This window comes from Camellia sinensis, chromosome 5 (genome assembly GCF_055761805.1).
Source record: "Camellia sinensis isolate YWXY chromosome 5, ASM5576180v1, whole genome shotgun sequence".
Lineage (NCBI taxonomy): Eukaryota > Viridiplantae > Streptophyta > Magnoliopsida > Ericales > Theaceae > Camellia > Camellia sinensis.
In genome coordinates, this window is record NC_138965.1 from 48489433 (window position 1) to 48561521 (window position 72089).

Below are 72089 nucleotides of genomic sequence, written 5' to 3' on the forward strand. Positions count from 1 at the left end.
CTTATGGAGGTTCATTGTATTTATTCTAAAGAAAATGCTAAACACCAACCCTTAGGCTGCATTTGGTTGGATGATTTGGTGTGAGAAATGAAAAGAAAAAAAGAAATGTAATCCTATTTTTTATTTGGTTATAACAGAAATTATAAGGGAAAAGAAAGTGAGAGAAAAATACAATGTCACTTTTTGTCTTTTAGGTTTATTTATGCTCATTTTTTTCTTCTCCATTTTCCAATTCAACCAAACATAGTTTGGAACTCGAATCCTATCAATTATTTCTTATTTTGTTTCTATTTACCTTTTCCTCTCTATTTTTTTTCATCAAATTCTGCAACCAAATATAAGCTTAGAATTAAATAATAATAATAACAATAATAATTAGTTTTTTTTTTAACTAATTTAATCAAGTGATATTTACGCACAAGTCCTAATTTATGAACTTATACTCCATTAAATCATAATTAAGATTTTTTGAAATTTCAAGTCCCTTTAATTTTTTAATAGGTGGAATTGTCATTCAAATAATGATTGTTCATCATTTATGACTATCTATAACATTTATTTTGATTTTTAAAATTTTAAAATATCAACTTTCAAATTAAAAAAAACTAAAAAAAAAAAAATTATGTGCAAAAAAAAAAAAAACACTGTATTTCTTTTTAAAAAATTTGAACTATTTTTTTGAGAAAAATTGAAAATTTTGTATTTATAATGGAACATTGACGTGTAAAACTGGAAAAAAATAAAAATAAAAATAAAAATGAAAAAACTTATAATGTTTTCAGTTTTAAAATTAGAAAAAACTGATAATATTATCAATTTTATTAGATAATTGAATCAAACTAATAAGTAGAAGAGCAAAAACGTTTAATCTTATACTTTCTTTTTTTTATCAGTTAATGAAACAATTATCTGGAACATTACTATACAAATTAATAATATTTTAAATTTTAAAAATTAAAAAAAATTATAATATTCTTAATTTTACTAAATAAAATTTATTAATTCAAAATTTTTTAAATAAAATTTAAATTATCTTAATATTTACAAATAAAATTTTTAAGTAATTAAGTTTGGAATCAAACAAAGACTAACAAAACATCTTATTAAAATCTTTTTTTTCCTAGAAAAATGATTTGGACTATCAGGCAAATACAATCAGCTCTGCATTATTACACGTGTCCAAATGTGCGAGCACACAAACAAGAACCTACAGTTTTTCACGGACGAAATTAAAATAACAGTTTGAATAAGAGTTTCAAAAGATGGAAAATAGTTTTCTACTTTCGAATCTGTTGAATACTCTCTTGTGGTCGTGGCCTCGGCGGTGCTACTGGTTCCGGTGCGGCGGCGCTAGTAGCTTCGACGGCGGTTCTCCGGCAGCATTGAAGCTCACCACCACCACCGTTCCGGAATCAAAAAATCAGACAATTTTCTAGTTTTTTCCTTTCTCTCTGATCTAGAAATCCTTTTTGTTTTCTCCGAGGCATTGGAAGTGGTTAAAAAAGATTAAAAATTGTTTGATTTCAATTCGGATTTCAAATTTTTCGGAGTTGTTCTTCGGCTACTCCACCATTCAACAATTGGTGCTTCAATCTTCTCGCGTTTTGATCTGTGATTGCTTTGTTTTGTTCTGTTCTGTTCTTCGGAGACAGTGGAACGCGCGAGGTTTTCGTTTCACTGTCACGCATTGGATCTGAAAATCCTTGAAGATTTCTGGAAAATTTCTTGACATTTTCTTCTGATCTCCGACGAATAGTCTGACCACCGGTATACCAATTTCTCTGTGTTTTTTTTTAGCATTATTCGTGTTTTTATTTTTTTGAGATATACTCGTAAAATATATGAATTTTTGTTTTAGATTCAAAGATTCTCACTAAAATTCAAAATTAATTATGATTCATTTTCTTTTTTTGAATGATGAAATAGACGAAAAGGCAATCATGAATTCTATATGGATGTTGATTGTTATTTAGTTTTATGCATTTTTGTTGCATCCATAATCGATTCAAAGTTAATCTCTATTATAACACCCTTCACAAGATGTTCTTCATAATATATTCCGTAATTGATAGAACTGCTTTAAATTTTCAAAAAGTACAAGCTGCAGATGACCTATGCCTACAAAATTCTATAATCTACACAAAGAAGCCTCTTAACTTGCAGACAAACACAATAGCAGCACAAAAAAGAGAACACCAAAATGAAAAAACTGGTACAATTATCCAAAATTGCACTATAAAAGCTGCAGATGACCTATGCCAACAAAATTTCAAATTTAAAACATTTTTAGGTAGGCCATTGCGGAATTTCTCAAGAACAATCATCATGCAAAGCTAGCTTGATGATATAATTGACCCCAAGGGTTGGCTAAAATGGAATGGTCGTAGTCCAGACAGTTTATTACGTAGAGTACAAGAACAAAGGACCGGAGCCAATACTCGAGGAAGAGTACCATGGTAAAAGGTAATTAATAGCTCCATTGAAGCAACTAATTTTACACTCAGAAATTTCATTGAGGGAGACAAATGGATTCCGGCAACAGGAATACCCATCTTTCTAGATTTACTATAATTTTGTAATGTATAATACCATTCATTGACATAATTTTTTCATTTTTCATTTCTAGGAATTTTGTTAGAAATTGCCAATCATTGGCATTTCTAGCTTTTTACTCAAACTTGTATAACAAATACATTTGTCATCTTCAGTCCAAAACATTCTTCATTGATAAAATCATAAAGATTCTCTCTTTCATCACTTACTGAGGGTTTAAGGCTTTTTCCTTTCATCATGCACAACTTCCTTCAAAGATTGCAATGCAAAGACAATGATGTGGAAGTGTTTCATTCACATTATGGACATTTTACGGTTGGCTAAATATATTTATTTTTGGTGTTTTAGCACATTTGAGTGCTGTTAGAATTCAATTAATGAATTTCATATACCCAAATATTATGTTTTTGGCCTTGCCTAGACCGGTACTGGCCAAATTTACATAACCTTTCATCAACTTCTTCAAAGTTATACCTACAATCCTCTTATTGGAACTTTTGTTAGATACCAAGAAGTTAGCTACAATTGCGCTCTTACAGAACTTAAATCATTTTAAGTCAGCCGTCAAGCTAGAGTTATCATGTACAAATCCATTCTATCATCGCCTATGATGACTTCGACCAAACTCACAGCACAGTTCAAACTGGATTCTCTATAAGTCCAAACAAAACTAATTTAAGATTTAAAGATATCTTTCCAGATCCAAACTAACCAACCAATGAAAATCAAATACCAGTAAATAAAAGAATGACCTGATGTGGACCATACCTTAATCATGCTTTGATTAATTTACACTAATTACAAAACCCCATTGCGAAGGCACCTATTCAAAGATGAGAATTGTGTCAGGACATAATTGATGATCGCCTAAAAATTTTTGCAGCACAAAAGCGTCGATTCTTTTCATAATTAAAAGACAGCTTCATATAACATGAAAACTTTCTCAAGAATGATCATCATGCAAAGCTTCCTTGATGACATGATTGACCCCAAGCGTTGGTTAGAATGAAGTGGCCATAGTCTAGACAAAGTTTACCATGCATCGTATGAGAACAGAAAACCATAGTTAGCACTAAAGGAAGAATACAATTGGCAATGGTAATTAATAGCTCCACAGAGTAGCTAACTTTACACTACAAAATTTTCATTGGAGGGGACTTCTGGATTTCATTGATAGGAATTTCATTTTTTCTCGATTTACTATAAATTTGTAACATACGATATCAACTCCCATCAGTGACTTTTGTTCATAGGCACTTACACATTAGATAAATATGTGTTGCCAAAATGTTGCATGTTTGAGTACATATTCTCTACGTTTTCAATGTACCAGTGTGACTAATTGACCATACAGTCGATGTGATATTGTTGTATTAATCCTAGTCTCATGCTCAAGATTACCCAAACATATTAAAAAGCACATCAATAATCAAGCTCACCCAAACATATTGGAAAGCATATCAGTGATGTATGCACAAGTGCCTTTTAAATGAGAACAACACAATCACTGGATATAGGAAATGTTAGGGAAAGGAGCAAACTTAAATTGATGTGAGCTAATATAGTAAATAGATATATGAATCTTCTTAATTTGACTAACCAAATGACTTTTTGATAAAGTCGAGTGGAGAAGAAGGATTCATATAGCCAACCTCATTTGATGGGACTTATGGTTGTGTTTGGTTGGTTGGTAACACAATCATTGGATACCACTCTCCAACAATTTCATTGTAGACAGTGTATACATGCGTAATTAACATGATTTATACTTGGAAAACTAATCCTGTGGATCAGCTTATCAAATCATTCCTTGTGCATGTCAATATTTATTTTATGCTCAAATTCAAAACCTTTGATAAAATGGCTATTAGCAAGAAAGAAAAAAAAAATTGTATCTAAGTGAACTTGGTGCTAATAAAATTGATCATCCATTAAGTGTAACAAATTTTGTAGTCATTAAGGCCCAGGTACTGTGATATCTCCTTATAAAGCTCTTAATTCAAAAATGACATATTTGGCACACATGTTAGGATGAGAATGTGGGACTCTCAACTTGGCGTAAAGATAGACATATATATATACATATTTTGATTCATGTCACACTACTAACCAACCAACCAAACCAACCCTTAAGTCTCACCAAATGTGGTCAGCTACATGAATTCTTCTTCTCCACGCGGCCCTATCAAAGGCCATTTCGTTAGTTAAATTAAGTAGATCCATATCTCTATTTACAACGCTAACCAATATTAATTTAGGCCAACCCCGTCCCCTAACACTTCCATCTACCGTTACAGCATCACATCTCTTCACTACTGCCTCTATTGGTCTCCGTTAAATATGACCAAACCATCTCAATCAATTCTCTCTCAACTTATCTTCTATCGGTGCTACTCCTACCCATTCTCGAATACACCTATTCCTAATTCATGTCACACTACTTTAAAAAAAAAAAAAAAATTGCAACCGCCATAAGCTAACGCAAATAATAGAAATGTGGTCACAAAAGACCTTTTGCGACCACCATGTGTTGGAAAACAGGGGATGCAAATGTGGGGTGGCAAATACTATTTGCTACAGCAAAGAAACAATCACAAATTATTTGTAACCACCTAACCTACTTATGGCGTTTGTTGTTTTGTGGTCGCAAAACATAAAAAACTTACCAACATTTATGTTACATAGACTTGGGTATGGGTGTCAGGTGCAGGTATGTATGTAGAGGTCGGACTCATCAAACCATAAATTTAAGGGTACGTGGACTCAACAAAAAAATGTCATATTTTTATATTTTTAATCAAATATGTGAGATAAAATTGTCCTACATGTAACTTACAGTGTCAAGAAGACATTTATAGCAATTATACAACAATATGTACATATAATAACAGTGTTATATACAATTATTTAAGAAGTGTCTATTAAAAAGAAGCCGACACATATCCCATACATACCCTTGTCCGAGTGTCGAGTCTTCGACACAAGTATTTGATTTATTTTGAAGAGTCCATATAAGTTGTAACATTAAGGGTCAGACTCATCAAACCATAAATTTAAGGGTACATGGACTCAACAAAAAATGTTATATTTTTATATTTTTAATCAAATATGTGAGATAAAATTGTCCTACATGTAACTTACAGTGTCAAGAAGACATTTATAGCAATTATACAACAATATGTACATATAATAACAGTGTTATATACAATTATATAAGAAATGTCTGTTAAAAAATAGCCGACACATATCCCATACATACCCTTGTCCGAGTGTCGAGTGTTCGACACAAGTATTTAATTTATGTTGAAGAGTCCATTTAAGTTACAACATAGCGTTTTGGTAACCATATTGTTGCCGTTGCAAATAGTCTTCAATGAAATTTCATAAAAATGCTGGAAGAATATCCTTATTATAAAAACAATTATTTGCAAATTATTATTTATTATAAAAATCATATATACATTTGCTACAAAGATATCAATTGCAAGCACCTAATAGTATTTTTTATGAAAAATAATATAAAATTAACAAATTAATTTAAATCTATTGTAGAAATATCAACCTACCTTCACATATATTTATTCAAATATTATATGCGATAATAATAGACAAATAAAGTAATAAATGTAAAGAGTTATATTTGTGAAAGTTCTAACATTCATACATGTATCACATGATATATAATGAAAGCTATGTCTTTCTCTTAGAAGCTCTCAAATGTTGCCATGTGTCCATGTAACAATCTACCATGTGTCCTCTCCAAGTAATGTGTCTTCTATTTTCTCTATTCTATGTCATTTTGTTTTCCCAACAACCTCTCAAGTTTATTTATTCTCTTTCTTTTTGTCTTCTTTTGCAATATTTAATTCTCCATGTGTGATTGTTTTGTGATTTTTCATCTTAACATTAATTAAACTATTGCTTCTCTTCATTTTTACATTAATTATTAAACTGTTACATTTCTATTAACTTTGCATCTATTCATCTTGCTCTAATCAATAGTATGCTCTAATTTGTTTTTGCAGACAATTCTTATATGTAAATTTCTTATTTTCTTATTGGTTTTGTTTTGTTTTGTTTTTTTTTTTATTATTATTATTATTTGTTCCAAGAAACTCCTGCTATTATGATAGCCGAACTTTGCAAAATATCATAAAGTATAACGATTCCAGTTTAAACCTGACTCGTTTATTGTTTTGGATCTGGGATTCCTTGTCTTATTTGGTTGTTCATATCCTTATTCATCTTATTCTTGATTGAGTTTGGTTTTTTGGATGTCTTTGTTGCATTTGGAACAAGTCGGGAGTTTTTTTTTCAATAGAATTGTTGCCCAGATTTTGGTCAGTTCGCTCGAGTAGTCTTATGGTCGCTCGAGTGGTCCTTGATAACTTCTAGTATATTTGCAGGTCTACAAAAATACTGAGAGTGTGTTTTTTTCGCTCGAGCTGTGTTTCTTGTGCTCGAGCGGTCTTTCTTACGCTCAAGTGGTCTCTGCGAACTCTCAGTACTTTTGCAAGCCTGCAAAAGTACTGGGGGTGGTGTTCTTCGCTCGAGCAGTCTCACTTATTGTGTCTGATCGCTTGAGCGGTGTTTTGGTCACTCGAGCAGTCTGCACGTATATCAATTCATAGCAACCACTTTTTGAGTCACTTTTTCATATCTTTCTCTCTCTAAACATTTCAAAAACCCTAAATCTATACATTTTCCCTTTAAAACTCAACCTCAACCACCAAATACTCTCAATCTATTAATCACTACACCCTAGTCCCTTTGATGAAAAGATAGAGCTCACCAAGAGCTTCGTTTTAATCGGAACAAAGTTGATTTTCAACTTCGTCGAGGTTTCTCCACTCTCTCCCTTGTCTCCTAACTTTGAGGTAGGGATTTCTCCACACTTTTGTATGGTTTTTAATTTGGTTATTTGCTTTTCTGAACAATATTGTGTGTGGTGGAGGGGTTTGGAAATACCCTTTAGTCCTAGCAGACTCTCTTAATCCTCAAACTGGTACCTGAAATGAGGGTATGCACTCCAGTCAGAAGTGCCAGATTTAGCTCTCTGACAGATCCATTAATATTCTCTCAGTTTTTTTATTTTTTTATTTTATCACTAGTTATCTCCTTTTTTTCTTACATCCCCCTCCTTTGCCTAATGGTTCTCCTTTTTATATTGCTCTCTAGGGGCCCACTTTCTGTTATGGACATTCTACCCTCACAGCTAGACCTCTAGGCGTTTCCACAAGATTTGTGGCCTATTTAACCCTACGAACAAGTTCTAATCAGCCACGGCCCTGTTCATCACTGTGCATTCGGCGGTCTTGTGGATAAATCCCAATTTGGGCAGATTTAAACTTGGCCCCCATAATTGCCCCCCAAACATCTGAGTAAGTTCGTTCCAGTCGGCATGTTTGGTTAACACATTACTCTTGGATATCATGTCAAAAACCCTCGAAAGTCAAAAATACGGCGGTTACACTCTTTTTGGAAATGACTCGTCAGAACAAGCGCGATGTTTTAATCATTACAGTTTCCTGCCCCTTCGTGTTTGACAATCATTTAATGTTCGATTTGAAAACCATCCCTCCGTATACTCTCGAATCAAAAGGCTCTCAATCTCCTTTGGAATTCTTCACACCAACCTCCTTCAGGACTTCTACAATTCTACTCCCTATTGTTCATCTTCTTCTTTAACCTGTAAGTTCCACTCTCTTTCCAATCCCCTGCGTGTTTTGTTTTTTCTTTTAGTATACATTTTGTTTGTATTCCATTTTAAATGGCGAGGCACTTAAAAGCCCTCCTCTCAGAGAAACGAATCATAGCCTTCCATCGTCATTTTTCCATCCCAGACGACGTCCACCTATCCCTCATTGCAGACAGTGTGGTAGACATGGAGAGGGCCGACACAAACACCATTAACTTCCCTCTTTTGGCAATTGCTGAGGGTGGAGTTCAATTCTCCCTCCATCCCCTTCTTAGGACAGTCTTGTGCTACTGGGGATTAATTCCCTCCCAGCCTAACGTGAACTTCTAGTAGATAATCATGGGTAGAGTAGAATTGAATCGCCAACTAGGTCTTAATCTAAGAATCCCAGCTATTCGGCACTGCTATGTTATGGCGAAATCAACCGATCGGCAGGGCCGTTACTTTCTGAGAGCCAAAGATATTGACCATCACTTGGCGACCATGCTCGCCAGTTCTGGAAAAAGGGTTGACGATGTCATGGTCACCATCCGAGGCAATTAGAAGTTTGAGGAGAGAGAAGATTCCCAAGACCCAGTGCCAAGGCAAAAAGGCGAACCAAGTGGCCAATTAGAATTGTTAGCATGGCTTAAAATGAACAGTTTGTTCGGCTCAAATACTAGGTGTTGATCATTTGTTTGTCTTGTAGGCAACGACTTAAAAAGGGCATTGACATCGGCGTACGAAGTTGTTCTGGAGCAAGTTAAGACGGTCCTTAATTACAAAGGCTATGCAAACTTTCGAGGACAAGGGCGTTGTAACGACCCCAAAATGCGTATCAGAAATTACCTTTATTTAATTATGGGTTAATGTGCTTTAATTTAATGATATCTGTTTGAATTGAAGAATTATCTATCGAGTTACGACTTCGAAATTGAAATTGATGGCCTTTATGGGTTCAAAAATCGAAAATGAGTATATGGATATGCTAATGAGAATTTTTAAAGCTATTTGGGAAAATTAATTGGAAATTTATTTCGTCTGATTCGTTAAGGTGTGTTTGGGTTAACTTTGCACTGTGAATTGAAGGCCTTAGAGGCTTCAGAAAGCAGAACGAAGTACATAATTATGATCAGCGTAATTTTTAGAGTCACTTGGGAAGTTTAATTGAAATTTGATTTCGTACTATTCGTAAGGGTGCGTTTGGCTCTCGCTATTGTGATAAGCTTATGTATGTAATATATATATATATATATGACATGCGTGAACTCATCACTTTGAAGCCAAAATATCTAAGGGAGAGGGAGAGAACCGTGAGAGAGAATGAGAGAGAAAGCTTCTCTAAGAGAGAGAGTTCAACATTCATGGGGGTTTGAAGATAAATTGAAGAGATTGAAGAGAGAGGAAGAAGATCAACCATGGAAGCTTGGGAAATTGAAGAGAGCTAAGAGAAAGGCAAAGATTGAACTAAGGTATGGAAGTTTATCTCGAATCCTTTTGATTAATGCATCAATTTCATGAAATCATAATGATATTGGAAGATTTGAAACCCATTTGGGTTAGGGTTTTATGTATGTATTTAATTAAGCTCAATTTAAGAAATTAAAACTTGGGTCCTATGATTTTGTTTATAATTGGAGCTCAACCTCATGAATACCATATGAAATGAACTCTAGATTGTCCATAGAACAAGATTATGCAAGAATCAAGTGTGTTTGTAGGTTGTATTTTGATAACTTTAAAGATTATGAAAGATGGAACATTGATCTTGAACTTGAGGCAAATATTGATTTGTTTGGAATAAAATTACACTTGAATGATGTTGGTTTATCATGTTGTGGGGTAATTTTAAATGTTTTTGGGTGATTAGAGTTGAAACCAAGCTTAGAAATGGAAAGAACAAGTGTTAAAGCCATCAAACATTTTCCGATAGCAGATTTTGCCCAGAGCCGCACATGCAGCGGGGCTTCCCGCACGTGTGGCAGTCCATTCCATCACCCAAAAATGATTCTGAATTAAAAGCACCTTGTCCTGTATGTGCGGCTCAATTCCCGCACGTACGGCCCTGTTTCCCGCAGGTGCGGGACAGCCCTGTTTCAACCAACTTCAAATAAGCATATCTCTTGCATCCGGGCTCCGTTTTAAGTGATTCTTGAGCCTAAATTCAAGCCCCGGGAGTCTAATTTCCAATGGTGGTGGTCTCACTCACAAATTCTAAGTACACAAATAGATATGCCCAAATTAGTGAAGATTGTTCACTTTCGGTTTACCAGTTTCATGCTAATTCTTCATCTAACTCAGTTTCCTTTCGTTTCCTCCTATTTTTCTAGACACGGATTATGACCTATTGAGGAATAATGAGTTTAGAACCAACATAAATAATTGATTAAAGAGAAAAGAAAGCTATCGGTTATATTCATATGTTGTGTTATGTAATTATGTTTATAGGTCACCTGCAGACAGAGGCCGCTGCTCATCTAAACCACAGTGAGTAATAATATTGTAACAACATGTTCTTTTACATTTACCTTAATATGTAAATGTTGCAATGTTCTGGAATCATGTTTTATGCGAATGAATGAGTTACAAGACCTCTGATATGGAATACATATATGAAATGTGAATAATTATAATATGATACATGATTGGGCCCGAGGCCGTTTTGATATATGATTGGACCCGAGGCCATTTTGATATATGATTGGGCCTAAGGCCGTTTTAATATATGATTAGGCCTGAGGCCGCCGTTTTGATATATGATTGGGCCCGAGGCCGCCGTTTTGATATATGATTTGGCCTAAGGCCGTATTACAAATATGATTATGGTTAATGTTGCAAATGGTGTAAATGTGGAAGAGTATTGTGTTATGCTTCTTTTGAATCTAGATTATTTACTTGATGCACTTCACTTTATTATTACTCATTGAGCTTCGCTCATTCCGTATTTTATCTATATGTAGGTGATCAATCCGGAGACCATCCTTAGGTCAGCCTCAGGAGTTTCTTTTGTGAACCTGTTAAGTTAAGCCATCCGAGATGCGCCTCCGTGTTGAGTCTTTAACCTTGCATTGTTAGAATTTTGTATTTACTTAAGTTTATGTATATGTGTGTGATATATATATATATGTAAATAAGTGTTTTTACATTGTTTTAAATATTCCAGTTATCATGTATGCACAAACTCAATGGACATTTCTATTTGATTTGCTTCTGCTTTAGGCCCCTATGTCATTTAAATATTTTGAAATTTTGTCTTTGAGGCCTATGTACAGGTCGGTCATGGCCTAAACTTTTAGGGGCAGGTTCGGGTCGTGACAGGCGCGTAGCCTACATTTTTCTTAAATACGACCTAACATACTCTACTTTCTCGGCTGCAGATAATATCCATGTGCTGAGACACGAACGGTAGCTTTCCACTTATATTTCCAAGTTACAAGAGTCTAAGGGATATTGGTATCGAGAGTTCCAATGCCAGCAAAGAGATCGGCGAGGACCCACAATCAGAGGGCTGTGCAAAGGATCAGGAACTTAATAGAGAAATTGAATTGGCCTTTGAGCACGTCAGCCCAGACCACTGCACCGATCACCCTTCCACCTCTGGCTGAGTATATCTATCTACTCCAAAAGACGATATCTTTACCAAATTAGAAAATCTTCCTGGGGCGAATCCAAAGCCGAGGAGATGGGTGGAGAATCACTTGCCCAGTTTGCCAGATAATGAAATGCAGAGAAGATAGCAGCCAGGAAGCAAGTCGGCGGGTCTGGGGGAAGTCAAATAACACCAACACGTGAGGTTCGTACAGAAGAAATAGGCCACAAAATGATAGTAGTCGAGCTTGTTGCTGAAGAGAATCAAACAGAAGTCTTGGGAGCCAATCTAACAAGGTAGAAGCGACCTGCCAAGATCGCAACTGAGTTGTTAGAGGCACCGATCGATAAACGGCAAAGATTGGAGATGCCGCCAAACAAAGATGATTTAGGTGAGGCATTCGCCATCCAATCGTGGATGAGGAGTGCGCCGGTACTGACCAGTGGGTCGGCCATCAAAGATCCCGCCGTGGCCCTAAGTGTGGCTTCGGTGCTTTCTTTGCCGGCTGATAGAGCTACTTTCCACTCCGAACCGGATGTTATCTCTATTGCCTTGGTAGCGCAGTCGGCCATATTGGTAAGTTGCAAACACTCAAAATTTCCCAATAGCTAAAATTTTCATTTCTACTAAGACTAACATGTTTTGGCTTTATTTCTTTGCCAAGCAGCGGGAAGGATCGCTGAGATCAACCGTCGTCATTATGATGTCGTAGAGCGATTCAGCATCCTTGAAGGCCAGTTAGAAGAAGAGAAAAGCAAGGCCATTGCTACAATTGCTGATTTCTTTACGACGACAGTGAAGGTGAAGGCCGAAGAAGAGCAAACAAGGGTAGTTGCTGCTCAGGAGAAAGATCAACACGTCGATCTGCTCTTAAAGGCCACCGAAGAGAGAGCAAACTTAATAGACGGCTCTCTAAAATCGGCTCAAGAAGAAATCTCAAAGTTGAAGGCCGATCTGGAAAAGGAGAAAAAGGCGAGCGAGCTCATTGAGACAGACGCGACCAAAGCCTTTGATGCCGGCAAGCTGAAGGCCAAGGAATTGTACTCTGACGAAGCCTTGAAGTTCAAGAATCGAGGTTTCAAGCACGGATGGCTCAAAGCTTTGGCGACCGCCAAGGTGACTCTCGATCAGCCGATTCCCTATGAGCAATTAGAAGTCGATCCGTTGGAATCAGATCCAGAGGATTTTGACATTTGATCGACTGTGTTTTGCAATAGATTTTCTTCTACTTTTTTTATTTTGTTTGCTTTTGTTAGCACTTTATTTTGGACTTTTAGGCCATTTTCATGTATAAAGTGAATGTACTCATGCAGTTTATTAATGAAAATGCCCGTTTTGCTAATGAATGTGAATAATTAAGCATTGAGAAACTGAAACGTACAATATATTAATAAATCTGCCTTTGCCCTAGTTGATCACTGAGCAAAACCGCCGAATACAAGGACGAAGCATGTTCATGGGATCAAGTGGGGCATTGTACTAATCCGGCAAAATGTCTGAAGAGAAGCCGAATAGATTAATAAATCTACCCTTGCCCCAGTTGATCACTGAGCGAAACCGCCGAATACACGGACGAAGCATGTTCTTGGGATCAAGTGGGGCATTGTAATAATTTGGAAAAATGTCTGAAGATATGCCGAATAGATTAATAAATCTGCCCTTGCCCTAGTTGATCACTGAGTGAAACCCCCGAATACACGGACGAAAGATCTTTCTGGAATCAAGTGGGACATTGTAATAATTCGGAAAAATATCTAAAGAGAAGCCGAATAGATTAATAAATCTGCCCTTACCCCAGTTGATCACTGAACGAAACCATCGAATATACGAACGAAGCATGTTCATGGGATCAAGTGGGGCATTGTACTAATTCGGCAAAATGTCTGAAGATAAGCCGAATAGATTAATAAATCTGTCCTTGCCCTAGTTGATTATTGAACATAATCGTCGAATATATGAGAAAACAGCAGCAACCATGGGTGCTTCGTAATTGTTGCAACCGCAATTAATAGGCGGGGTGGCCAAGCGTGTGTGGGGCATGTGGCCTCATTAAATGGAAGCTCTCAGACCTAATTGAATGTAAAAAGGGAAAGAAACACTACATCGATTTGAGTAAAATTCGTATGTCCAGCTGAGTATTCTTCAACAGTAGGGAGGAAGGAAAGACGTTATAGCTGAACTGGACGCAAAAATGAATCGCAAAACCGGTGTTGAATCCTCCCGAACGGGTAAAATGGCGTCGAAGGAGCGAGAGAGGTGTCGATCCCCCCGTAGTCGCAGCAGGTCCCCCAAAGGGGGTGAGGCAGAAAAATCACCTAGGAGGGGGGTACAGCAACGAAGGAACTCAAGAACTTGGAGTGCACCTGCTTCAACGCGGAACGAACAGAGCAAGGCACTACGGCTGTTAAGTTTTTCTATGTTTATTGGCAACAAACCAATGGCCGAAGCAGACTAAATTATTCGTGATCCGAACATGGCAATCAAGTTTACTCGGCAAATGTTTCCACCCGAAGTTCAACAATCAATGGTTGGACGGGTTGACTATGAAATTTTCAGAGAGGGCATTCATGGAGAAATTTGAGGACTCTATAGCTCATATGAGATTGGCATGCACCTTCAAGCCGCAAAAAAGGAAATTGAATAGAAATACGGGCGTATTCGAGACTTAGAGCGCCGCGCGGAAAAGGCTGAGAGTGAACTGAAAAAAGCCAGAGCTGCCAAGACCCAATCTGCAGACACAACGAACCCAGTCGTATTAGACAGAATAAACTAGTGCCTACTTGACCTTGCCATAGCTGATCGGGATACGACAATCATGTTTGCCAAAGAAGCGATAAGAACACATGCGTATGAAGAAGACTTTTTTGATGGTCAAAAAATCGACATTGAGAAGACCAAAGAAAAGTTGGCGGATGACGTTTGGCAATGTGAGAACTGTGCTTTAAGCACGGGTGGACTGAGGTTTTGCGCTCATTGTATCAAAGTTACAAGTTTCCCTTCGAAGCTTATGACAACGAAAAGACTAACGATAAAGAAGAAGGTCTCAGTCCAGAGAAGGCCTAATTAACAAGAACTTGTATTGTACTTTTTTTTAGCAGGATCCATGTATTTGTATTTGTAGCGAGAAACCATGTACTGCTCGACATAAATATAAATTATGTTTGTCTATTTGGTATTGTAATTTGATTGCTAAATTTTGCCAATTTTGGCAATTCTGAATTCTTGGATTTATTCAATCAATCGAGCATTGCATGAAGGGCACTTCGGATTCAGAGTTTTTGTAATGGCCAAATAGGATAAAGCATGAAGGGCGTTCCAAATTCGGAGGCTCATTAGGCCAATCATGCAAAGCACGAAGGGCGCCCCGAATTCGGAGTCTTTGTAATGGCCAAACATGATCAAGCACGAAAGGTGTTCCAAATTCGGAGGCTTGTTCAGCCAATCGTGCAAAGCACGAAGGGCGCTCTGAATTCGGAGTCTTTGTAATGGCCAAACGTGATCAAGCACGAAAGGCGCTCCGAATTCGGAGGCTTATTCGGCCAATCGTGCAAAGCACGAAGGGTGCTCTGAATTTGGAGTCTTTGTAATGGCCAATTGTGATCAAGCACGAAAAGCGCTCCAAATTCGGAGGCTTATTCGGCTAATCTTGCAAAGCACGAAGGGCACTCCAAATTGGGAGTCTTTGTAATGGCCAATCGTGATCAAGCACGAAAGGGGCTCTGAATTTGGAGGCTTATTCGACCAATCGTGCAAAGCACGAAAGGTGCTCCGAGTTCGGAGTCTTTATAATGGCCAAATGTGATCAAGCACGAAAGGCGCTCCGAATTCGGAGTCTTATACCAAATGGCAAATTAAAATGAGAAATCAACGAAAAAGGCACATTGTATTGCCAAGTAACTACATAGATGTTTACATGCTTGGCCAGCAGCAAAAACAAAAGCAGACTAGCATATCGAACAAGTTGGTTTAATGATAAAATTTACACAAGTGGGTCAAATTCCAGGGTCGTGGTAAACGTCTGCCAGTCATGTCAGAAAGGCGATATGCTCCCCGTACCGAAATTGAATCAATCTGATAAGGGCCATCCCAATTGAAACCTAATTTTTCGTCTGCCAGGTTTTTAGTAGCAGGAAGCACTTTCTTGAGTGCCAATTCTCTAGGAGCATATTGGCGCATCTGCACGTGTTGGTTATACGACTTTGCGAGCAGCTGCTAATATCGCGCCATGCGTGCAAGAGCTCAATCTTGGCATTCCTTAATCAAATTCGTATCTAAGGCCAACATCATGTCATTACGCCTTGTGTCAAAAGCCTTTCATTTCAGAGTGGGATGGCCAATTTCAAAAGGGATAATAGCCTCTGTCCCAAAGCACAAGGCAAACGGCGTTTCTCCAGCGGACCGTCTCGGAGTGGTACGGTGAGCCCATAATACACTGGGCTACTCTTCAACCCACTTGCCCTTGGCCTTCTCTAGTCGTTTCTTGATTCAATCCAGGATCACTTTATTAGAGGCCTCAGCCTGATCGTTACTTTGTGGGTAAGCCGATGAGGAAAAATAAGGCCGGATACCATATGTATTACATAACTTCTGATAGACTCCACAATTGAATTGGGTGCCATTGTCGGATACAAGTGCTCTTGGAATGCCGAATCAAGTTATAATATTATTCCACACAAAGCGTTTAACATTGATATCTCGGATATGTGCCAGTGATTCTACTTCGAGCCACTTCGTGAAATAGTCTATTGCAACGATCAAGAATCGTTTGTTTCTCGGTGCACGCAGTAATGGTCAGACGATGTCAAGGCTACATTAAGCGAACGGCTAAGGACTAGTAACGGAATTTAATTCTTCAACAGGCATATGGATTAATGGGGAGAACTTTTGGCATTGTTCGCACTTCTTCACGTAGTTCTCAACATCAGTATACATGGTCGGCCAATAATATCCCTACGTTACGGCTCGGTGGGCCAATGAGCGCCTTCCAGAGTGGGCACCACAACTACCTTCATGTATTTCGGCCAAGAAGTCCTTAACTTTGTCTAGGTGAACACATTCCAAATATGGTCCTAAGAGAGATTTTTTGTAAAGCTTTCCCTAGGGATCCAGGTAACATCGCAGGGTTGTATTCCGGAACTTGTGGGCTTCTTTTTTATCTATTGGGAGCTGTTCTGAGGAGAGAAATGCGGCGATAGGGTCTATCCAACTCGATGTTGACTCAATGATGTTAATCTGAACTGGTTCGAAGGAAGTGATACTCGGCTCTGGGATAAATCCTACTTTGATGGTTCATTTGATTTCTGAGTTAATGGCAGAAGCTAGGCAAGCAAGGGCATCCGCATGTGTGTTCTAATCTCGGGTTATCTGATTCAGCTCGTAGTGGTCGAACTTCGTGAGTAAGGAATTTGTCGTTCTCATGTAGGCTGCCATTCAGTCATTCATAGCCGCATATTTCCCTTTCAATTGGTTGATGACTAATTTTGAGTCACAGAAAACCTACAACCATCGGGCACCAAGGTGTAGCGCGTTACGAAGGCCGGTTAGCAATGCTTCGTATTCGACCTCGTTATTTGATGCGTCGAAACCCAATTTGATTGCCTGCTCGATTATTGCCCTTTTGGGGGTCATGATTACTACGTCTGCCCCGTTAACACGTTGGTTGGATGATCCGTTACAATACATTTGCCAAATGTCTCCAACATACATTCTCCAGTCTGGTTGAGGTTGAGGGGAAAGTTGATCAGTCTTGATGTCGGCATGGCACCCTGTAAACTTGGCTACAAAGTTGGCCAGCACCTGCCCCTTAATGGCTATTCTGGGCAAAAATTGGATGTCATACTGACCGAGTTCCAAAGCCCATTTAGAGACTCGCTCTAATGCTTTCATGCTATGGAGCGCTGCTCGGAGAGGATAATCTGTTAGTACCCTTATGGTATAAGCCTGAAAATAGTGCATTAGCTTTCTGGCAGCCATCACAAGAGCCAAGATGAGCTTTTCTAGAGGTAGGTATCGTGTCTCGGTGTCGACCATCACCTTGCTTACATAGTAGATTGGTCGCTGCTCCCCGAGTTCCTCCTTCAATAACACGACGCTAACTGTCCGGTTGGATACTGCTAGACAAAAAATGAGCAGATCGCCTGGCGACGGAGTTTCCAAAAGTGATACTGAACAGAGATAGGTTTTCAAGCCGTCCAGTATGGCCTGGCACTAGGGGGTCCACTAAAATGCTTTGCCCTACCGAAGTGTGTGAAAAAATGGTCGGCAGCGGTCCGAGGAGCGGCTGATAAACCTATTGAAAACCGTGACCATTCCCATCAACTTTTGAACTTTTTTGGCCGAATTAGGAGAGCCGAGTTCAATAATTGCCGTGATCTTCCTCAGGTTGGCCTCTATTCCGTGATGGTTCACAATGTAACTGAGAAACTTGCCGGATCCGATACCGAATGCAGATTTCGAGGCATTTAGTTTCATTTTGTACTTCTGAAGAATGTTGAAGGTCGTGGCTAAGTCAGCTAGATGGGCCTGTTTTTCTTTGGATTTCACCGCCATATCATCAATGCATACTTCCATGGTGCGGTCGAGTTGCTCTTTAAAATTAGTGGTGACGAGCCTCTGGTAAGTTGTCCCTGCATTCTTCAGTCTTAACGGCATGACCTTGTAGCAATAGGTTCCTCGTGGGGTGAGGAATACGGTCTTTTCCTAGTCCTCTGGATGCATTGCAATTTGATGGTAACCCCGGTAAGCATCCAAGAAACTCATGCGTTGGTGATGCGCAGTTGCGTCCACAAGTTGGTCAATTCGGGGAAGGAAAAAACAATCCTCCGGGCAAGCCCTGTTCAAGTCCGTGAAATCTACACAAACGTACCAAGATCCATTTTTCTTCTTGATAACCACGGTATTGGACAACCACGTTGGATAAGTTACTTTACGAATTGCCCTGGCTTCCAGCAATCTGCCGATTTCGTCAACAACGGTTGAAGTATGCTCCGCAGTCAACCGTCGACTTTTCTAAATAATCGGTTTAACCTTTGGGTCAACGTTTAAGCGGTGCTGGGCTACACTCGGATCCACCCTCGACATCTCATACAACATCCTGGAAAATACGTCGATGTTGCCGAGTAAGAAGGAAACCAGCTTTTGTCTTTCGGCTGTGTTCAGGGAGGTGCCAATCATGAAGACCTTGTCGGGTTCCCCTTCGACTCCGACCCGATCGAGGTCTTCAGTTGCCTTATCACTAGGGGTTTTTCCAACATCCTCGAGGACTTCTCGAACCGGGACTTCAATCGAGTTTACTTCCAATTCTTTGGCTTCTTTGCCGAAGTAGTAATGTAACATGCCCTTGTCGACTTTTGAAAACCCCGAATTTGTTCGATGCCATGTTGCGTTGGAAAGTGGAATAATTGATGGTAGGTACTTGGTACGGCCTGCATTGCGTGCAACCAGGTTCTCCCCATGATGAGATTGTATAGTGATGGAAGTTTGACGACCAGAAACTCCACATCGACTGACTTGGTGCTTGCATGGACAGGTAATGTGATCTTGCCCAAAGGATACTCGGGGTTGGCATTGAAGCCGAACAAGGGATAGTAGGCAAACAAGTTTGAATCGGTGAAGCTGAGTTTAAGAAATGTTTTGTAATACATTATCTCCAAGGTGCTCCCTTGATTGATCAGAACGTGTTCGATGACGAATCTGTGTACGCGCAACTCCACGACAAGAGCATCATCTTGGGGGAGCGTTACCACTTCAAGATCGGTGTCGTTGAAGCTGGTTTTGCCGGTTTCATGAGGCCATTTGGCTGGTGTAAACGGCCTGGATGGACTGGGTTATAGCTGGATCATATGTACCTGAGTTGGCAACGACACACTGTATATCATGTGAATCACACCAAGTGGAGGTGAATCTGGCCGTACAGCTACCGTGTTTGGTGGATTGTTTTTTCGGATATGTTGGGTCAGCCGGCCGTCTTGCACTAACTCCTCCAAGTGGTCCTTTAGTGCATAATAGCTGTTAGTGTCGTGGCCATGGTCCTTGTGATATTCACATCGCCTATCCCTCCTTCTAGTATCAGGGGTTCCAATCATCTTGGACGGCCACTTAAAGAACGAAAGATGCTGGACTTTGGGTAAGATCTTACTGATTGGCTCCACCAACTCCGTATACTTCTTATCCAAATGTCTGGTACACCTGCTATCCACTTGATACTGTTCATTCAAATGGCGTGAACATTGCTCGCTTGATCGGCGCGAATCACGCCGACTGTCTCATTTAGCCCTACGATGTTTAGGGCTCCTTGGCAGTATGGCGCTTATCGGCTGAACTGAACTGGACTAGATGTAGCCGACTTCACGACTTTCTATTCGGCCTTGACGCGAAGGGCATCGTCTTCCGCCTTGCAATACTCCTCAACTTTCTTCATTAGAGCCCAAACTATTTTGGGAGGCCGTCTGGTCAATGAAATTTGAAGAGGGCTATCGAGGTGCAACCCCATTTTAAAGGCGGTAATTGCCATGGAGTCATTGCAGGCATCATCCACCAAGTTGAAACACTCCCAATAGCGTGCCGAATACTCTAGGAGGGTCTCTTCCAATTTAATTTGCACCGCCCAGAGAGAGTCAGCTTGCTTTGGCTGAACCTCGTTGGTGATAAATATTGCCCTGAAAGATTTTTGGAGTTGATGAAAGCTTTTTATTGACGCCAGCTCCAGTTTATAATACAACCTGACGACCAATGGTCCTAGACTGCTTGGAAACATTGGACACAAAGGGCTTCATCATTAGCATGCAACATCATTGCTTGTTTGTAATGACAAATGTGATCTGTAGGGTCTGACTTACCGTCATACAAGGTGAACGTTGGTACTTAAACTTTTTAGGCAATACAGCTTTTGCAATGCGTCGTACGAATGGATCAAGTTTATCTTCTTCATCCGAACCATCATCTCTTTTTCCTTGCATGTGCCGTACATACGGACTTCCCTCGGATGAGCTGGACATGCCAACTCGCCGCTTCTTCCTGGGTTCCTGAGACGATGAGTCAGAAGCACTGCCACTACCATGTTTCCGATGCCGACGTCGTCGATCATCATTCTTTTTCTGTGGCGACTGACCCCGATCACGATGTAGCGCGGTTGGTTAGGATTTGGCTAACTCAATGGCCAATTCCTTACACAAATGTTCATTATCAGCCGCCATGTCTTCCAGACGTTGTTCGTTTCGCTTTGCTTGATCCATGATCGTCTGCATGGTTTCCCGCATAAAGGTTGAAGGCAAAATTTGAGCCACTAGGTTGAAGTTCAGGGCCCTTCGCGCAAGCATGGTTCTTGGTGTAACATCATCTCTTGGTGTGACATCATCTGCAACAAGTGAAGGATCATCTATTATGTCTACCATGAACGCGTTTGAGTATTCCTACAGATGGCACAAATTGTGGTGAAGAGGTTTGGAAATACCCTTTGGTCCTAGCAGACTCTCTTAATCCTCAAACTGGTACTTGAAATGGTGGTATGCACTCCGGTTGAAGGTACCGGAATTAGCTCACCAACGGATCATTTAATATTCTCTCAGGTTTTTCTTTTGTCACAAGTTATCTCCTTTTTTTCTTACATCCCCCTCCTTTGGCTGATGGTCCTCCTTTTTATATTGCTCTCCAGGGGCCCACTTTCTGTTATGGACACCCTGCCCTCACAGCTGGACCCCCAGGCATTTCCACAAGATCTGTGGCCTATTCGGCCCTACGGACAAGTTCTAATCGGCCACGACCCTATTCATCACTGTATATTTGGCGGTCTTGTGGATAAAGCCCTTTTTCTTTTGTTGTTTAAATATTATGTGTAAACTAAGTTCGAATTTGGACTTCTCCTTTTGTGAACTAGATATTAAGTGTAAATTAAGTTGGTTGTAGACTTCAAATGCACAATGTTCTAATGTTGATTATGAACTTCTCTCTTTTGTAAATGAAGTTGGTTGTGGACTTCTTCTCTCTTTTGTATATTTTAAATTGATTGTGAAGTTGAAATGCATAATGTTCTAATGTTGGAGCACACAGGTTAGAATGCTGGAATAGGTTAAAATGCAAACAGGTTGAAATGCTGGAGCAAACTGCTTCTCTCTTTTGCTTCTCTCTTTGGTTTTTCCAACAACCCATGAAATGTTGATTGTGAGCAAACTGTTGCTGGATCAATGATCCATTGTTGTTCATGTCCTATGTATCATTTCAAATGTATAATGCACAATGTTCTAATGTTGACTGTTTTTGGGGTTGGCATTTTTGCAAAATGCATATCAGACTAAAGGATCTAAAGGAGGTAAGACAAACTGCTACTCTGAATTCCAACATTTTCAGCAACATTTTAGTAGTATTTGTGCAAAATTTCAGCGTCATGTTCATCAACATTTGAACAAAAATTCCAACAACAGTTCAACAACATTTCAACAAAAATTCTAGCAACATATAGCGATCACGGTTTTCCCTTTTCTGTTTGATCGTATTCCGGACTCGGTTCCGTGGAGTTGGTTGTTGTATATATCTTGTTGTCATCCTTTAATTCCCTATGTTTGAATTTTAGGATGTGTTGGGCATGTTCCAAACAGGTAGGTGGAGTTTTGGTCTCTAGTGTTGTTGCCCAGATTTTTGGTGTTACGCTCGAGCGGGTAATTCTACGCTCGAGCGGAGTTTGTTTCTTTGGTGGTACGCTCGAGCGGGTCTCTTTGCGCTCGAGCGGGTTTTACACACTCCCAGCATTTCGTGCCTCTGTAAAACTTCTGCAGGTGTGTTTTTCACGCTCGAGTGGGTAGTTCATTGTCTGTAGAAGAACTGGGAGAGGAGAATCTACGCTCGAGCGGACTGGTTTTCGTGCTCGAGCAGATGTGTTTTGTTTTTGTGTCTTGGCGCTCGAGCGGGCCTTCTTGCGCTCGAGCGGGTCCAGTTTTTGTGCTTGACGTTCGAGCGTTCTATTTTCCGCTCGAGCGGGTCATGCGTATATCAGTAGACTGCAGCGGGATTACACTTCACTTTTTCAGTCCCTTCTTTATACAAACCCTAGATCTGAGCTCCCTCTCTCTCTACAAACCTTCTCTCTAAGGTTTCATCTCCTTCTAATGAGTTCCTAGCCTAGCCTCTTTGTATAAAAGATAGAGGGTGTTGAGGGCTTCATTTTAATCTGAAAATCTTCGAGTTTGGAGCACGTTGGGTGTTGGTCTTCATCTCCGTTTGAGCTCTAACTTCGAGGTAGGGATATCCTACTCCATCTTATGAGCTTTGTCTTTAAATTTTGGCATTTTGATATGTTGGGGTTTGTCGGGTAATTTTGAGAAAGTTTGGGGTCTTTGTGTAATTTTCAAAAGAGGGGTTTTCAAGTTTAAAACTCATATGTATGTAATACATTGGAAAATGGAACCATGTGTTGGATTATTGATGAAAAAGGAACCTTAGGGTTGGTATTGAGATTATGGGAAAAAGCCCTAATTGTTATGATAAATTAATTCGTATAATTAATTTTGAGAAATTAGAAATTGAATAGGAATTATTCAAATTGAAAAGGTGTGGAATTAAAGGGGTGTAGTTGGATTAATTTATCGCTCACCTAGACGAAATGTTGATATTTTATCCATTCGGTGCATTTATTTCCTGTTTAGAAATAATTGCTTTGGGCTATCGGTGGAGGATAGTCTTGATTGTTGTAGACAATGCATGATGATTAGGTGAACTAAAACTAATCAATTGAGTATGCCATAGAATATGGTGGTTGATATAATACATCGAAATTGTGTATTGATTGAGTGAACATGTATATGATAATTGCTTATACATTGTGTTATGTGGGAGGAGATAGGGGATGTACTCCACGGTTTAGGGGAAGATAAGGGATGGACCTCTAAACCGGATTTTGTTTGGCATTGATACAGCACTAAAATGTGTATCATTTGTGAAGTATGGAAGTGTTTTTACATGTTATTGATACAGCACCAAAATGTGTATCATTTGTGAAGTATGGAAGTGATTTTGACTGAGATTGATACAGCACCAAAATGTGTATCTATTGTGATATAAGGAATGTTTAACATGAGTTGTTATCCTAATTGAATTGGAAATATTGTTAATAAGAGATGTAATCTCTGTCGAATTATCTGGCCAGGTTCTGAGCCATGTTTTTTAAATGAAATATAACATGGACATGATTGTCATGGAATTGTAATGTGATGTAAGTGGATGTATAAGTGTTGACCATCTATCAACTGCTAATATTTTAGTCATTGTTTATAGTTGGTTTAGTATATTTCTACTGGGTTGTGGCTCACCCTATATGGGACATCATTTTCAGGTTCAGGTACTATGCCGCCTCCAAGATCTTAGCATGGATCACTGTGGGAGTTAAAGACTCTTTTGTTTAATTTTTGTTGTATTACATGTATATCAAGCCAAGGGCTTCTTTTGTGTAGAGTTAGTACTCTCTTCTTCTGTAACCAAATGTTGACTTGGAAAGTTGTAAGCCTATATGGCATTTACTTTTGTCGTCAATGTGTAATACTTTTTGTAAGAATATTCTGATGATATTAATATGAGATCCATTTTCTTTATCGTGATTGTATGATGTTATGGGTTTATTTTGAGGGCGTTACACAACAGCCCAGCAATATTTTTACAAAATTTTAGCAACATTTCAACAAAAATTTAAGCAAAAATACTGCAAAATTCCAGCAACATTTTAGCATTATTTCAGTAACATTTCAGCAAAATTTCAGCAACACTTTCAGCAACATTTCAACAAAAATTTCATCAAATTTTCAACGACATTTTAACTGTGTTGTCATTTCAAAACAAGAGAAATACAACTCAAAATACCCCAATCATTAAAGAGCACAACAATATTTTCTACATCCACATGAAAGGTTTTCAATATTACATAGACGAATACCGTATCCAAGAAAAAAAAAATCAACTCTAAGATATTGACGTGTGATCCACATGATCATGCCCACGACCACGCCCATGACCACGCCCACGCCTATGTAGTTCCTAAAAAAAAAAAGGAAATACTCTTATATCGAAGGAACCATAAAATAAATTGGAGCTTTAAATGAATGAATGACAAAATAAAAGAGGAAAGGTGAAAAATAATTACTTGACTACATGCAGGACTATTCGAGGCTTGCTAGTCATAACCGTTTGCATTGTTAAGCAATGCTTGATAGCTTCTATGCACGGAATACATTGATGCCATTGAAAAAGGCATATTACTTGGCTGCAACAATCACAAACACATATCAATTTAAAATGGTAATAGTGACCTACAAATAGAAATAATAAAACTTCTTATTAAACTAACTAACCTACAAATAGAAATAATAAAACTTCTTATTAAACTAACTTACATCATAGGTGGGATACATAAATTGAGACGAAGAAGCATTAACTTGAGGAACACTCGTTGAGAATGGAGGAAGTTGAGGAGCACTTATTGAAAATAAAGGAGCCGATTGAGGAATACTCTGCAAAAACAAGGGAGGTGGTTCAGGATCACTTGTCGAAAATAAGGGACGAGGTTGAGGAGTAGCAAACATAGGAGTTTGAGAAGCATTATGTGAACTTGTTTTATTTTTCTTTACCAAAGCAAGCTCCAAACCACCTTTTGTCCACCTTCTTCCCTTGCTAGTGCACTCTCTTCTCTTGAGTCCTTTTGCTTAAACTACATTTATATCTGCTACACCATCCACGTCAAAGCTTTCGGGGCATGTGTTGGGATGGCTTTCTTGTTCAATAGTATTTGAAAAAGGCATATTGAATTTTGCACATGCTTTCAATGATTACAATTAATTCATCCACTTTCACTCCCGTCAAGTTATATGTTTCCTCACTTTCGAAAGCTCTACACGCTACTGCTCTGAATTATGCCATCAATGATCTATAGCGTAAAGTTTGATGCAATCTTACATCAACCTTAATATCATGCCCACACCTTTCTTTCACATTTTCAGCTCTTGCTTTTGTAGTCCATCTTTTGAGAATATATTGTGAAGAAATCTCTTTGAATTTGAGGGTGTCTCTAAGGATCTTCAAACAATGACTACACAAAATGCCCTTTATTTCAAACTACCTACAATTGCAAGTCAATGAACCATCACACTCCACTCTCACCTTCCTCACCTTTACACCATCACTATCAAGAACCGTATACATGGTTACTCTCACCATCATGTTTAGTTTCTTCAATGTTTACTTCAAGGGACTTGACATACTCATCCTCAAATTCTGCATAAATTTTATTGGTGTAAACATCTGCAGCTTGCTCCATCATCTTCACTTTTATATTCACCCTTGCCAATTTTTGGCATAGAGCATATTCAACTTGTAACTCTTTGTACCTCTTCTCACAAAGAACTTGATCAAAATGCATGAAAAATTGCATTAAGTTATGATCAAACTGAATGAAATCCTTCAAGAAAGCATTAAAGGATTCACTAAGTTAAGTGCTACTCATGCCTGCACCCCATGCATTTCTAACATATGGCCAACCCCATTTTTCCTTGACCCCAAATGTTAACTTCAACCAATGATTATCTCGCACTTCATACTTGTCAAACATTTCCTCCCATTTTAACGTAAACTCTTCCTCATCTTCAATGTCGTACATAAATTTGGATAAAACACTCTTCATCCCCTTATCCTTGACCTCCTTATCCTTGAAGATAAAATTTGCATGCCTTAATGCATTTTACATCAAATGCCAAGTGCAAAGGCAGTGGTTTGTGTTAGGCATGACAATAGTTATGGCCTTAGTCATTGTAGCATCCTGATTCGTAAAAATTGTTTTCGGAGCCTTACTTGACATCGCCTCCAAGAATCTTCTAAAATGCCATATAAAAGAATCGGTGATCTCATCATACGTCAAAGATGTGCTAAATATAGTAGTTTCCCTATGATGGTTAAATCCAACGAAAGACACAGATGGTCTATGTGCACTATTTAACCTGTAAGTAGTGTCGAAAGTCACAACATCACCAAATTGCCCATAATCCTTGATCATTTGAGCATCAACCCAAATTGTGTTTGTAATCTTCTCCTCATTATCTAATTGGACCGAGTAAAAAAAAGATGGATTCTCCAATGTTTTCTCACGAAAATATTGCAAAATGCTACCTGCCTCCCCATATGCTAAACTCTTTTGCCTCTTCGTTCTCAAATAATTTTTTTGGTCCAGTTTTGTGAAGCCAAGCGACTCCCTTCCACCAGCTTCATTACCCATGAGCTCAAATGTAGCATTAAGACAAATTCCAGATTTTTCAGCTAAATCTATTTCGGTTGCCTGTGATGCAGATATTTTCCTAGGATTTTTTGTTAACAGATCTCGCTAGTCAACAACCCAAAACCCCTCCTTATTACAAACAAATTGCCTTGAAGTGATTTGCCCTTCATTGCTCTTGTTTACATAACACTAAAGCCCAACCTTTCTCCACAAACATTATAGAAATCATATGCTTCTTGTTTTGTATCAAATGTTATGCGAACTCTAGGCTTCCAATCACAATCACCCTGTCATTCTCAACATTGTTAGGTTCCACATCAATGTGCCAAGTCACTTAAAAAATAAATAAGTGCTCAGTATTAGCATAAAAATTGTAAATTATGTTTGCAAAATAATACAAACTGAATAAAAACACTACAAGAATTGACTTATATTAGATTATATAAACAAAGGGGAACAAATCCCTTAAACAGTAAATTATGTTTTCAACGATCCATATTTAACCCAAATCCCTTAATTTTCTTATAATGAACATGTGAACATACAAAATCAAAATTAAACAACAAACAAGCCAAGCCAACAGTGATCAGAATTGGATTTTCCTTATAAATCAAAATCTAATGATAGGTAAGAATTTAGAGATTTTAAATGGTACTGATCAATTTGACTCAATAACACAACATAAAAGCAAACAAATCTTATAATGAACATGTGAGCATACAAAATCAAAATTAAACAACAAATATTATTAGTGGATCGTGTTTAGTGCAGTTAGGTTACAAAGTTGTAATGGAAACGAATAAAATTGTAATTAGTAAAAATGATATTTTTATTAGAAAAGGTTTTCTATGTGATGGTTTATTTAAATTAAATGTATCTTTTGAAATTAATAATAGCTCTCATAATATTTTGAATCTTGAAGTTTGTGATTTGTGGCATGGAAGACTTGGACATGTGAATTTAAGAGAAATTAGGAAAATGATGGATTTAGAATTAGTACATAAGTCACCTATTAATGTCAAACACAAATATGAAATATGTGTCCAAGCAAAATAACCTAAGAAACATTATAAATCTGTAGAAAGAAATTCACAACTCCTAGACCTTATATAGAGTGATGTTTGTGATTCTAATAGACTACCAACTAGAGCATGAAATAAGTATTTTCTAACCTTTATAGATGATTGTTCTAGACTTTGTTACTTGTATTTAATTAAAACCAAAGATGAAGTGTTTAGTAAATTTAAAATGTATAAAGCTGAAGTTGAAAATCAATTAGAAAGGAAACTTAGATCTGATGGAGGAGGCAAATATCATATAGGTACTCTTAGTAATTTTTGTGTAGAACATGGAATTATTCATGAGATAACCCCCACCTTATTCTCCACAATCTAATGGAATAGCTGAAAGAAAAAACCAAGCTCTATGGATATCATAAATGCAATGCTTATTAGTTCTAGTTTACCGGAGAGCCTGTGTTATAGCGATCCCGGTATTCCCTGTTGTTATTGAACTGTAATCCGGACTTGGTTCCGTAGATTTGTTGTTGTCATATCCTCTTTTCTATCCCTTACTCTTTATCTTAGAGTTTTGGGTTGTGTTGGACTTGTTGGGAATAAGTTGGTTATGTTTTAAAACTTAGAATCTTTGCCCAGTTTTTGCGTCTCCGCTCGAGCGGCTCTTTTGACGCTCGAGCGGGCCTTTGTTGTTGCTTATCCGCTCGAGCGGGGAGTTTGACGCTCAAGCGAGGACCTGTTCTGCAAAACTTCTGGATGGTTGTATCCGCCGCTCGAGCGGGGGTTTTGGTGCTCGAGCGGGAGTCTGTGAGTGACGCTCGAGCGGGGCGACTTGTATAACACACCGAGATTCAGCTTTTTGAATCACTTTTTGATTTCCTTCCTCTCTCTTACTTTTCTGAAAAAGCCATTGGAGAGCACCTCACTCTAAAACCTAACTTCTCTCTTAAGATTGATCTAACTAGAGTGTTTTCCTCACCTTGGGCCTTTGTAAGAAGTGTGTTGATCGTCGAGGGCTTCGTTGTGATCCAAGAAATTTGGGATTTGGAGCACTTTGATTTCGGGTCATCTTCTCTATTTGAGTTCTCCATTTGAGGTAGGGATTCTCCTTGTTCTTTTTTCAATACTCCGTCTATAGATAGACATGTGGTAATTTTTGTATTGCATGAAAATTGTATCATGTTGGATTTGTTTGAAAATCATGAAATAAACCTAGGGTTGGTTATGTGGAGAATGGTTTTGGCTTCATTGATTGTTGTCTTGGCTAATTAAAATATAAATTAGCATGTTGTAGTTAAATGAAGAAAAGCCCTAAATTATATTTTGATTGGGTAAATTAAAATGGGGGTTTGTTGACCTTTGTGTGTAAATCTCTTTTGTCAAAATGAGTGTGGTAAGGGTGTTAATGCCTAAGGGATTAACCATGGCTTTGGAGTTGATTTTATGGAAACAAGATTAGTTGAGTTGGTTTTGTGATAACAAAAAGGAAATGGAATCGTTTTTGTGAAAATGAGGGAAGTGTTTTCGAAATAAGTTTGAGAATTGGATTGTTGTATCTTGAGTGTTGAACACACATGTAGAAGTTGTACCTTTAACTACCATGCTAATATTGTTGTTGGGTTTGTGATTCATGATATTTGAGTCTTTTAATAGATGTACTAACTACATACATCTAGAGGTTTTGTCCTTGGTCATCGGTGGAGGATGACACGGTTGTGTAGAATTGTCGGGTATGCATTTTACCATTGATTAATTGAACATCGTATGTGATGAAGTGCTAGATACATTACATATATGTATATTTGCTCGGAAGGAAATAGTCATGTATTCATAGACATTAACACATTGCTGGTGTCTTGATAGTTTATGTATATGCATTATACATGTTGGTCATGCCTTGATGTGCTGTGATTGTTGGTGTTATACCCCGCGCTTAGAATCAAAGGTACCGTTACCTTCCAGCTAACGCCTGGAGAACTGACCGCGCTAATAATCGGAGGCACCATACCCTTCCAGCTAGCGCCTGGTAAACTGGCTTGTTGTTAATGTTGTTGAGTGGGGTGTATTGTTGGCTTACTACGCACATAGCTAGTAGAGCGAAGTTGGTTGTAGTTATTTCAGTATATCTTTGGCTTACTAAACACATAGCTAGTAGAGCAAAGTGGGATTGTTGTTGCTCCGTTGTAACTGAAAATATCATGGATTTGATTGGTTACAGTTCGGAGGACCGAGTTACTCCATTGGTTGATTGTATACATGTTGGTGGGTTGTAAATTTATATTTTTACAAAGATATGCATGTATAATTATGATAGTAATGGAAACGAACCAAAATGTCTTTTTGTCTTTTGGAAAGTGTGGAGGAGAACGAATGTTTTAAAGATAAACATGTTTGAAAAGGTACATCTGAGTATGTATAGGAAATGGAAGAGAGTATCGGGCTTAGTAAGATTACTTCCTAAGTATTTGTTAATGTTATGAAAGATTGGGAATGGGGGTTAATGAAAGGAAAAAGGAAAGACAAACCACTTGTAGCGTTGAATGAAACGGTTGTTTTCGAGAAAAGTTCATACATATATATTTTGTATAAACTGTCACATTACTATTCTAGTATGAGAATGAGTGTTCATGATCATAGCTATCTGTAAGTTGTTATTGTTGAGGATCATGTTGAGTTCCCTACTGGACTATATGTTCATCCCACGTTGTTGAATCTTTTTCAGGTATTAAGCAGGTTGAGCTGCAAGATTTGGATCTACTTATTTACTGGCCACGGGGCCTCAGTTATGTTGGCGGAATGCCATTGTTGTAAAAGGGTTACACCCTTCTTCTTGTACCTTAAGTGATGTAAGCCCAAGGGCAATTTATTAAGTATGTTCATGTAATATTTACCTTGCATACGAATGAGAGTATTGTTAATCACTTCTACGGATTGAATGTATGAGTTTATTTCCGCATGTTATCCTTGAAATTGAATTAAGTTAATGAATTTGGTAATGACTTCGAGTAATAAAAAGTGGGGCGTGACATCCTGTGGGGGGGAAGCGATACTCACTACTTGTGTTATATTAAATAGAGTAATTGTGAATGATAATGATAAAACACCTTATGAAAAAAAAAAAGTACCTAATCTTAAAATGTTAAAAGTGTAGGGGTGTTTATCCAAAGTAACAATTCCATAACCTAAACGTGAGAAAATAGGACCCAAAACTGTTGATACCGTTTTCTCATGATATACTCAAAATAGTAGTGCTAATAGATTTCTAGTAATAAATTCTGAAATTAGTAAAATTACTAACAATACAATAATTGAATCTCGTGAAGTTACATTTTTTGAAGATATTTTCCCATATAAAACTAGGATCTCAAATCGGGTTGTAAATAGAACTTCTAATACTAGTGCGAGTGTTATTTCTTTAAGACATGATTCTGAACATCTAGACTTAGAACTTAGAAGGAGTAAGAGAACTAGAATAGAGAAAACTTTGGAGATGATTTTTATACATTTTTAACTAAAGGAGAACTAAATACTTTTATAGAAGCTATATAATCCTTAGATGCACCATTTCGGAAGGAAGCTATTAATAGTGAGATTAAATCAATACTTCAAAATAATACTTGAGAGTTGACTAATCTACCTCCTGGGAGTAAAGCTATCGGTTGCAAATGTGTATTTAAAAAGAAATTAAAACCTAATGGAAGTATAGATAAATATAAGGCAAGATTAGTAGCCAAGGGATTTACACAAAAGAAAGGAATAGATTATCTCGACACTTATTCACCTTTTTCTAGGATTACAACCATTAGAATCTTGATTGCCCTAGCATCTATTTATAATTTAGAAATTCACCAAATGGACGTTAAAATTGCTTTTTTGAATAGAGATTTAGATGAGAAAATTTATATGGAGCGACCTGAAGGTTTTGTGATTAAAGGACAAGAACATAAAGTTTGCAAGTTAGTTAAATTTTTGTATAGACTTAAGTAAGCTCCTAAACAATGTCATGAAAAATTAACAAGGTAATTCTAGAATTTGATTTTACGATTAATGAACATGATAGATGTGTGTACTTTAATGAAGAAAATGGATAATGCATTATTTTATGTTTATATATTGATGACATCTTATTATTCAGAACAAATTTAGAGAAAATTAAAAATGTGAAATCTTATGTCTTCGAAATTTGATATGAAAGATTTACGAGAAGCTTATATAATTTTGGGTATGAAATTAGAGAAAACAACCAAAGGTATTACATTAAATCAATCTGGAATCCTAGCGAAGATGTTAAAAATGTGAAATCTTATGTCTTCGAAATTTGATATGAAAGATTTACGAGAAGCTTATATAATTTTGGGTATGAAATTAGAGAAAACAACCAAAGGTATTACATTAAATCAATCTGGAATCCTAGCGAAGATGTTAAAAAAGTTTGATTATTATAATCTCAAACCTATTTCAATTCCTTTTGATCTTAGCATGAATTTAAAGAAAAATAATGGTACACTTGTATCTCAACTTAGATATTCTCAAATTATTGGATCACTTCTCTATATTGCTAATAAGACTAGACTGGATATTGCCTCTGCTGTTAGGATGTTAAGTAGACACTCTCATAATCCTAGTAAAGATCATTGGATTGTTGTGGAAAGAGTTTTTAAATATCTAAGAGGAACTCTAGATTATTCACTTTGCTTTAGTGGTTTTCCTAACATTGTAGAAAGTTATAGCGATGGTAATTGGATAACAGATAGCTTAGATGTTAAGTCTATTATCGGGTATATATTTATGTTAGGCGAAGCAATAATATCTTGGGGTTCTAAGAAACAAGCTGTTATCTCTAAAAATACAACATAATCAAAACTTATAGCCTTAAATACTACATGTACTGAAGCTAAGTGGATTGAAAATTTACTCTTTGATATTCCACTTGTGAAAAATCCTATACCTGTTATTTCCATACATTGTAAGAATAGAGCTGTAATAGAACTTGTGAGACAAGCACATACTAATAAAAAGATGAATAGACATATGCAAGTGAGGTATAAATCAATATGAAGTTTGGTGAATAAAAATGTTATATCTTTGAATTTTGTGAAATCTGAAAAGAATATCACCGATCAGTTAATAGAAGGTTTATCTAAAAGTATAGTCTTAGATTTATCAAGGAGGATGGGTCTAAGCCCACTGTGAGTCGACGATGAAGGTAACCCGACTTTTGTGATTGGAGATCCCATGAAGAAAGTTCAACTGGTAGGAACAATTCTTATAGCTTGATTTGTATTCCAACACTTTAAATAAGGAGACTTTTATTAAATTTATTATTTGTATTCTCCTGCTTATCCCTAAGATATAAATGTTGATGTAAATGTAATGATTAAAGAAGAGTACTTACTCTAAATGAATCCAAGGCGGGCATGCACTTGCAAGGTAGACATCTGTCACTTCTATCTTTGGAGGATTCACTTAAATTAGAGCATTGTGAAGCCGCGACCGTAGGAATAGGGTCGTTCCCTAAAACTCTTATAAGAATCAAGATTGAGCACATGGTTGCTAATAGTGCTAACCAGCGCCATAATTATGTATCATACCATATGTGTGACATGTTGAATTTTGGTAAAAGGGATTTAGTTCAAGACCTGATTCGCTGATATTCCTTCAGAATGAAACTGTCAACACTAAGTGAGGTTCAAGTTTGAAAAACATCTACACCCATTATATGATTTTAGAGTTGCCCATATTATTATCATTATTATTTTTGTATTTATTTGATGGTTTTGCAAAGTTTTGAATCTTGTGGGGGATTGTTGGAGATTTCTTAAAAGTTGCAAAACTTTATTTGCATTTATTTATTTATTTTATTATTTGCATTTATTTATTTATTTCTTTTTCCAACAGTCATGTTTATTTATAATTCAAATAGTGTTTGAATTCAAAAAGCAAAGGGTGTGTCTGTTCCCAACAGACATTAGAGAGTCTTTATATATAGGACTCTAACTCAGGTAGAAGAAAAAAAATAAAACAACGTATTCTGTTTTGCTCTCTCTCTCTCTCCTCTTTATTGTATTATCTATATTCTATGTTTCTGGGCAACTGATACAAACTTAGCAAATCCTTATGCTGCAACTGTGCATTATGTTAGATCCTGTGTATAGCGATCCCAGTCTTCCCTTCATGATTTAACAGTATTCCGGACTTAGGTTCCGTGGAGTTGGTTGTTGAATATGTCTTGTTGTCATCCTTTGATTCCTTATATTTGAGTTTTAGGATGTGTTGGGCGTGTTTCGAACAGGTTGGTTGAGCTTTGGTCCCATTCCTTGTTGCCCAGATTTTTTTGTGTTCCGCTCGAGTGGGTCCATTTGCGCTAGAACGAAGTTTGCACACTTTCAGCATTTTATACCTCTGCAAAACTTCTGTAGATGTGTTTTTCACGCTCGAGCGGATTTCCTTACGCTCGAGCGGGTACCTTGGTGCTCAAGCGGGTGTTCGATGTCTGTAAAAGTACTGGTGGAGTGTAATCTACGCTCGAGCGGCTTTTTTTTTGCGCTCAAGCGGGTGTATTTTGCAGTTGTGTCTTGGAGCTCGAGCGGGCATTTTTGCGCTCGAGCGGGTTCAGTTTTTTTTTTTGTGCTTTACGCTCGAGCGTCCTATTCTCCACTCAAGCGGACTAGTCGTATACCAGATGGCAGCTGGGTGATTTTGAATCGCTTTTCACATTTCCTTTCTCTCTCTTACTTTTCTAAACCCTCTTTTGAGAGCTCCTCTCTCTAGAATATACCTTCTCTCTAGGGATTGATCTAGCTAGAGTGATCTACCCCCTTAGTGTCTTTGCAAAGAGTGTAGAGCTTGGCTTGGGCTTCCTATCAATCCGAAAATCTTGGGTGCTGGAGCATTTCGAAGTTTCTTTATCATATCCTTTGAGTTCCATCTCTTGAGGTAGGGATTCCTACTCGTCTTTATGGGCTTTAACCTAAATGTTGAGCTTTTGCAGAAATGGTTTGATTTGGAAAGTTAGGGTTTGTAATGTGCTATATTGGAAAGAGGGGTTTTGTTCTTTGATTCAAACATATGGGTTTTGGGTCTAAAAAGGGGAGGTTATTGATGTTGTTGATAATATTTGGACCTTTGGGACAATATTGATTTCAAGGGAAAAATGCCATGTTTGGGTGTACTTAGGTCATTAGTGTAATTAATGACAATTATTATAGAAATGTGAAATTGAGTTCGAAATAATGAAATTGACTCATTATGAGGTAGATTGGTGGAGTTGGATTTATAAATCGCTCACTTTGAAAATGTTGAAATTATATATCTGTTGAAGCATTTATTATCGATTTAGAAATAACTACTTTGGGCTATCGATGGAGGATAGTCTTAATTGTTGTAGACAATGCATGATGATTAGGCGAACTAAAACTAATCAATTGAATATGCCATTGAATATGACGGTTGTAATAATACATCAAATTTATGTATTGATTGATTATGTATATGATATGCGTTTATATACATTGCGTTGTGTGGGAGGAGATAGGGGATGTACTCCACTTTTTAGGGGAAGATAGGGGATGGACTCCTAAACCGGATACTGATTGGGTGGAGATAGGGGATGGACTCCATCGATACAGCAAATATGTGTATCTATTGAAGTATTGATACAACAAATTTGTGTATCATATATGAAGTACAGAAGTGTTTTATTTGAGATTGATACAGCAATTATGTGTGTCGAATGTGAAGCATGAAATGTTTAATTTGAGTTGTAATCTCAATAGAAATGGAAGAGTTATTGATATGAGATGTAATCTCATTTAATGTATATGGCCAGGTTCTGAGCCAGGGTTGTGAATTGAGAAATTGGATAAGAAATGGAAAATGGAATGAAACATGGACGCATTTGTCATGTAATTGAAATGGGATATGAATTGATTTATGTGAATTAAACATTTATCAAATGCTAATGTTTTAGTTATTGCTCATATTATGTTTAGCATATCTCTACTGGGCGTTGGCTCACCCTATATGGGACACCATTTTCAGGTACAGGTATTATGCCACCTCCAATGACGTAGCTTGGAAGGCTTGAGGCTCTTGGACTCTTTTTGTTTATTTTGTTGTATTACATGTATAGGGCTTATTTGATGTAGAGTTAGTACTCTCTTTTTGTAACCAAGTGTTGACTTGGAAAGTTGTAAGCCTATAGGGCATTTACTTTGTCGTCAACATGTAATACCTTTTGTAAGAATACTCTGATGATTATAATATGAATTCTCTTTTCTTTATTGTGACCGTATGATATTATGGGTTTATTTTGAGGGCGTTACACTGTGAGTTTTTTGGGTTTTATCTTGGAGTCGTTTGTGATAGTTAAAACACGCACAGAGAGAGTGCATAACGACTTTAGAACAACGTTTTTGACTTGCCTCTTACAATTACACAAACTTTTTTCTGAATCTTCTTCTAATTCTTATTCTGTTATATATATATATATATATATATAATTTTATCAAAATGTATAAAACCTATTTTCAAAATCTATTTTATTTAATATCATTATTCTGCAAAATTGATTTAGAGAAATTATTATTCAATTCTCACAGCATTGTCTAGCACGTGACTTGCATTGGTTTCATTCTTTTAGGTTGTATTTAAATTTTGAATTTGAAGAAAAAAAAGAAAATAATAAATAAAATTTATGAATAAGATATAAACTAATTTTTTAATAAAAAAAATCCTTTATAAATCCCACATTAGTGTATGATTGTGCAATTGGATTTTTGAATGAGGAATCTGAAATTCCATCCAAACAAAATGGTTGCCTAATTTTTTTTTTGTCAATCGATAAGACATTAATTACAAATATATAAAGTATTACATCAAATAAACTACTAATCTAACGCGAGTTATTAAATTGACAATCATCAAACCTAACAATCAAGCACCAATTTCGGGCCTACAACCACTAATAGCTATATACAATCTCCATAAATGGAAAAAAAAAATACTACTACAAAAAATATCAAACTCCTCTCTTTAGAAGTTGGATCTAAAATACTGAAACCCCAGTTAAAATGGGTACCTTTCATGTGCCTAAACTTTGATAGACGTTGGTTGATGGGTAGATATGAAAAATAATACATGTAGATGCTCCCTCTGCTAGGTAGAATGATGATAAAATTCATATTCCTTTCCTTCTCAAAGTGTCATTTTTGTAAAGTTTTGATATGATTCCAGCAAACAATATCAAAGAGTGATAAGATTTTGTTTAAGTTGGAATTATTTTTAGGGAGTTTTGGCGAAAGCTGGCTCAGTCTTAATTTTTCTTGCAAAAAGGACAAATTAAAAAGTTATCATTCAGTAAGGACAACTATCATAATATAATTAAAATATGACAAAAATAACTCAAGTTTTATTAGTCTTCTTCCTCACCATCTCATACTACCACCACCTTATAATACCAACCACTGGTCATCGACAACCACTACCTCCGGTGGTTGTTAGTAATTTCTGGCAATTGCTTTTCGACTGCTCATTATCAGCAACCATTTTTTTAAACGAACACTTTTCTTAACATGAATCTCCATCTTTTAACGACAACCACAACTGCCATACCATCACTACTACTAAGGAAAAACAAAAAGATCTATTCAAAATTTACTATTTTATATATAGTAAAATTTGACTTTATGGCTAATAAAATAAAAATAAAAAAATTGACTCGATGTATGACAATAAAATTTTACTGTATCAATTTAACATTTAAATAATAAATTTTTACACCACCACCACCACCAACTACAATACTTACTATGATTTTTCTATTACTAGTAGAAATATTAAACAAAAAATCTATTAAAACATTGAACAAATAATATCATGAGAGTAAAATTTTACCATGTGCTAATAGTAAAATCTTCCTATTCGCTACAGAGCCTAGATGGACAACTCTAATGAGCTTTTTCTAACAGATCTGAGGTCGTTAGTCTTAGATTTGAAGTCATCAATCTCAGATATTAGTTCATGGGTAGCATATCTGAGTTGTTGAAAGTTGATGATGAAAATGGTTGTCACCGGTTGTAGATCTGAGAGAGCGACGAATGGCAGTGATGATAAGTGACGCCAACTGATGGTAGAGGTGATGAGAGGTGATCAATGGACTTAAAGATGGTAAATATAGAAGAAAAAAAGTTGTACTAAAAGAGAAAAGAGAGAACACTGTAGAAGACACAGAGAGAGAGAGAGAGAGAGAGAGAGAGAGAGAGACGCACAAGATGAATATGATAATGAAATTCATTCTTATAATGAAGGACAAAGTTGTCCATTAATTTAATTTATGATATTTTTTTTCTCTGTAAACCTACGCAAAAATTAAATCAAGAACAGTTCCCATTAAACTTAATTGATATGTCCTTTTTCCCAATACAAATGAGTAATGAGGATATTTTGACCAAAAATATCTACTTTTTACCTCCCCATCCCCCCTTGTCCAAACCAGGACAAGAAAACTTGAACATTTTAGATTATTTTATATACAAGTAAGTGATCATCTATAAGTAATACCTGGCCCTTGCCATTCTCTCCTTAAATTGATTTTATTTATTTCAAAACACTCGTCAATAGTGTTGGGCTCCATTTAGGCTGTTGATAAGCTATGATGATGGGCACTTTGTCATTTTCTTAAAAATAGGTTCTTTTAAGGTTGCATGTTGTATGTAGATCATTATTTTGAGTAGAGATTTAGAAAGGAAACAGAAAATTACGAGGACAATATGAATAAAATATAAGTTAAAAGGGAAAGGAGACCCATTTGACTGTAGTAGATAACAATGGGGCATGAGAATTGATGTGTATTTAAATCATAAGAATCAGCAATTGCCCATATAATCATATTGGTGATGTTATTGTTACTATTATTAAAAGAAGCAGTACCAAATATGCTCGTAGAAAGATCAGAACTGTAATTGTATGCACCTGTAAAAAGCTCAAACGTGGTAACTATAAGATAACACAATATAATGACAATACTACAATTGTCATTGATCAAGAAGGAAATCCAAAAGGAACTAAACAATGTTGCAGTTGTCCTCACATATTTTTCTTTCTCTTTTTAAATATTTATGTAAATTTATGATCTAATAAGTTGTTATGCATACCCCACAATGGCAAAAGGCAGTCCACTAGTGACCTGCCTAGCAATTTTCTTATCAAGGGACAATTTATGCCTTGTTTGGAATGACTAAAGGACAAGAGTTATAATTCTAATGCAAACACACAGTTCATTGTTGCCTATTTTGTCCATATTCCTTGCTCATATAAGCATTGCCTCCTTTAGCATTAGGGGAATAGCTACTCTTCTTGGAAATTTGACACCTTCCAAGGGAGAGAGGACCATAGAGTTCAAACATAATTCTTAATTCTTTTTTCTTTTTCTTTCTTTCTTTTTTATTTATTTATTTTTATTTGAAAGAAAATCAAAGGTCACTATAGAATTGGTTGGAATATTGTTGTCATCACTATAGAATTGGTTGGAATATGGGTGTCACCACTCTTGATAAACTTCTTTGAAACATATGCATAAAAACCCATTTCCAAAAGAAAAGAAAATGTTAGCCCCTCACCATTTTTGATCATTTTCTATTGCAATTTACAAGGACAATCCATGCTAATTAATATATTATGGTTGCACAAGATGGATCAAGGAATTTTGCAACAATCAGAGATGCTATCCTTGCTGCTCCCAACTATACAGTGCATTTGAATGTTTGAAACTAATCTTACATTTTGTTAATGATGGGATGGATAGGAAATGGACAATTATTATATCAGGCAACAAGAGCAATGGCCAAGGTTTCCAAATCTTAAATACAGAAAACAACATGTCAGTTTTATAATTGATCAATTGAGTTCAATTTGGAAACTTTTGAATTTGGATTTGAGCTATGGATTCTTATAATTTTTTACCTTTCATTCATTAATATTTTGTCGTTTACTTCATTTCAGAACAAAGCCGGACCATACTAGAACCAGTAGTAGCATTAAAAATGAAGCAGAACCATTCAACCTTCTTTAGGTATTGATTAATTTCAAGGGTATCAGGATGCCCACTCCGTACACCAAAACAAGAATTCAATTTTTTAGAGATTGTGACATGTTCGACCTGCTGTGTATGAATCAAAGGTTTTGACACGTATACTATTGCTCTTGTTGCCTGATATACTTGGCTTGTCCATCCCATCTTTGACATGTGTAAGATTTATTTTCTCTTTTCCAAAAAAATATGTTTTCTCTACACAAACTCTCTCTAATCTTTGGTCATGTTTGATTCACAAGATTAATAGTGAAGTATTAATAATCTTATTAAATTAGTGTGGTATTCACTATCCAATTGGATTAATATCCATTGGATTAATAATCCCACCCCTACCCCATTACTAATAATCCTACAAATTTGTTGGATTAATTATCCATTGGATTAATAATCCTAAACTAAAATGTTAAAACAAACATAGGATAATTGGGCTCACGGATTAATAATCCCAATCCCATGCTCTAATCCACCCAATCAAGCATGCCCTTTATGTAGTATGGACATGCACTGTAGTTAAGAGTAGCAAGGATAACATCTCTGATTGTTGTGAAATTCCAATACATCTTGTGCAAGGATAATATATTGATTGGCATGAACTACCCTTGTAAACTCTACTAGAGAGTATGTAAAGTACACAGAAATTATTTACAGAAAAAATGTCATTGAATTATGATCTTTCATTTCAAAACAATGTACTTAATAAGGTAATTTTGTATTAGAATTTTGGTTAAATGAAGCAAGAGTTGGAAATAGAGTATGGTTCATTGAATTATAGAGTAGTTACTTATAACTTCTAACACACTAATAAATGCAAATAAGAAAGGAAGTTGCCTCATATTCCAAAAAAATGGTCCCTTTGATTCATGGAAATTTCATTTCATAGAAATAGCTGTAAAAGATGCGCATGAAAAAAAAAAAATTTAAATTTAGAAAACATTACAAATATATATGTATATATATTCCAAAGTTTGACCCTTGTAACAAAATAAGAGTTTTTAACAAATCTTTTGAATCATGATTTTTTTTTTTTAATTTAAACCATTTGTTTATTTTCATTAACTAAAATTGACCCCCAAAAAAAGTATTTTAGCATCAAACTCAATGTACATAAAATGCCTAATATCTATGAAGCATAGGTACACTGCTACTGGTACGATACAGATACATCATTTTAGTAAAATCTTAAAAAAAAGGGTACATGTATGACTTAGTACGTTTGTAAAAAAATATTTATTTTTAATTTATAGTAATGCAAAAATTGATTAAATGGTTTAATTTGTTAATATCCAAATTACAATTAATATTTAATGCCAAAAGTAATAAACCAAAATTCCATAAATCCAAAATAAAATTTTATTAGTCAGAAGTCCACATTCTAAAACATTTTGTCTATAAGGACATGCATAAGTAAAAGGACCAAAAAACCCACCTATATATTTCTAATCAACAATGATAGGCCACACAACCCCTCTCTCTCTCTCCTCTTTGTTCTGCAACTCTATCACTGCCTTGCCCTTGCCCTTGCCATCTTGCACATCTCTTCTCTCTCAACCAATGAACCACTACCTCGTCGCTGCACCTCTCTACTCGCACCTGCACCTCTCCCTCGACCAACAAACCACCACCAAAGACGATCCACTCTCTCTCTCAAATCTCTTTGAAAAATCTATAATCCCCAAGATATTGATTTGTGACTATGTTTCAATTTTAAACAATGAATAACAATCTTTATCAAACAGTTAAGACAAATCGACACAACGATTTAACATAGAAAAACCACAATTGGAGTGCCTTCAATTGTGATAAAAAAAAAATCACAGGCCAAAGTCACAAAACAATCCACTAAGAAAAGAAAAAGAAATTACGCAAAAATATTTGAAATTACCTAGCGAATCCACGCCAAATTAAACCAAACTCGTTCTACCACCGTCTTCACCTTGGAATTGTCTTGCCCAATGTTGAATCCATGGCAATGAGCCACTCTGGAATCCACTAAAGCTTCATGCCCAAATTCCCCCATATCCACCAAAGAACAACTCTCTCTCTTTTGTGAACGAAATAATAAGAATAACCCTTGATGTTTGACAATCTGTAGATCGTTGATCAATCAATCGCCTTCTATGCACCAAGGAAACTCATATAAAATAGCCTTCAATAGAAAACATTTTGTCTTTCCTTATTCTCTCAAATTCTAGATCTCTTAAACCGTAAAATGAGCAAATAGCGCAGTTTATAGTAAACTGAATCACAAAGACCGCTCGAGCTGTGTAAGTAGGCGGTACAAAACATATAGGTTGACTGTTTGAGCAGTAAAATTTTCTTCCTAGAAGTTTAGAGCCATTTCCCGCTCGAGCAGACAAATGGCCGCTTAAGTGATCAAGCCATTTTGGCTTCGAGGACGTTGCCCCTCGACCTCGCCTGGACCGTACTGTAGCTAGACTTTTTTCGCGCCCCCCTTTCGGAGAGCTCGAAATTGGGTCCTATAGTTTGTGTAACGCCCTCAAAAAGATACATAAAACCCAACAATCTCGACATGTATTGATATAAGAGAATAAAGCATCCTTCCATTCATCAGAGTATTCTTACAAAAGATATTACATGTTAACAACAAAAGTAAATGCCCTACGGGCTTACAACTTTCCAAGCCAACACTTGGATACCAAAACTGAGTGCTAACTCAAATACATATTAAGCCATTGGCTTGAATTTACATGTAATATCAAATAACAAAACAACAAAAGGAGTCTTCAACTCTCAAAACCTCCCAAGCTAAGTCCTTGGAGGTGGCATATCGCCTGGACCTGAAAATGATGTCCCATATAGGGTGAGCCAAAGCCCAGCAGCGATATACTAAACCAAATATAAGCAATGACTAAAGCAATAGCATTTGATAGATGGTTAACACTTATAAACCAATTATATCACAATACAGGTCCATGACAATTATGTCCATGTTACGTTCCACTTTCCGTTACTTATCCAACTTTCCAATTATACAAACATGGCTCAGAACCTGGCCAAACAATAAAATGAGACTGCATCTCATATTAAAATTACTTCTAATATCAACAATTCAAATGAGATAACAACTCAAAATGAAACTCTTCCATAATTCAATAAGTACACATTAGTTTCAGTTTTCCCTAATCAACATACAATGTCTACAATAATCAAGACAATCCTCCACCGATAGCCCAAAGCAGTTATCTCTAAACAGATAATAAATTTATCAATAGATAAAATATCAACAATTCCGTAGGTGAGTGATTAAATTATCCAACTACACCATTTAATCTCATAATTCCCCAATTTCATTATCCTCAACTCAATTCCATATTTTCCCAAATTAATTATACTAATTAATTTATTTCAATAATTAGGGCATTTTCCCCCTTTCTCAATATCAACCCTAAGGCTTGATTTCACCAATTAAACAACAACAATACCATTTTCCAATATCTCACATACACATGGGTTTTAATATTTGAAAACCCCTCTTTTATAAATTACACAACAACCTTAACTTTTTTCGAAATTACCAAACATCACCAACTAATCAAAATGACCAAAATTTAAGACAAAGCTCATAAGATGGAGTAGGGTATCCCTACCTCGAAATTAGAAGCCCAAAGGAGAAGATGATGAAAATTCAAAGTGCTCCAAATCCACAAACTTTTAGATTAAAAGGAAGCCCAAGTCACCCTCTACCTTTCTTACAAAGAGATTAGGGTAGGAACACACTAATAATAGATCAATCCCTAGAGAGAAGGTAAGTGTAGAGAGAGAGAGAGCCGAATTCTAGGGTTTTGAAATTAAAAGAGATGAAAAAGTGAAGTGTTCCCCGCTGCTGCCTACTGATATAACACAGGCTCGCTCAAGCGAAGGATTGGTCGCTCGAGCGACCAGACACAAAGAAACCTCGCTCGAGCCAACAATTCGAAGCTTCAGGTCTGTAACCCAGAAGCATGCTCGAGCGACAGAATGCTCGCTTGAGCGAAGAAATCCAAAACATAAACCTCGCTCGCTCAAGCGAAGGAAATCTCGCTCGAGCTAAGGATTGCAACTCTCAGGTCCAGTACTGGACGCAGACGCAAGCTCGAACGAAGGACTTCTTGCTCGAGCCACCAAATATAAAACTCAACTCTCGCTCGAGCGAAGGATCTAAAACCGGGATCGCTATAGTTTGGACTCCTGTCACGGTTCTGAATCTAATCTCATAAAGTGCAATGTGAAACTGATAAACACCAAAGAGTCCAATCCGGCAAATCATTTTGGAAATCAATTTTCAATCAAATAATGCCAAAATTGGACTGCTTTGCCAGATTACAAAGTCGCCACCTAAATATTTTGTTTTGGGAAATTTAAGAAACCTTGACTTGTGCCAAAGGCCACGTGTCTGTCATCACCAAAGTTACCTCAGCTCTAGAACTTGGGTACGAGGGGGGAAGGTCATGAAATGAGCACCCCCGCTCGCCCAATCGAAGGATCAGCCTCTACTAACCATGATATGTTGTTTTATAAACTTCATGTGTTCTTATTCCGGTTATTAGCTAACTTTACTATGTGACGCACACACAAGCAAGTATAGACTAAAATCGCAAGAATTAGAACGAATTCAACTCTTGTTTGTTCTCAAAAATGGTTTGAATTTGCCTCTCAAGTGGGCTTAGAAATGTGGATTTGCCACCTCAAGTGGGCTTAAAACAAGATTTCGCCACTTCGCAAAGTGGACTTAAACATACATTCGTTGAATTGTTCAAATTCAAACAATCAAGCCTTCATCCATAGGCATTCATGCAATTAATCATTTAAGCAAATAGCCTCATGGCAAGCATGCTAACATGGCAATCACACTCATGCAAGCATGCTAAAGCATAAAACTCACCAAGTACTCCAAGGCAAAACAAAAACTAGTTAGAAAGATGCATGATCCTAACTATACAAGATGCCTAATGCAACACATGCAATAATGCAATTAATAGGCTCGACTATTAATATGGCATATGATTTGATTCAATTTGATAACATGCTTTTAAACACGTATTCAAAGAAGTTATTGAATTTGCAATGTAGTTTGAATGATGCACCGAGCCTTGGTGCATGCAAGACAAATGAATGGATGCAAACATGCGAGCATAAGGTATGCTAATTGAAAATGTCCCTAAACTAACCATCGAAAGCGGTTAAATAAAAGGGAGAAAGATGTGGGGTTGGAAGACATGCACACACGCACGCACACTTATTACAACATTATGCCCTCATGAAGGAGGGTTCGAATGAATAAAAGCTAACTAGCTACGCTAATTAAGCTAATTATTACAACACAATCGAAACTAATTAACTAACTTATTCTAAGCTAATTAATTACAACAAATTGGAATTGAATAACTAGTTACACGAATTAATTAAGTACAACACTTGAATTGAATAATTAGCTATGCTAACTAATTAAAGCAATTAAATGGCCTCAAGGGCGAGGGACGCATGCATGCTCGGTTGGTTTCCTCCCGAAAATCCACTGCCTTGCCTTTGGATGCCTCTGTTTGCACTCGTTTGATCTCTGAAAATTGTGCCAACTCCCAGAATGCCTCTGCTCCAACTCAGGAACACACTAGTGCAAAATTCATTGATGGCCGGTCGGCCACAAAAGGTGGCTATCAGCCACTGTTAGTGGCCGGTGGGCCACTATTGGTGGTTGTCGGCCACTGCTGGTGGCCGATCAGCCACCCCTTTCTTTGAATTCGCTTTTTTGCTGCAACAGAGAGCAAAAAGAGGCAAAGTAGTGCATTCTCTAGCAATATATGTACTATTACCCTCCTTATCATTACACAAGGTCAAAGGAGTGTAATTCTTGGCTCCAAAACCACCAACCAAGCATTTTCAATGCATGATGGCCAAAGAACCAAGAGGTACAACTTCATTGTATGCAAATACAAGACTCGAGATCATCACCTTATCATGTGTGGTCAAAGGCAATGGAGACCAAGGAGATTGGCTCATTTCATCACTTTGAGTATGAAATGCTCCAATCTTCCTTGTGTTCAATATAACGTCCGATTGAACACATGCAATGCAACACAACATGCTTATCTTGCTCAAGTTTTACTTGTCACTTTTGTTTACTCATTTTACATTACTGATTAGTCCTTTAATCGATTAAGTCCTTTGATCGATTAAGTCCAAGGTGAGAGTCCTCTAAAGAGAAAGAAGTGTCAACCAAGGGATGATTTAAGGCAAGAGAGAGGTCATGCCTTTGGTTAGTAGCAACCCTCAAGAGATGATTAAAACCATTAAGCATACACTCAATCTCAAGCTTAAAGGATCTCAAAATTGAAACAACCCTGAAAAGCAATTGAAAGAGTGAGACAAATGAGTATGTGACAGAGATTATAATGCTGAGATTACATGCACAACAACACTGCAACATGCAAACAACTCAAGCACTTCATGCTTAAAGGCCTAAAACACTAAACTAGTGAAGCCCTTACACTATAGACATGCAATACAAAGCTCAAAAGGTACAAACACTTCAAAATAGTCCTAAAACAGCCTAAAAGGAGTCCTAAAACATGTTTGAAGTAAGCCAAAAATAGCTAGAATGAGAGGCCAAAACATAGCACAAGCTAAGCTATGAAGCACAATTGCACTACAAACACACAAAGCAAGCCTCAAGTGCTCCAACTAACCCAAAACAGAGCTGAAACATGCCAAAATAGAGCCTAAAACATGCTTGAATTAAGCTAAGTTAAGCTAGAAAATCAAGCTATCACGTGAAGCAACCTAAGCATAGAAGCAAGACACAAGGAGAGGAGGCTAACCCCTCCTATTTTGGACTTCAAAAGTTGATTTTTACCACTGAAATAAATCTGAATTTCAGTGGTTAAAAGGCCCAAAAAGTTTGATTTAAAGGTGGTAAGAAATGGCACAAAAGGCTTCACAAGCCAAAGAACAAAATAGGAGACAACCCCCTACCACAAAATGACCTCAAACCACCATTTTTAAACCATAAAAACAGAGTTTTTTGTAGTTGAAAACTAGGCCAAAAACAGTACAAAAAGATGGTAAAACAAGTAGTCAAAACAAAGCTTAAAGTGTAAAAGTTATATCTCTTGAAGCCAAGCACACTTTAGGCACAAATGAGGCACTAAATCAAGCTAAAATCACCTTTTAAAGCTCAAAGAAGGTCCCAAGGAATCTCATCCCAAAGATAAGAAACTTTAATCAAGGATGTCTAGGCAAAGAAGAAGTGTATCTCTACTTGTATGCACAAAAGGGCAAGAGAGAGAAATCTAGAGAGAGAGAATTATAGAGAGATAGAGAGATTTTATAGAGAGAGGCTCCCAAACTTTCCAACCTTGCAATATGAGAGATATGGCCTCTATATATAGAAAAAAGAGAACCTTGGTTGAAAATATCAATTCAAAAATATCTGGAGCAGTGTAGAACAGCTGGAAGGGAAAGATCTGCACAAAATATCTGATTTTTGCACCCATGGCCAACCGGCCACCATTGGTGGCCGACCAGCCACCACTGGTGGCCAACAAGGGTCACTCTTGGCAGACCTATGGCCGGAAAACTCCATTTTTGGCCGACACACTCCACCAGTGGCCGACAGCAAAAATTGGTTCCTGGCCCCGACTTCAAACAGGCATATCTCCTTCATCTGGACTCCTTTGCAGGTCATTCTTGAGCCTAAATTGAATCCCCGAAAGTATTCTTTCCAATGGTGGAAGCCTCACATAAAAATTCGAAGTGTGCTAAGAGATATGCTTGTTTTAGTGAAGACTGCTCAGTTTCGGTCCTAACCGAATTCATGCCCAACTTCTTCTCCAACTAGGTTTCTTCTCTCTCCTTCAATTTTGTTCAACTCCAAACCTCTAAACAAGATGTTTTAACAATTTTTTCAAAGATTTTACCTCTCCTTCATTTATTTCCACTTTGTCCTTGCTCGGTTTACCGAAAAACGCAACATTTATCGAAATGCGAGCCTCAGAACATCGTAGAAATTTTTTCAAAAATATTTTGAAAGAGAGGGTTTTAAGGTCTAAAAAACATTTTGGTCAAAATAGTTTTGGTCCAAAAAGGGGGTGTAAGGTTGGGATTTGGCTCTCTCCTTGCCGAAGAAATCGAACCTTTGCACAACATAGCCTGCACCATCGAATAATTAATCAGTAGCACCCAAGTCTTAAGGGCAGTCAAAAATGGGGTGTCTACACGTACATAGTTAGTGAAGTGGTAAACATGAAAGCCTTAAGATCACAAACTCCTCTGCATAAGCACAATTCGGGTTAGATTCACATCTACACACTTACATCCTCACTGAAACATAAGAGCGAATAAAAGAAGTTTTGTCAAACGGGATTACTAATTACAAAAACTTAACAATCTCCCCCTTTGGAAATTCTATGACAAAACACACCTAACAAATAAAATCCTAATTACTCCAACCTATTATAACTAACCAAGATAGCTTTCTTAAGGTCAAGATCTGGAAAAATTAGTTATTAGTGCCACTAGAGTATATGAAAATAATAAACATATCAAGATTATCTTGAAGCATGAATAGATGGAGATTTTAAGAACATGCAACATGAATAAATGAAAATTTTAGGAACACGCATACACATAAAAAAAAAAAAAAAAATCTCAAAATACTCCCCCTCAAAATTCTCCCCATTTTTTGTCATGAATTGTCAAAGGAAGCTCAGTCAACTAAAGCACGAGCATAACCCACACAAGCATAACCCACACAAGCAATGACAGGATGTAATAATCAAAAGAATGCGAGAAATAAGCAATAAATAATTAGTGCATAGCAACATGCAAACCAACTAACACCAATCTCCCTTATAAAACCAATCCATGTAAGTCCATGCTAAAAAAAGCCCTGTAATGATTAACCAAACTCCCCCTCACTAAAAGTAACCACAAGCACAAAAAACAATGAATAAAAAGGAAAAGACAAAAACACTATGGCAGAGTAAGAAAGGAATTTCAGATTTGTAGCTTAAAACACACAAGAATATCCAAGAAACACAATTACTTGAAAACACAATGTGCACAACTTCTAGAAGATTCCACATGTAAGAATGTGACGCAACATGTAAATAAAAGTGTGTGTGTGCGGCTCTTGGAGTTCGACAAACACTAGATTCAAATCCTAGTAGTAATCTAATGGCTAGACCTCCAGCAAAAGAATATGTGAATGACTAAGAAAATCAAACCTATAGTGGTCAAGGGGTATTTGTTGAGTAAATACGGATGCTCCCCCTCCAACAATGTATAGAATTTTCTTGGGCACTCATCTGTGACTTTCACACTCAAGAGTATGGAAACCAAACCAGAGAAGAGTAGAAAAGAGAGTGAAGCCTGGTTAGTGCCTCTGAGGTAGCCTTTTTCTCATGCCATGAGATATAAACACAGAGGGGTAAGCAATGGAGATGCAAATAGATGGTAGGGGGTTAAGAGATTCAACATCACCCAAGATATGCAAGCATTGGTCAATTTCTCAAGAAAAACACATGAAACACTGCTAGTAGTCCATAGAGAACTTTGATCACTTATGTGAAAGAGTCTGGTATTTGCTAATCCAAGAGTATGTACAAAATGAGATATACTAATCAAAATACACACAATCCAAAATAAGTAATGACTACAGAAAGCACACACATATTAACATGTAATTAATATTCTTATCAATTCGAATATGCACCAAGAACTTTTCAAAAAATTCAAACTTGCAAAACCATAATAGGAAAATCTTTTTGGATTTTTAAAAATTTTTATTTTATATATATATATGGAAAGCAAGAGAGACACAAACAAATACACACAAAAGACCCAAAAACAACCAAACAAAAAACTCAAAACAAAAAGAGAAAACAAAAAATAAAACATAAAAGACGAAAGAACAAATTAACACAAGTCAAGCTTTCTTACACAAACCACTTTAGTATGAACAACGTTGTGAGAATTGCAATTCTTGGGTGGTGACTTGACGTTGTGGTTCCCTTCCCCTTCAATGGGAGCCCTTCTCGATTTGGTTTCCAACCTCTTATTCCTAGGTCTAGCAAACACAACATCTCTTCATGTTTGATATCAAGGAGAGACCGGTTCGGGTCTTGGATAGCCGGATCCATCCCACGTGTTAGATTGGACCGACTTAGAGGTAGATGAGGATGCCTCGTATGAGGAGAGACCGGTTCGGGTCTTGGATAGGCGGGATCAAGTCCTGCGTGACAAGACCATTCCTTTGGTGAAGGTTTTGTGGAAGCATCACGGTGTGGAGGAAGCCACTTGGGAACGTGAGTTGGAAGTCCGCGAGAAATATCCGGACTTGTTTGTTGATGTGTGACCATGTAATGGAATTTTTGTAATATTGTTGAACGTTAAGAGCATTGTATGTGTCTTACGTTGTAAAACATTGTGAATGTTTTGGATAATGGAAGTTTGTTTAACATTGCGTATGTTAAGTATATTGTGGAAATGCAAGCATAATATTAATGTTGAATGTGTTAAGAAATTGTGAGAAACAGATTGAAATTGGTAGGTTTCAAAAGAATGCATGTTGATAATGCAGGTTGTTATGAATAATGTGTTTTGCCTCTTGAAAAGAGATGGGATTGACCGGTAATGGGTCGGGTTGTTTAATATTATGCTGTAATATTGTTGAGAGTGGAGAAAACCTGTTTTTGAAAAACTTGTGTTTAATTTCGGGGATGAAATTCTTTAAGGGGGGAAGGTTATAGCGATCCCGGTTGTCCCTTTACTGTTCTGTTGTATTCCGGACTCGGTTCCGTGAAGTTGGTAGTTGTATCTATCTTGTTGTCGTCCTTTAATTCCACTTGATTGAGTTTTAGGATGTTTTGGGCAGGGTTGTTACAGGTTGGTTAGGCCTTGGTTTCAATTCCTTGTTGCCCAGTTTTTAGGCAGTCCGCTCGAGCGGGTCTTCTTGCGCTCGAGCGGGGATTGCACACTTCTAGTATTTCGTGGCCCTGTAAAACTTCTGCAGGTGTGTTTTCTACGCTCGAGCGGGTTTCTTGCACTCGAGCGGGTCGCGCTCGAGCGGTATTGTTGGCGCTCGAGCGGGTAGTCCTTTTCCTGTAAAGTTCTGGGAGATGAAAATCTGCGCTCGAGCGGACTGGTTTTCACGCTCGAGCAGATGTGTTTTACTTTTGTTTCTTGACGCTCGAGCGGTTATCTGTGCGCTCGAGCGGGACCAGATGTTTGTGCCTTACGCTCGAGCGTTCTATTCTACGCTCGAGCGGGTCATGCGTATATGAGTTATCCGCTAGGTGATTTTAAATCACTTTTTACTTTTCTTTCTCCCTCCTACTTTTTCTAAAACCCATTTTTGAGAGCCTCTCTCTCTAGAAACTCCTTTCTCTCTAGGGTTTGATCTAGTTAGAGTGTCCTCCTTCTCTTCGACCTTTGTTAAAGTTGTGGATCGTCGAGGGCGTCGTTTTGATCCGAAAATCTTGGCTTTTGGAACACTTTGGTTTTGGTCTCTTCCTCATTTGAGCTCTAACTTCAAGGTAGGGATATCCTACTCCTCTTTATGAGCTTTGTCTTTAAATTTTAGCATTTTGATATGTTGGGGGTTGTTGGGTAATTTTGAGAGAGTTTGGGCCCTTGTGTAACGTTTACAAAAGTTGGGGTTTTTAATTATGTAAAAACCTAAATGCATGTTTGGCATGAAGGAATGAAATTAATGTTGAAACATTGATAAAAATGAAACCGTGGGGGTTGAAATGTAAGTTATGGAAAATGCCCTAATTACATTGATTGATTAATTTGTATAATTAATTGTTGGAAATGAGGGATTGAATTGAGATTGTGGAAATTGGAAAGGGAAGGGATTAGAGGGTGTAGTTGGATCATTTATCACTCACCAAATTGAAATGTTGATTTAATATCCATTTTGTGCATTTACTTTCTGTTTAGAAATAACTGCTTTGGGCTATCTGTGGAGGATAGTCTTGATTGTTGTAGATAATGCATGATGATTAGGCGAACTAAAACTAATCGATTGAATGAGTCATAGAGCATGACGGTGGATAGAATACATTAATTTTATGTATTGATTGATTGTGTATAGAACCTTTGTGTTTATATGCATTGTGTGTAGAGGAGGAGATAGGGGATGTACTCCGCGGTTTAGGGGAAGATGGGGGATGAACCTCTAAACCGGATAGTGTTGGGAGGAGATGGGGGATGAACTCCGTAGATACAGCTCATATGCTTGTCTAGAGAAGTGAAGATACAGCTCATAGGCTTATCTTTGAGAAGTGTAGATACAGCTCATATGCTTGTCTAGTGAAGTGTGGATACAGCTTATATGCTTATCTGTTGATGTGTAATTTGTTTATCTGTTGATGTGTTGATCCAGCTAATATGCTTATCTACTAAATAAAGGTGGAGAATGAATAGTGACATAGACTTGTATGTTATGAAATGGTGATGTGATATATATATATATATATATGTGGACGTATCGGTGCTGGCCATCTATCAATTGCTAATCTTTTAGTCATTGTTCATAGTTGGTTTAGTATATTTCTGCTGGGCTGTGGCTCACCCTATATGGGAACATCATTTTCAGGTACAGGTAGCATGCCACCTCCAAGGACATAGCTTGGGAGGCTAGAGGCGTACAGACCTTTTGTTGTCTTCTTTCCTTTTGATGTATTACACGTAAACTCAAGCCAAGGGCTTAATGTGTAATTGAGTTAGTACTCTCTTTTGTAACCAAGTGTTAACTTGGAAAGCCGTAAGCCCGTAGGGCATTTGCTTTTGTTGTTAACATGTAATACTTTTGTAATGAAGTACTCTGATAAATTGAAGAATGTGGATCTTTTGTATATAAATGCATGTTTATATTGATGGGTTTAATGTTATTATTTTGAGGGCGTTACAAAAGCCAATGTCACTCTTATCATAACACATTTGTTGAACCCAATGATATTGTCCAAAGTCTTTGATCCTTTATTCTAAAGACCAATAGTAACCATAGCACACTTGAGCTCTTCCTCTTTCTTGATGACTAGCTCTTCCAAGGCAATTTAAAACATCTCGAGAGTTTCAATCTTTTCTTCATATATTACATAGATTTGTTGTAGCTAATTCCTCTCTGCTCACAAGTCTAGAGTTTTGCACAAAGAGCTTGTTGATCATTAGAGATCTTGACGGCATCATTCCTAGCCTCGAAAATCTCCTCTTTTAGTTTGACATTCTCACTTCCATAGGCTTTAAGTTTGGTAGTGAGTTTGTCATTCAATCTGGATAAGTTAAGAGATTCCTTGTACCACTTTTCATAAGCTTGTTGAAGCTCTTCACCATCTATATCATCATCACTCCTCAAGGATTCATCATCAACGACAGTTTGAACTGGCCTCTTGGGATACTCCATTCATCCTTTAATTCTGGAAGCCACCATGAAAGCAAGAAATTGTTCACGCCCCTCTTTGCCTTGAGCCTCGTTGTCACTTTCATCTTTATCCAACTTTAATTCATCATCCTAAGTGATAGCGAATGCTTTCTTCTTCCTCAAATGATTAGGGTATTTTTAAGCAAAGTAGCAAAATCCTTGGTATTCATAGCATTGGACTCTTTCAGGGTTTTCTTATTTTTTTCCTTTCTTCTTTTTGGTTGTAGAATCAATTTTGAGATTATCTTTGCCTTTAGATTTATGAGTTGATTCCGAAAGATTAGGCTTCTTTTTCAAAAAAGACTTTTGTAAATTGTTTTACAAAAGCATCCAATATCTTGGAGTAATTCTCACAATTCCCATCAGAATCCTTTCCCACTCTATAAGCACTACTAAAAGCAATATCATCTTTTTGTTTCTTTTTAAAATTCATATGTGCCTCATAGGTTTGGAGATTTCCAACCAAATGATCCAGCTTGAGATTGTCAACATCTTGAGCCTCCTCAATAGCCGTAACTATTGGTTGGAACCGATCGGGCAAGGATCTTTCATGAGCCATGCATTGATTTAAAAATTTGTTTTACAAAGAGAAAGTGATGTTCTTGTGTTCTTGAGGAAAAACATTTTTTTGATTTAAAAGTTTGTATCAATTTCCATGTTTTTGTGTTTGTTTTCATGAAATCTTCAAGTATGGGTACCCAAGTTCATGTTTTTGAACTAATACCATGAAATCCCAAATTTTGAATAAGAAGTTATAATTTTTAACATTCATGTTCTTTAAAGGGAAACCCAGATTTTCCATATTTCATTATTCTCTAAGTATAGTCACCAAGACCCACTCTTGTCCAGCTTCCACACTTAGGTTGTAACGCCCCGACTTTTATTACTCGAATTCATTACCAAATCCTTATATTATTACCATTTTAAAAGATTTCATCCATACAAGAACATGAACAGAATAAATAGTAACATTCTCTCACGACAATTATAATGATATATAAATAAGACATGGTACAATGCCCTTAGGCTTACATTGAATAACAATAAATAAAAACAAAAGGGACTTACCCTTATACAATACAAGGCTCTTGACCAACAAATAAAAGGCTCTGTGGCCAACAAATAAAAGGCCCATGGCCAACAAAGTAAAAGACATCAGGTCCAGAAAAATCTTCCAACCTTGTACCATACAAATTTGTCAACACGTGATATGAGAACTAAGCCCAATAGAGATCCCAAAAATCTTGACCAATCACAACATATAGATAAAACTTATCATGCATGCACCACGATATACCATATAAGTAGTGTAATAGTTAATATCCAAAAGTATACTCATAAAAATATATTTTTCCCAAAAGCTCCTCTAGACACAACACAATATGAAATCATTTATTCTCTTTTACATTCTCATTATTACTTCCAAAAGAAAACATTTCAAAACCCCATTCTTTCTTTGATAAAACTTTCCATGTTAACATAAAGGAATCTCACTTAAACATTTGTTCTGAGAATACAACCCCACAGTCATAAACTCAGCCCCACATCTCAATACACCATACGCATCTACGCACCAACACATCTACTGTCTTCCCTAGCCATAGACCCAAGGGCTAAAAGGCAACCATGACACGAAAACCAATAAAGCATATATCTAAAAATAAATAACCGAGAATAATACATACAACCAATTTCATTTGCATCGGCATACAGCACGGATGACAGAGTTCATAGCACAGATAACACATAACACTTTGCCGGCCTCACCTGGAAGGGGGTGCCCCTCAGGTCATATTTTACCGGGCGCAGACCAAAAGGGAACGAACAACTTACATTAAAAGCATAACAAGCTAACCAACATCAATAATACATAGGTGTAATACATACACCTAATCCATTTATCACAATCCCAACTATTAATAGTTAAATACATTAACCCACTTCCTTCAAAATGTGGTCCACGCACTACCGTTCAACAGCTGGTTTTCTTACATTTTAAAAATGTTTCCAAAACAAAATACGAATTACTGAACACCAAAATCATGCTATCCAAAGACCGTCTCATAACATAACAACATTTATAAGTGTTACAGTTATCTCTTTAACAACATAATCCACAACTCAATAATGAAATTGTCCATTCACAATAAAAAAGATACCATCCTACATTACATAGCTCACCCTACAGTCGTACTCATAACCTATATCTAACAACACGTAATCGATGGCCAAGAACAAAACTCTAGACACCCTATACAAAATTTAAAACAATAAATGCACCCTCAGGTAATTCCATATTCCCGTTCATTGCAAATTCTCATGTTTTATAAAAAGGTAATTAGTTCCACTTTATTTTGAAAACAGAACTCACTACTCCAAATCTCAACAAACACAAGAAGAGCCAACATCCACCAATATTAATCCAGAACCCCAAATTTGTAAACAACCACAACATAACCCAATTTCCAATTAACATAAAGCTTTTTCTTTAACATTCTAAAAGTTACAAATGAAATACCAAAGCCTTCCAATCCCATGTCCTAAACATGCTTTTACAACCCATAATCAATTATAAACATACCCCACAAACCCATCAATTTAAACCCAAATCAAACAATATGCTTTTTAACAAGATCAAATATAAAACTATCATTTTTTTTCTTTTTTTCTTTTTTTTAAATGCCATAAAAACTACCACAAGTCTATCTATAGTGAAGTATTGAAAAGAAGCTCAAGAATACCTACCTCTTGAAGCGAAGAGTAGAAAGTCGAAATTCCACCGGCGATGAAAACACGATCCTCTTAGATTAAATGGAAGCCCTAGGCAAGCTTTACCCTTTTTCCCAAAGGGCCATGGTTGATAAACCACTAGATCAAGATGTATTTGTAGAGAGAATGAGAGTTTTAGAGAGAGAAAGTATAAATCTAGGGTTTTTAGAATGTTTAGATAGAGAGAAATAAAAAAGTGATCCCAAAAGTGACTTTTACGAACTAATATACGCGCAAACCGCTCGAATGCAAGAAGTGTCACTTGAGTGACCAGACACAATAAGTTAGACCGCTCGAGCACAGTAATTACTGCTTGAGCGAAGAATATAAACTCCCAGAAGTTTTACAAACAGAGGACCATCGCTCGAGCGCAAGAAAGACCGCTTGAGCGAAGAATGCCATCTCACAGTATCTCAGCAGACCTACAAAAGTACTGAAAGTTCACAAAGACCGCTCAAACACATGAATCACCACTCGAGCGAAGTGGAAAAATTCTAGAAAACAATAGTTTTGAAAAACAAGCTACCAACCTGTTCCAAATACAACCAAAACACTTCAATAACCAAACTTAATGAGGAATAAGGAACATGAGCAACCATATAAGACAATGAAACTCGGATCCAGAACATCAAATGGGCCTAGTCTAAGCCAAAATCGCTATAACCTCCCCCTTTAAGGAATTTCATCCCTGAAATTAGAGAGAACACCCAATATACCGGGCCCACCACGGAAAAAGGAAATGTAGCCACCAACCTAAAACTAGATTCATATGTGGGATATGTTCATGGATCTCAATCCAGCACCTCAGTGCCGTAAAGGCTCCCAAGCAACACACAATAGAAAAGAAGTCACAATTGTCTCTTTGACCCACGTACCTGGTGGGATCTATGAGACTAAACCAAACAAGAACCAAGCGCTCAATGGTCAAACAACAAAGGAAAACCACACTCATGACCAGAAATTCTCAAGCAATTCTAACCGAAAAGAGTACTACACACACAGACCACGATCTACAGAGACAACTCTTCAGCATAACCAAAATAACCAACGTCGAACACCGTTTAAACCCAAAACACATCCCTAATAACCAAAACCAAATTATAACACAATTCACTCTTACAAGGTGAAACAAAACAATCACATAAATCGATTTAAGCAACAATTTTCTTATTAATTCAAAAACTCTTTTATCACTTACGCTATTTCCCCAAAAGTTATTCAAACTCACACAATTTCCCAACAAAAAATTGTTCCAAAATTCCAAGAAAATCAAATGTTTTGCAAACATTTTCTCCAAACAATCCGTGAAATTTCAAATCCAAAATTTTTAGTTGAAATGAAATGCCATAAGAGGCCATAAAACCAAACTCACTTTACAGTTCATTTCTCAACAACATCCGGTGAATCTTAACCATCACCCAACCACATTCATCATACCAACGATGATTCCACACGTAACAAACACATTTCTATAGCAACAATGAATAGAAATAAACACAGGACTTTGAGATATAATACAACACACACAGCTTCCCAAATCCGAAAGTTTAAAGCATAATTCAATGGCATAAAAGCGTTCACAAAATTAACATACTAACACGCTACCCCAATTGTGGCAGCATTGTAACATTCAGCGATTTCGACATAACACATTTACCAAAACTCATTCCCATTTAATTAGCCATAATACAAACATTAACATCACAAAAGTCGATAATATTACATGTCTCTAAACAACTCAGGGTATTTTTCTCGAACTTCCTCTTCCCTTTCCCAAGTAGCTTCTTCCACTCCATGGTGATGCCAAAGTACCTTAGCTATGGGGATGGTTTTGCCTCTTAGTACTTGCTCCCGGGTGTCTAAAATATTTACAGGTCTTTCTTCATAAGTAACATTCTTATCTATTTCGATGTCGGCCCAATCTAATACATGTGAGGGATCGGGTTCATATTTGTGAAGCATGGAGACATGAAACACATCATGAATTTTAGACATTTGTGGAGGAAGGGGGAGACGGTAAGTGACTTCTCTCACCTGTTCAATGACGTCAAATAGGCCAATTTATCTAGGTGATAGCTTTCCACTTCAGCCAAGTCTCATCAAACCCTTCTTTGGTGATACTTTCAAAAATACATGGTCACCCACTTCAAAGATGAATGGTCATCTTCTTCGATCCGCGTAACTCTTTTGCCGGCTTTGCGCCATGATTAATCTCTTCCGAATAACAGTTACCTTTTCCATAGTCTCGCGAACTAAGTCTGGGCCAAGCATGGGTGAATCTCCTACCTCAATCCAGCACACAGGAGACCTACATGGACATCCATATAATGCCTCAAAAGGTGCCATCCCAATGCTAGCCTGAAAACTGTTGTTATAGGTAAACTCGGCTAACGGCAGATATTTCTCCTACGTCCCCTTGAAATCTAGTACACAAGCCCTTAACATGTCTTCTAAAATTGGATGGTACGCTCCGACTAGCCATTGGTTTGGGGATGATAAGCGGTACTAAAGTTCAATTGAGTTCCCATGGTAGGTTGCAAGCTTTGTCATAATCGGGCGGTGAAGCGAGGATCTCTATCTGAAACTATACTTATGGGAACCTTGCGGAGCCGAACAACCTCTTTAACATACAACTCTGCTAGGTAATCAACGGAGTCACTCATACACATCACAAGAAAATGTGCCAATTTAGTTAGTTGGTCCACTATGACCCACATAGCGTCGTTACCCCTTTGAGTTCTAGGAAGGCCGAAGACAAAATCCATGGTGATGTGTTCCCAATTCCATTCAGTTACTGGCAAGGGTTGTAACAACCCGGCTTGTTTTTGGTGCTCCACTTTGACTTGTTGACACGTTAAGCATTTAGATACAAATAGAGTTATATCCCTCTTCATACCCTTCCACCAAAATTGATGACACAAGTCGTGATACATTTTCGTACCTCCGAGATGAATGGTCAGACGGGAATGGTGAAATTCTCGTAATACATCCTCTCTACAAGATTGTGGAATAAAGAGGCGATTTACATATCGAATGCTTGAGTCGGAATGCACCCTCAATCCCTTCTCCTTTCCTTGTGAGATCTTCTCCCTCATAGCCATCACTTCTGGATCATTTTGTTGTGCTTCCAAAACTTGAGTGGCTAACAATGGTTGAATTGAAATCAAAAACAATGTAGCTTGATTTGGTGATTTACCAAGTTGTACCTCGAATTCATTTAAATCCCCCAACATCTTCCATTCTCTTATGGCAAGGCTGGCAACTGTGCTCATAGATTTTCTACTTAAAGCATCTGTGATAACATTCGCCTTTCCCGGGTGGTAGTGTAATTCAAAATCGTAGTCCGCCATGTATTCCATCCATATTCTCTGACGTATATTCAAATCTTTTTGAGAAAACAAGTATTTGAGGCTCTTATGATCATAAAAGACATCAAATTTCTCTCTGTATAGGTAATGTCTCTAGGTTTTTAAAGCGAAAATGACTGTAGCTAATTCAAGATCGTGAGTAGGGTAGTTTCTCTCAAGAGTTTTCAGTTGGTAGGAACCATAAGCTACAACTTTCCTTCATTCATTAAGACACACCCTAACCCTTCTTTTGATACATCACAATAGATTGTGTAACCTCTTCCTCTCTCATAAATAATCAGAATCGGTGTGGTAATTAATCTAACCTTTAATTCTAGAAAAGATTTCTCATTGGCATCGTTCCAATTAAATTTCACCCCCTTCCTTGTTAGTTTGGTCAATGGTGCTTCTAATGAAGAAAAATCCTTCACAAAACGCCTAAAATACCCTACAAGCCCCAAAAAGTTGCGTATCTCAAACACATTTCTAGGTCGTTCCCACTTCTGCACGGCCTCAATTTTCATTGAATCTACTGTCACTCCCTCCCTTGAGACCACATGACCTAAAAACTTCACCTTTGAGAGCCAAAACTCACACTTCTCATATTTAGCATAAAGTCGGTGTTCTCTAAGAAGCTATAAAACGATGTGAAGGTGTTTCTCATGCTTCTCTTCGGAGGGTGAATAAAGAAGTATGTCATCTACAAAAGCCACCACAAACTTATCAAGGAATTCTCGAAAAATTCTATTCATCAAGTCCATAAAAGTTGTAGGAGCATTGGTTATGCCAAACGACATTACTAGAAATTTATAGTGACCATATCAGGTACGAAAGGTCATCTTAGGAATGTCCTCCTCCTTCACTTGTAACTGATGATAGCTCGATCTTAAGTCTATTTTCGAGAAACATCGAGAACCCTTAAGTTGGTCAAAAAGGTCATCTATCTGAGGTAAAGCATATTTATTCTTAACTGTGGCTTTATTGAGTTTGCGATAGTTGATGCATAACTGTAATGCACCATCTTTCTTCTTTGCAAATAGGGTCGGTGCTCCCCATGGTGAGGTACTAGGGCGTATAAAACCCTTGTCTAACAATTCTTGTAAGTGCTCCTTTAAGACAAGTAACTCTGCTAGGGCAAATCTATAGGGAGGCATAGAAATGGGTGTTGTTCCGGGTTGATAGAAAATTCTACCTCACGATGAGGTGGTAATGTAATGAGGTCTTTAGGGAAGACATTGGGATACTCACAAACTACCTTAGGAAACATTCCTCGAATCCCATTATTCTTATCATCTACAATAGTTGCGAAAAGGAAACTAAGCTTGCCTCGATTTTGCGGGTCATATAGGGGTGACAACCTTCTACTAGCTCTATCCCCCAGAAAGTGAAAACAGTCCCCTCCCATGGTACACATCGCAACTCTTCCATGGTAACAGTCTATTAAGGTACGATAAGTAAATAACCAATCCATACCAAGAATAACATCGAAACCTGACATTTCTATCAACACGAGGTTAAAAGGAAGTTGGCATTCAACTAACTCAATTAAACACCTACGACATCCCCTATCTAATGCAACTTGACCCCCAAAGGGTGACTCAACCATGAGTGGTGATTCTAATTGTTCTACTTTTAGGCCCAATGTAGATGCAAATGCTGATGCTATAAATGAATGTAATGCCCCAGCATCTAACAACACGTTGGCCCATGTGTTATAAACAAGATAAGTACCTCACATCACTGTTGGTTCTAATGACTGTTTAGAAGTAGTAACCACATATACTCTTCCTTGGACCCTCTAGTCATCCCATTCACCTCTCACAATATGGACTAGTTGCGTTGATTGTGTAGATGTGGCCCCTTAGCCCGTGATGTCTATCTTGACTAAACTGGCTGGTAGCCCTGTCTCTAACCTTGGCCTAACTGATAACCCCCAGAATTTCAAGACCCAAAAGTGTTCCCCTTTCCAATCAGTTGTGGGCAAGATCTTTTAATGTGACCCAACTGCCCGCAATAGTAACATACAAGCGATTGGCCCCTTCCTTGGGCCGGACTTTGAAAATGAGCTTGTTGTTGATGGCTAAGATTCTAGTTACAGTCTGAAGCCTTCTGGCCTTGCTAGCCACATCTAAAACAAGTGACACGGTTGGGGCCCATACTTCTCGAACTTCTCATAGAAACAGATCCTGATGACTTGGTTGGTTGGGGCATGGACTGAGAAGATGAGGAAAAAGAACTCTTAGATTTCTTGGAAGACCTAGAATTGCCTTTTGATTCGACATAGTTCGGCCTCTTGTGCTTTTGCCTTGCTTCCTCAGCCTCCATCATAATCTCCACATACGTCGCAGCTTCCACCAACTTATCATATTCCCGATACACATGTCCCATCACCTTCATTAGTATCTTAGGTCTTAACCTCTTCTCAAATTCTAAACACTGACGTTCTTCGGTAGCTATGAGTTCAGGCACAAAATGTGCCAAACTAGTAAACGTGGCTTTAAATTCCGCCACTAGTATGTCTAGTTGCCGTAACTCCTCAAATTGCTTCCTTAACCTTTCCTTGGTTGTAAGGGGAAAAAACTTCTCTTGAAAAGCATGAACAAATGCCTCCCAAGTATGCTCTACTATGTGCTTAACCGTCTTCTACCATTGATCGGCCTCTTCTTTCAATTGATACGCCGCCAAGGCCACTCTAAGCTCTCCATCATTGATGTCTAAAACGTCAAATGATTTAACAATCTACTCCAACCATTCATCTGCCTTCATAGGATCAAGCTCGCCATTATACTCCGCAGGATTAGAGCAGAAGAATTCCTTCTTCAAGAAAGAGACTCGGGTTTCCCTTTCAATTATCCTTGCCGCTTGCTCGACTCAGAGGATTTCCATGGATTTGCAGAGGGTGCCCGCCACCTCTCGGGCTAATACCCCCATTGCATCTTGGGCCGGCAGAACGGCTGCGTCATACTGCCCTACCCCTTCTTCTTGGGGAGGGAGATCTTACTGTACCGGCATATCCCGGCGATCTCTATAGGGTTTACCTCGACCGCCTCTTCCTCGTCTTGACATCCTATATGAGAATAAAAAGAAGAATTTAACTCACAACCCACACACGATATATCCTAACTCTCATATTACACGCATAAGTTAAATGCACCATTAGGCAATTACTTAAATCACATAAGGCACACCACATACTCATATAAACACATACAGCACACATAAGTCACTCCCCCGGGACTCTGACTGGTCCCATGGCACTCAAAGATTTCCTATTGGAAAAAACACTGATTAGGTGTCTTTCCAAAAGGATTTCAGTGATTGCAATGGATACAAGTCATGTCCCAAGAGTTTAACTCCATACCCACACAATCCAAGAAATCAATTTAAGACACATAAGACAATCTACTATTTCCTCCATCTAATGTAATAGCCCTATGCAGCAAAGCCATTTCCCACGAGCTCTAGGTATTTAACCCGATTTGCTCTGACACCAAGTTGTGATGCCCTGAAAGGCTTGGTCCATACAATTGCACTTCCAAGCATTTTTAACATACAAGATCCCGGCAAATAAAATAATATAGCCATTTACTCATGGCTTTCTTTCCTTTTGCACTATTCCCAAAATGAAATTTACATAATTGTTCCATTACATCCTCAAAAACATAAAACAATTCAAAAGAAAAGAGATAAGCAGTCAACAATTTAATCCACAAGGGCATCTTCCTTATCACAACGTTCTTCCCAAAACTAGGACACAAAAATCAATTTCAAAAATACAATTATCATCACCACACCCCTAAGAAATCTTCAACAAAACATGCTAGCTCTATTGGCATCATCGCTTGAGAGGAATCTCATCCTCAACTCCTGAAAATTTGTTAGTTGTTGAGGTGAGCATAAGCTCAGTAGGTGATGCATTTAACAAATTATATAATCGTTTGAAAAACTTATGCTCATGCAATGCCATTCATGGGAAGGTATAAAAAGAATGTAAAACAATTTTGGAGTATGCTTTTGATAGGATGCAAGGCATTGAACATATCTTATCTTTCCCACATTCTCAACAGATAGTAACTCAGCCTTGACATCCACTAGTAAGAGGCCAAAATCAAAACATACATAGATAATTATAGTCATATAGAAAATAATTCCGCATTTGCTAGCTCTAGAAACGGCAGGGCAATGGGCACCCAAAATATTATAACCTTCCACATTTGCCAGCTCCATAAACGGCGAGGATGTGGATACCCAAAACCATCCGTTTTCCACATTTGCCGGCTCCAGAAATGGCGGACTTGTGGGCACCCCAAAATATTTTCCCACATTCGTCCGGCAATATGCGCACAAAGAGAAATTGGGCACCTTGACTCCCCGCGCGAGTACTAATTACAAAATGCAACTCAAATCCAACCCAACTCACTACCTGGACTCATAGGCTAATTACCACCATTTATAACTTTCCACCATTGGCACCAAAGTAATACCAAAAGGAATGGACAATGCATGTGATGCATAAATTTGTAAATAACGCATAATTTTCCTAAGATGATATCAATCCACAATAATGCAACTCTTCTTCTTTTATAAATCTAGGCATTCCCATCATTATTCATCATCTCATCTCAAGTTCAATATAAAAGGGGAATCTCCAAACTTGCATTTCAAACCCAAAACCAAGTAATTACACTCAATTTCACATTTTAGAAATTATTTGTGTGAAACCCCTTTTTATAAATTAAGTTTGGAAGTTGGGGAATATGAGGAAAAATTGGGGTTTTCCTCTCCTTTAGGAAATTGAGGCAATCAGCAATCATAAACAATGATATTCCATCATAATAAGTGTAACTCCTACAACAATCACAAATTTTCACCCTTATTGTTCTCATTCTTAGTCAACAAGCTCAAATCAATACATACATTTATACATACATATATATACAAATCTAGCTAATGAAATTATCACATAAGCTACTCAAATTAAAGATATAAAGAGTTAAAAACACCCCTACCTCAAATTGGTATTCTAGGGTTGCAACATACACTTGTACTTCACTAATCTAGCGAAACAATCGGTGAAAGTGACGATCTAGCTCTTCTTTAAACTAATCTTGGGAAATCTTGGGTGGATCTTGAGCCAAGATTGGAGAAATCTAAGGTTTTGTGAGCTAGGGTTTTGAGAAAAAAGAGAGTTAGAGAGAGAGAGGATGAAAAAGTGTAAGGAAAGTGATTTGGAATTGCTTTTTAAAATCTATTGTCTACAACATATCGCTCGAGGGCAAGTTTTGTCGCTCGAGCGTAAGACACGACTAAGTGATCTCCCTCGATGTAAACAACCCATTTTTTACGGCCCTTCAAGACTTGAATGCTCTTGCAGGTACATCCGATGACGAGTCTGTTTGCTCACCGAGTGCTCAAAGTCCTCAGCAGAATGCTAGAGCTTTGAGCCTTCCAACCCTACATCTGTTTTGTCTTATTTTTGGACCATGCCTTGGTCTCTCCCTCCTGGAATCTCTGGTGGCTTGCCAGCCATCTATGGAGGTTGCCGGCCAGCACTTCTTGTTTGCCAACCATTGATGTGCCTTGCCGGCCATCAATGATGCCTTGCTGGCCACCAATATTTTCCACAGATATTTTATGCCAGCTGTGCTAGCTGTTTGCACAGATGCTTGCATCTGTCCACATGTGGAGGGCTGGATCTCCTTGTATAGAATTCATGTTTTCTATATATAGGGAGTCCCTCTCTCATGTTTTGGGATTAGAAGATTTCAAACTCAAAAATTTTCTCTCTCTCTCTCTCTCTCTCTCTCTCTTGCAATTTTGTGCACACTTGCCTAGTTATATCACTCTTTTGCATACACATCCTTAACCAAAAGTGATCACCTTTGAGCTGAGGTCTCTTAAGGTCTTGTTAGAGCTCTAGAAGATGGTTTTGACTTGTATTTGTGCCTAAAGTTGTGCTTAGCTTCAAGAGGTATAGCACTTGTCTTTTAACTTGTTTTAGTACACTTGTTTCTCTATCTTTTCCCACTATTTTTGGGCCATTTTTCAGTTGTAAAATTTTTTCTTTTAATGGGCTAAAATTGGTGTTTTAAGCCATTTAAGGTTAGGGGGGTGTCTCACTCTTCTTTATTCCTTGCTTCTAAGGCTTTTGCACATTTGTTTCCCATTTTCAAACCATCTTTTTTTGGGCTTTTAACCACTGAATTTCAGAGTATTTTCAGTGGCAAAAAACTTGTTTTGAAGTCCAAAATTGGAGGGGTTAGCCTTCACTCCTTGTGTCTTGTTTGCTAGCCTAGTTAATTCAATATGTTAGCATGATTTTCTAGCTTTTTTGTAGCTATATTCCAGCATGTTTTTGCCTTTGTTTTAGACTGCTTTAGCTCTGTTTTGGGCTGTTTGGGTCAGTTGAGACTTGTTTTGCATGGTTGTAGTGTAATAGTCCTCACAAGCTTGGTGTTTTAAGCCATTAGACACCCCTTGTTTAAGTTGATTGCATGTTTTGGTGTTGTTATGCACTTCATTTCAGCACTTATCACCTCTACAACCTCCCTTCTTTCTTTGTTTTTCTCTTTGCTTTGAAAGTGGTTTCAAGCCATTTGTTTACCTAAGTATGGAATTGAGGTTTTATACTTAATGGTTTAATCCCTTAGGGGGTTCATTACCAACGGTATGATACTTTTTTCATACCCAAAGCAACTTGTGTTTTGAGCCTTCTTTCCATTAGAGGACTTTAACTCACCCTTTTGGACTTGATTGGTTTAAAGAATAGTTGGTAAGTTAAAATGAGTAACTAAGAACTTGGGACTAAAATTGGAGAAGATAATAACTTGTGTGTTGTGTGTTTAATCGGACATTAATTGAACACAAGGAAAATTGAGACATTTCATACTCAAACTGATGAAATGTCTCAAGTTTCTTAGGTCTTCATTGCCCTTGATCATACATGATAGGGTGATGGTTCTTGAGTGCCTTGTTTTGCATTTATTGAGCTTGCACATCTTGAATCACAAGCCATCATGCAATGAAATTGCTTGGATTGGTGGTTTGTGGCTAAAGTTCACAACTCCTTGGATTTATCCATGAAAAGAATGGGTGAATTGTGAAAACAATCCTTGGAAATACCATCTTTTTGCTTTGTTTGTACGTTGTTGCGGCTTGATGATCCAATGCATCAGTGGTCGGCAGGCCACCATCCATGGCCAGCAGGTGGCCAGCAATGCACCATAGATGGTCGGCAGTTTCTACCAGTTGCTGGCTGGCCACTGATGCAAACCTCCACAGAATGTTGGTAAGGTGGAGCAAAATGGTTTTGGAAATGTTCAACTCTGCAAACAGAGATTTTTGAGAGCAAAACAGAGGTCTTTTCGGGTGGTATCCGAGCATGTGCACCTTTCATTTCCTGAGGTGGAGTAGTGGCAGCGTAGTTAATATCTTAATTGCTTAAGTTGCTTACATTTGTGTTGTAACTTAATTAGTTAACTTACTAATTAATTCATTCAAGTGTTGTAATAATTAGTTAATTAGTTTAGCTATTTATTTTATTTGGTTTATAATAATTAGCTTAATTAGTTTAATTAGCTTAGCCCTAATTAGTTACTAGTTAGTTTTGCTTTATTCATTCGGACTCTCATTCATGAGAGCACAATGTAATAATGTGTATGTCTTCCAACCCCACGTCTTTCTCTCTTTTATTTAACCTCTTACGATTGTTAGATTAGGAATATCATGTTTCAATTAGCATACCTTATGCTTTCATACATTCATCTTGTCTTGCATGTACCAAGGCTTGGCGCATCATTCAAACTGCATTGTTGTTTCAATAATTCTTTGAATACTTGTTTAACCGCATGCTATTTAATTGAATCATATGCCATATTAGTAGCCAAGCCTATTAATTGCATTCTTCGTATGTGTTGCATTAGACATCTTGTATAGTTAGGAATCATGCATATTTTTTTTCTAACTCATATTTTCTTAGCTTGGAGTACTAGGTGAGTTTTTAGTGCTTTAGCATACTTGCATGAGTGTGAGTGATTGCCATGACTAGTATGCTTACCATGAGGCTAAATGCTTACTTGTTAAACTACTTGAATGCCTATGGATGAAGGCTTGTTGTTTGAATTGAAACGATTCAACGAATGTAAGTTTTAAGCCCACTTTGTTGAGTGGCAAATCAATTTTAAGCCCACTATGTTTGGTGGCAAATTCGCAAACTTTAAGCCCACTTGAGGTGGCAAATTTAAACCCTTTTGGCAAAAACAAACATGAACTTGAATCATTCCAAATTGAGCAAACTAGTCTATACTTCCTTGTGCGCATCACATAGTAAAGCTAGCCTAACAACCAGAACAAGAGGACATAATGTTTATAAAAATTATATCATGATTAGTAGAGGCCGATCTTTGATCGAGCGACCGGAGGTGCTCAATTCATGTCCTTCCCCTCTCGTACCTAAGTTCCCGAGCTGAGGCAATTTTGGTGATGACGGACGCGTGGCCTTTGGCACAAGTCAAGGGTTTCCTAAATTTTCCTAAAATAAAATATTTAGGTGGTGACTCTGTATCTGGAAAAGCAGTCCAATTTTGGCATTTTTCATTCAAAATCAGTTTGCCAAACGATTTGTCAGATTTGGACTCTTTGGTGATTATCAATTTCACATTGCACTTGTGAGATTAGATTTAGAACCGCGGGAGTCCGAACTGTGGGGCTTCTTTTTGAGTTTTCGAAAAGGGGAGTGGAAAACCCGAGCTACACTTGAGCACAGCTTCCTTCACTTGAGCGGAAAAGAACATGTCCCAGAAGTTTTGCAAAGCTATAGTGAAACTAGTCGGAGCATGCAATCTACGCTCCAGCGGCAACTTATTCGCTCAAGCAACCCGCCTGCAAAATTACCATTTACTAGGAGCTAAAGATTATGCTCGAGCGAGAAAGGCTTCACTCGAGCGAAGCGAAAAAAAATCAAGTGTCACACCGGAACTCTCAAAGAATTCTTATTAGAAACCACGTTGATCAAGCGTATTTCCAATAGAACCTCAAAGTAAGTTCACCGGTGACACACATTATCAAGGAAACTTAACCCCATGCTCACACAAATGCAACATATAAAATTTTAACACATAAATCATCTACGTGTAACGTCCTCACCAAGCACAGTAAACCCACTATGGTAAAACCACTTCCTATGAGCCCAAAGTATTCGACCTGGCTCACTCTGATACCAAGTTTTAATGCCCCGACTTTTATTACTCGAATTCATTACCAAATCCTTACATTATTATCATTTTAAAAGATTTCATCCATTCAAGAACATGAACAAAATAAACAGCAACATTATCTCACAACAATGATGATGATATATAAATAAGACATGGTACAATGCCCTTAAGCTTACATTGAATAACAATAAATAAAAACAAAATGGATTTACCCTTATACAATACAAAGCTCTCGGCCAACAAATAAAAGGCCCCATGGCCAACAAAGTAAAAGACATTAGGTCCTAAACAATCTTCCAACTTTTTACCTAAAAAATTTGTCAATACGTGGGATGAGCACTAAGCCCAGTAGAGATCCCAAAGATCCTAACCAACCACAACATATAGATAAAAATGAGCATGCATGCACCACGATATGTCATATAAGTAGTGTGACAGTTAATATCTAAAAGTATACTCATAAAAATACATTTTTCCCAAAAGCTCCTCTTGACACAACACAGTATGAAATCATTTCTTCTCTTTTACATTCTCATTATTACTTCCAAAAGAAAACATTTCAAAACCCCATTCTTTCTTTGATAAAACTTTCCACATTAACATAAAGGACTCTCACTTAAACATCTATCCTAAAAATATAACCCCACATGCAAGTCATAAACTCAACCCCACATCTCAATACACCATATGCATCTACGCACCAATACATCTACTGTATTCCCTAGCCATAGGTCCAAGGGCTAAAAGGCAACTACGACACAAAAACCAATAATGCATATATCTAAAAATAAATAACCGAGAATAATACATACGACCAATTTCATCTCCATTGACATACAGCATAGATGTCAGATTTCACAACACAGATAATACATGACAATTTACCAGCCTCACCGAGAAAGGGGGTGCCCCTCTGGTCATACTTTACCGGGCACAAATCGAAAGGGAACGAAGAACCTATCACAAGGCACCACGCTTTGCCAGCTTAGATACGTCGGGAAATAGACCCCCCTTTCACATTTTACTAGGCACAAACTAAAATGGACGAGAAAACCTCTGTCAAGGCGCCATGTTTTGCCGGCTCAATACAGCAGGAAATAGACCCCCAAACAACATCACATTAAAAGCATAACAAGCTAACCAACATCAGTAATACAGGGGTGTAATACACAAACCTAATCCAATTATCACAATCCCGACTATTAACAGTTAAATACATTAACCCACTTCCTTCAAAATGTGCTCCACGCACCCCCGTTCAACAACGGATTTTCTTACATTTTTAAAATGTTTCCAAAACACAATACGAATTACTAAACACCAAAATCATGCTATCCAATGATCATCTCATAAAGAAACAACATTTATAAGCGTTCTAGTTATCTCTTTAACAACATAATCCATAACTCAATCATGAAATTGTATTCACAATGTTCATTCACAATCAACAACATACCATCCTACATTACATAGCTCACCCTACAGTTGTACTCATAACCTGTATCTAACAACACATAATACCATCCTCCACCGATAGCCAAGGACAAAACTCTAGACACCTTTTACATAATTTAAAACAATAAATGCACTCTCAAGTAATTCCACATTCCCGCTCATTGCAAATTCTCATGTTTTATAAAAAGGTAATTAGCTGCACTTTATTTTGAAAACAAAACCTCACTACTTCAAATCCCAACAAACACAACAAGAGCTAACATCCACCAATATTAATCCAGAACCCCAAATTTGTAAACAACCACAACATAACCCAATTTCCAATTAACAAAAAGATTTTGCTTTAACATTCTAAAAGTTACAAATGAAATTCCAAACCCTTCCAATCCCATGTTCTAAACATACTTTTACAACCCATAATCAATTATAAACATGCCCCACAAACCCACCAATTTAAACCCAAATCAACCCATATGCTTTTTAACAAGATCAACTATAAAACAATATTTTTTTTTCTTTTTTTAAAGCCATAAAAACTACCACAAGTCTATCTATAGCGAAATATTGAAAAGAAGCTCTAGAATCCCTACCTTTTAAAGCGAAGAGAAGAAAGCCAAAATTCCACCGGCGATGAAAACATGATTCACTCAGATTAAATGGAAGCCCTAGGCAAGCTCCACCCTTTTTCCTAAAGGGCTATGGTTGAGAAACCACTAGATCAAGGTGTATTTGTAGAGAGAATGAGAGTTTTAGAGAGAGAGAGAGAGAGAGTTTGGATCTAGGGTTTTTAGAATGTTTAGAGAGGGAGAGAAATAAAAAAGTGATCCGAAAAGTGACTTTTATGAACTGATATATGCGTAGACCGCTCGAGCGCAAGAAGTGTCGCTCAAGTGACCAAACATAATAAGTTGGACCGTTCAAGCACAAGAGTTACCGCTCGAGCACAAGAAAGACCATTCAAGCAAAGAATGCCATCTCTTTGTATCTCAGCAGACCTGCAAAAGTACTGAAAGTTCACAAAGACCGCTCAAGCACAGGAATCACCGTTCGAGTGAAGAGGCAAATTTTAGGCAACAATAGTTTTGAAAAACAAGCTACCAACTTGTTCCAAATGCAACTGAAACACTCCAATAACCAAACTCAATAAGGAATAATGAGGAACAAAACATGAGCAACCATATAAGACAATGAAACATGGATCTAGAACATCAAATGGGTTGAGGCTAAACTAGAATCGCTATATAGGCCAAGCATAGCATCTCACCTTAGCCTACCTTGCACGATCACTTACACCTTAGTCTACCTTGCATGAACACCTAGGCTGACCACTGCACATCTAGGCGAACCACTGCACACTTTGCTGACACCTTGTAACATCCTAAGCGGGAAACCCACATCTTGGCCAAGGAGACTACACCTCGGCCAGGAGGTGTGGAACTTTGGCCAAGACCTCCTGAGTTCACTTAGCTAGGCCATTTCAACTCAACTCATCTTTATGCATCCATTCCTAGACCTGGTTTGTACCCAGCATGCTTTTTCAAGAAGAAAAACATTGATTTAAGTCTCAACACATGTTTTGCTTTGTCTTAACTTGGTTTTGGAAAGAAATGCCAGAATCTATTTTACCCATTTGAAGCTTGTTTTGAGAGTGCATTGCATAACCATCTTTGAGCATCTCTTCTTATCTTCTTGAAGTGCATTCAAAGGGAA

The 72089-nt window shown here is 37.4% G+C and overlaps 3 protein-coding genes across 3 annotated transcripts; all 3 read right to left on the reverse strand.

The window, feature by feature from the left end:
* Window positions 1-17315: 17315 nt before the first annotated feature.
* Window positions 17316-18470, reverse strand: LOC145791392 (uncharacterized). Its single transcript, XM_082871745.1, has 2 exons — window positions 18248-18470; window positions 17316-17983 (listed from the first exon to the last, which is right to left on the reverse strand). Exons 1-2 carry the CDS (start codon window positions 18468-18470, stop codon window positions 17316-17318), a joined length of 891 nt encoding a protein of 296 aa, XP_082727871.1.
* Window positions 18471-26532: 8062 nt separating this feature from the next.
* LOC145791393 (protein FAR1-RELATED SEQUENCE 5-like) lies at window positions 26533-53575 on the reverse strand. The gene is made up of 2 exons (XM_082871746.1): window positions 53472-53575; window positions 26533-27142 (listed from the first exon to the last, which is right to left on the reverse strand). Exons 1-2 carry the CDS (start codon window positions 53573-53575, stop codon window positions 26533-26535), a joined length of 714 nt encoding a protein of 237 aa, XP_082727872.1.
* Window positions 53576-58081: 4506 nt separating this feature from the next.
* On the reverse strand, window positions 58082-58708 carry LOC145791394 (uncharacterized). Its single transcript, XM_082871747.1, has 2 exons — window positions 58595-58708; window positions 58082-58396 (listed from the first exon to the last, which is right to left on the reverse strand). Exons 1-2 carry the CDS (start codon window positions 58706-58708, stop codon window positions 58082-58084), a joined length of 429 nt encoding a protein of 142 aa, XP_082727873.1.
* Between the last annotated feature and the right edge of the window lie 13381 nt (window positions 58709-72089).

What these genes read in the sequence shown, in the direction of transcription:
- LOC145791392 (XM_082871745.1), bottom strand. Translation starts at nt 18,470, where the DNA reads ATGCCGTTAAGACTGAAGAATGCAGGGACAACTTACCAGAGGCTCGTC. An exon ending in TGCATTCGGTATCGGATCCG is followed by an intron (nt 17,984 to 18,247) that starts GCAAGTTTCTCA and finishes ATCTCTGTTCAG; the next exon opens with TATCACTTTTGGAAACTCCG.
- LOC145791393 (XM_082871746.1), bottom strand. Translation starts at nt 53,575, where the DNA reads ATGGAGTATCCCAAGAGGCCAGTTCAAACTGTCGTTGATGATGAATCC. An exon ending in CAACAAGCTTATGAAAAGTG is followed by an intron (nt 27,143 to 53,471) that starts GTACAAGGAATC and finishes AAAAAATCCTAG; the next exon opens with GAAAATATCTGCATCACAGG.
- LOC145791394 (XM_082871747.1), bottom strand. Translation starts at nt 58,708, where the DNA reads ATGGCACCTTTTGAGGCATTATATGGATGTCCATGTAGGTCTCCTGTG. An exon ending in TTCGCGAGACTATGGAAAAG is followed by an intron (nt 58,397 to 58,594) that starts GTAACTGTTATT and finishes GTCATTGAACAG; the next exon opens with GTGAGAGAAGTCACTTACCG.